The following is a 70,259-nucleotide window of genomic DNA, read 5'->3' on the forward strand; positions in this document are numbered from 1 at the left end:
CATGGTGCAGGGTGCGGGGGCAGGTAGGAGTCCTCGTGGGCTCGCCTGGTGCCCCCAGCACTGGGCACCGCCCCTGTTTCGTATTTGTGCCGGGCAGAGCTAGCCCGAGCCCCAGCCTACCTGCCTCACCCCTGCCAGTGTCCAAAGCTACACCTGGTCCCCACCACACCGCTCCTCTGCATCACCACTAAGCCGCCATGCCCATCCCTGCCCTGTCAGTCCCTGTGGGGACAGCGAGTCACACCGCTCCACACAAAAGGATCACAATTTTGGCAGGAAAAGAGATGTCAGCAGAGGGAACAGCCCCAAGCCCTGGGAAAGGGGTTCCTAGTAAAGATAATTAGCGCTGTGGCTGCCGGGGGTGGGGCGGCTCCCTGCCCAGTGCGCACCTCCCCTCTCCCCCACCCTGCGTCCCAGCCAGCCTTCCAGACCCATCGGTCAGGCTAAGCACGGGCGCACCCATCTCCCAGCTCTAAGGCAAGAGTCGCAGTGAATCTTTACGCTTCTTGATCTTTTGAGGATCATGGAGACTCCTGAGAATTTGACGAAAGCTGTGCTTCCTTGCTGGGGGCAGGAGGTAAACATGTATGTAGCTCATGGAAAATTTCGCATGCAGTTTCAATGAATCCCCAATGTCCTTTGATTTTGAGCCCCACCTGTAAGCCCTTTTAGGGGGTCAGTGAATTTCTCGTCAGTCAGTCATTCGTTCAACGGATGTCTACTAAGTGTCTGCCAATGAGAATATGAGCGGGCCCTTCTCAGGGAGACCAGCTGGGTGTTCTCGTCTACACCCCCACTGACGCAGCCTGCACCCACAACTGCCCACAGACAGGCACTGAAAGCCGAATGTCCCCCAGCATGGCAGTTTCAGTGCTGCACACACGTTTCAATCACCTGGACAGCTTTTTAAAATTCTCATGCCAAAGCCTCACCCCAGATCCATTCCCTCAGAACCTCTGGGGTGCGACCCAGGCACCCCAGCAACTCCAATGGGCAGCCAAGAGGGAACCTCTGTCTGAGAAAACCCTAAAGTGTGTTACAAGCTCCCTAGGTGGTTGGGACGCACAGCCCAGGGCGGCTCACTTATCCATCCATCCCGTGAAAGCCTTACGAGCACCTACTGTGTGTAAAGCCCTGAGCTTGGCACTGGGGGCAGAGCGGAGAATGAGAAGTCAGACTCTCTACCCTCACAGAGTTGGCATTCTAGCAGAGGGCGCCGGCAATAGGAAACCAATCCATAAAAATCACTGTAATCAATGCCAAAAGACGGGTAAATGAGCGAGTGAAGTAAAGAATAATACAGGGACCTTCTAGGGGAGACCAGGGAAGGCTCTGTGAGGACTCGAGCTGACGCCTGAAGCCAAGGTCCTGAGGGGAGAGCAGTCCATGTGGTGGGAATAGCCGTGCAAGGGCCCTGTGGCAGGGAAGAACTCAGAATAAGAAAGCGGCCAGCAGGACTGGGCATCAAGTTGAGGAGAACGTAGGGTGTGATGTGGGCCCAGGCAGGGCCATGGAGGTTCGGCAGGGGATTTAGGTTAAACTCCTGACTGTCACATTCTCCGCAGTCCTTACAGCTGCCCGGGCAAGGAGCAGGAGGCTCAGAAGTGAAGTGACATTAAAGAAACGCAGCGCTGAGGGCTCAGCTGGGATGGCAGCTCAGGTCCCCTGATGGGGCCCAGCAGAGGCCACAGGCCCCTTTTCTGCCCAACTCCAGGCCCAGCCACTGGTGTGACTGGTGAAGGACAGCACTGTTCAGTCACCCACCCTGGCCAGCCGCCTCACAAGCCCCATCACCACGGGAACCAGGCCGGCCAATCAGAGCGCTCTGTTTTGAAAGGGGGCCTTATGAATTGAGCCTCGTGTCCCCAGACAAACACAGCCAACATCCAGAAGCCTCCCAGAGCCCTCTCCTTCTGGATAATCCAGTTCAGTTGCACCCCACTGTCCTCCAGGGTAGAGAAGGGGACTCTTCTGCCCGGAATACTCAGGGCCAAGATGCAAGCCTACAGTCACCGGGCTTAGAGCCCCAGTCACTCGTGGGGCCAGGACATGACGCACAAGCACCTCAGGAGCGCCTGACAGTCGCCAGCAGTCACCTGGGAAATGCCCGGAGCAGTGAGAGCGACGTGAGGAGCATGAGACACTCCTGCCTGGAGAAGGGCAGTGACATCAGCCAGCTGAGCAGCGGATACGAAGGGGATGAGGAGAACAGCGAGCTCAGCCTGGCGGGCAGCGTTCAAATCGTGAGGTGGAACAGAAGACTCAGCACCCAGGCCAGCGGCACCCACCCTCCCAGCCAGGCTGACAGCACCCAGCAGACTGGAGGGGAAAAGCAACACCAACCTGCCCGGCGGCAGCACCAGCGGCAGCACTGGCAGCAGCAGGGCCAGCAGCCTGAGCAGCCTCCAGTTCCTCAGCCCGGGCAGCAGCTTTCTCACCTACCAGGTGAGCAGCGGGCTGCTCAGTTCCCTGGGCAGCCTTCCCTCCAGCCAGGCCAGCAGCTGCCAGAGCATCAGGGTGGACAGCAAGATGGCAAGCGGGCCGCAGAGCCACACCAGTCTTCAGGAGGGCAAGGCTGGGGACAACGTGACAGCCAGTGACCAGGTCACCAAGGAGGAGCAGCCGGCCTAGAGCACGTGTCTTCACGAGAAGGTCCTGGAAAAACGCACACATGAAGATCCAGCAAACCCAGAGTCGTTTTGGAAAAACAAGCAGGAAAGGTCTTTTAAAAGCACACACTGACTGTGTCAAAACCATCCATGAAAACAGCTCCATTTGTAGCAACAACCAGCGGCAGGAGTGTCGACGGGAGCTGGAACTCTTGATGACGCGCGTCACCTGCCATGAGGATTAGCAATGGCTGAGACCGTCGATGGTGAACCCTGGGTGGGAAGAACCGCTGTGTCAAGGTCACCAGTGCTGGGTTCACCTGTGTCAAAACCACCAGTGGCCATAACATCAGCCCTGTGCGCACACCACTGACGGGCCATCCCCATCAGGACCCATCAGGCACAAAGCCATCTGTACTGGAACCACCGTGATGGCATCACCTGGGGCAGAACTCATCCGTCGGGACCAGGTTATCAGTGACGAGTGCCAAGTCTGTTAAGAGCCATCTGAAGTTCGAATTCTCCATGATTTCACCACCCCAAGTGATGAACCCCATCTGCAACCAACACCAGCCATGATGAGTGAGAAGAAACCACCACCACCCACTGGGACCGTGCGTGACAGGAGGAGCCGCGTGCCAGGGGCAGGTCCTGGCCCTGCCCTGTCACACACACTGCCCACAGGAGCGGCAGCCTCTAGAGGACACGCACGACGACTGTGCCAAGCGGTCCCCGTCCCTGGGGAGCTCGGCCACAGCTGCTTTACACTGTCCGTGTGAGCACTGTCCAGGCCCTCTTCAGGTCTCTGCGGATCTCAGAGGCAGAAAGACAAGAAGCACGCCCGCCAGGAATCATCCTTCATGGGGACAGTGGGGACAGTGCGTTCTATGGCAGGACAACGCTATGACAAATGCTTAATGGTGACAGAGACCAAGCCAGCCGAGAACGGCTCTGATGGGAGACTGGTGAGCCATCTACTGAGTGCACCCTGGATGTGCGGGGCATGGCAGCCGGGCCTGCTCCTTCTCAGGACAGCAAAGCCCTGCTCTGGGCGGACCACCCAGACGGGGGGTGTCCACGGCAGACAGAGGCCAGGATAGTCACAAAGACATCCACCGGGCACCAGAAGGCAAGCGGAGGGGGCACAGAAAACAATAAAGGTGTCTGGAGAGGCCACACGTGTGTGAGTCTGTGTGCATGGCCCGATCCAGGTTACGATGACGGGGGCCAGAAAGGTGGTGACGACCCATGGATGGAGTAGGGCTTCGTGACCAACTCTGTTGCTGCTAGGCTGATGGTCTGGGGTAAAATCCTTAAACTTCCCAAGCCTGAGTGTTCTCATCTGGAAAATGGGAACAATAACCCGTCTCACACACAGATAGGATGGTTGTGCCGAGTATAAAAAGTGCAGACTGGGTCCCAGGGAGCAGTGGGCACGAAATGTTTGCTTCCTTCCTTTCCTCACTCTTCTGTAAAATGGGCACTGTGGTTTCTGCCCTGCACCGCACCCACGACGAGTGACCGTCCAGTGGGATGACAGCTCACAGCCCGGCAGGGCACTCAGCCCTGGAAATGAGTAGCAGGCGACACGAGAGGGGCCCCAGGAGGACAGACGCGGGCCCACAGACTCAGAAGCAAATGGAGCCTCACTCAGAAGGGCCATGACGGGGACATGGGGACTGAGGGGTGGAGTATGGCTGCTGAGGGGTGATCACAGCAAGGGTGTGGCTAGAAGCGGGCTGCTCCATGTGACAGCGGTGGGCTGTGGGAAGTCTGACTGCGGGAGGACTGCATTTCCTTTTCCACTTGCTTTAGCCATGACGTCACTTCTGAGTGGGCAACTTGGGGTGTCCAGGTGGTAGGGGCTCTGTCCACCAGGGTCCCTGAGTGAGGAGGAGCCTGGGAGGGAGGACGAAGCCTTTGTGGTTACCAGCCAGGGAGCGGACCCATGAGGGGTGCTCATTGCTGCAGCACCACCCGGCCCGCCCTGACTGGTCCGGTCAGAGGGGGTGACAGCAGGGCCTGGGTTTAACAGACCTGCCTAACCCTCTCCTTTGCCCTCCGCCAAGTCTGGCCCCACAGACAGAGCTGCTGCCTAAGCCAGAGCCACACCCAGGGCCCTCCCCACACCATGAGGCAGACAGAGCAGAAGAGACACCAGCTGTCTGCATCTTCCTTGCAGCAATTTCACTTGATTTCCCTGCAGGGGGCCTGGGGAGCTGCTCTCTCTTTGTTACACCCTGAGGATCCCTCAGGCCCCTGTGGAGCCAGCGTTTATCCTGAACACTAGCAGCTCCTCTGAGCAGCCCTGAACCAGGAGCTGTAGGAAAGACTATCCTGGGGCACAGAAGTGGCGTTGGAGAAGGGAGCCCCAGGATGCTAGCCAGCTCCCCCACACCCGTGGGCTCCGCGGGGGGGGAAATACCCCTAAGGCAGTGAACGGAGGTCGCGAAACCTGCCTCCCAGGATCCACAGGGAACTTATTTCAGCAAATCTAAGATCCCATTGATTGTAGGGCACATCTTGATGTGCCACAAAGAAAGAAAAAACACTGCCAGTTAAACCAAGACATGGTGCTTTATTACCACTTAGAAGTGTTATTTTATATGTATTGAAAGGGCTCTCTAGACTTATTAAAACAGGTTTTTATGATTTATCACTACCATGCATATATAAAATGGAAAACATCAGGGAAATAAATTGGTCAAGTTGTCCTAAAACACCATTCAGGATTTGACTCCTGTGAGTCTCCTCACAACTCAGTCATTGATGTTTGTGCTTTTCACACAACATCATATCCTGAGACATCGAGTGTAGGTGATGCACCATTTCTTAAAACAATGTCCCACCATCGTCCCTGAGATTTCATTTCAAGTAGACACACACTGTTCGGGTTTTGATGCTGGCACTTTTTAAAAAATCTTGCCAAAAGGTTTCAGACAATGACAACTGTGTCACTGCCATCCTTCACTACAAGGATTGTGAAAGGCCACTGGCTGTAAGACAAAACCTGATTTCAGAACCGTTAAGAGTGTGTGTGGGGGAGGCGGGAGGGGACGGGGGAATGTGCAAGTGTGAATGAGGAACGGGAACTCACTTCCCAGTTCTGGGTCTAATGCAACAGGTCAGAGTCTCTGGTCAGAAAGGGGTGGCTCCCATCTCAGCCACCCACCTCCTGGCTGCATGGCTGGGAGCTGCTGTGGTAACAAAATATCCCCAAATCACAGTGCTTACCCACTATAAGTGTTTGTCTCCGTGCAAATCTACTCAAGGCCAGGCAACACGGCAGGCCACTGTCCTCCCCATGCTAACTGCTCAGCACGTGGCTCCACCACTGGGCAGACCCACTGGGTGCCTGGGGGGGATGAGGAAGCGAAGGTACAGAAGGGCTGTCCCTGCTTCTACCGGAAATGACACACAGCACTGCCAGCCACATTTCATCGCCCAGAACGGGTCACACAGCCTTGGGCACTCAGGAAGGAGAACAGCCCAGAATATCTGTGCTAATAGTATGGTCATGGGCGAGCATAGTGATGTCAGGCCACTTGCTAAAACTCCCTGAACCCTCCTTCCTTGTCAACAGGAGGGCTGTGACGGTGCCCGTTTCTTTGGACGGGACACACTGCACTGTGCGTGGCACGTGATGACATTCAGTGAGTCCTTGGCTGTGATGGAGCATGACCCCGTATGCCGAGGAGGGCATCCTTCATACCTGGAAACTACTATCCGTAGCTCCACTTCAAGGAAACAGAGAGGATGGGGGAGAGAGGGGCGGTGAGCTGCTGCCCTGGAAAGCTCTGGTTCTGGGGTCCCGGGGCAGCCAGAGCGGAGAGCCGCAAGGCGGGTCTCAGGCCGCGTCTTGGTCCCCTGCATCCCGGAGCCGCGCGGGGGGGCTCGCCCTCCCGCCTCGGCCCCCACGTTGTCTGCAACCGAGGCCGAGAGGCGGCCACGCATCCGCAGGCCCTTGCTGCCCCCTCGTGGCGGCGCGCGGCTCTGAGCCGTGCCTGCAGGACCAGGCGCGCCCCCGTGCGTTCCCTAGCAACCGGCCCCGCCCCGAACCCCGCCCCCGCGCGTTCCCTAGCAACCGACGACCCCCACAGCGTGGCCCTGGCTCCCGCCACAGTGTACAGGATGCAAACTTCAGAATCTCCTGGGCGGGCATCGCTGTAGGAAAGAGAGAAGCGTCTCCCACCGCTTTTTCCTGAAAAGGTTTTCACTTCCCTCCTCCGTGAAAAAGGATTACGCGGTGGGGTGGGATAAAGAAACCGTGTCTGCCGCAGGCAACAAGCCAGGAGAGGATTTTCCCTGTAAGAGTCGCGACCGGAGCACGGAGGGAAACTCGTTGCTGCAGCCCAGCGGCCACTGCCAGAACCTGGTGAGCCCGGGAAGGAAGCTGCCTGCAGAGGCGCAGGAGGAAGCATGCCCAGGCGGCCGCTGAGGGGTCAAGAGTCTCTTGAACCGGCATGGCTGGTGCTGACCGGGAGCTACCTCTGCGCCACGCTCTTTCCAACGTGGGCTCATTTTATCCCAGGAAGCCATGATGTTGGTGACACTCATTCCCACTTCACAGGTAGGAAACAGGCCCGTTAGCGTAAAGGGCACCGCCAATCCGACAAGAGTGGATGCGATGGCCGTTCCCACCCTGCAAATAAAGACACCGAGGCCTCCAGAGGCTTATTCAAGGCCACCTGTCTGCATTCTGCTACCCAGACCCTGCACCCCCTGCCCTAACCTGAAAGTCTCCCTTGAGCTCCAGGAGCTGACCTCAAACAGCCACCAGAGCTGGTTGGGGAGTGTTGGAGCCAGCCTCCAACGTGGCCCGAGGCTGCAGTCCCTGCCAGCGACCCTGTGACACAGGCTGTGTGCAAGGCCCTGGGGTCACCGAGGCTCAGGGGCTGAGCCCACACTGTCCCTCCCCACCTGTCTCCTACCTCCTTCCTCCCACGTTGGAGGCACAGCACTGATACGTGGGCTTCACTTCACCATCAACTCACGAGTGCCTATGAATGCCAAACACTGTACTGTGCAGTGAGGGGACAGGAAGGGGACATGGTATTTAGTGATGAAGACACAGCAAAACAAGTCAGCCTACGAATGCACAAGACACTTTTTGACACTAGTAAATGCTAAGAAATAAATTGAAACAAGGTCATGCAGTAAAAGAATGGGGTGGGTTGTGTTACCATCGCTTTTACATTGAGCCTCCTTAGGGTGGCACCTATTGCATTCCTGATGTGTGTGCCCACGTCTGCACCCGTCTCCCCCGCCAGATGTGACGGCTTGAGGCAGAGCTTGTCCTCCCATCCCCGGGCCCCACCCCTGGAAACAAGCAGCATCTCAGGAAGGTAGCAGAGCTGACCTGGCACTTGCTGAGTAAGGGAGCCCAGAGATCATTCTGGAGTCGCCACAAGGTGTTTGAACTTGACACTCGTTTTGGGAAGGGAGACTGGGTGACGGTCAAAGAGCTCTGAGCCAAGCTTTGCTCTGCGTGGTCCTCTGTCTGCCTCACCTTCATCAATCCTGCAACAGCCTTTCAGAGACACTAGTACGCACACATTTTACAGATGTGGGATCGAGGCCACACCTCTAATGAAGGAGAGTCAAGAAATGATTGAAGATGGGGCTGGTGTCATCCAAACCCCCTTTCTCTTTGGAGCAGTGATGGTGGGAAAGGGGATGAGTCCAGAGGGCAGGTTCCACATGGACATAGCTGTCAGCTTTCCGAGCTTCAAGTGAACCTGAGATTGAGTCGAAGTGAACCCAAGCTCATGCTCTCCTCCATCCTCCCTGTTTCCAGCTACTGTCATCACCCCCCCCACCCAGAACAACTAGAAGAGCCCCCGACTGCCCCCACACCCTACCCATTCTCCAGGCAGCAGTAGAGAGGCCAACTAACTCCAGGTCAGATCACTCCCCTGCTTAGACGCTCTGGTCCAGGAATGAAGAAAAAGTACACACTGCTGCCACCGCCCCCACAGCTATGTGGTACTGCGTCCCTTCTCCAGGTCCCTCTCCGTCCTTCCCCCCTTCCCCACCCTGCTTAGGGCCCCCGAGGCTGACCTGAGGGACATCAGCCGTTGCCCTCGGCTTCTGGGAGGTCCTCCCTGTTGGAGGTATGAGCAGCAAGTTGGAAGTAGGAGGAGAGGGGTGCGGGTATTACTCGCCAGCTCCCCTCTGCTTGGCCATGGTGGCTGTGTCCCCTCTGAGGAAGCCGCTGGGGGTTTCCTACAACCTCCCTCTGCTGGTGTCCCCCCACTGCTTCTCCTTGGCCCCATCAGGACTGGGGGTGGCAACAAGGGCCCCACTGCTGCTGTCACTCGTTATTAGTGTCCCTCAAGGCCACCCACAGCTTCACAAACGGTCTTTTCATTAAACGTTCTTCAGTCACCCCCGAGTGCAACGTCTGTTTCCTGCCTGGACAAGAAACAGATACTAATTCCTTTGTGAGCCGACCCCTGCCAGGTCTCCACCCTCTTCTCACTCATCACTACACCCTAGCCAAAGCCTGGCTCCTCTCTGTCCCTCCAGCACACCAAGCTTGTGGCCTCCTCGGTGCCACTGCATTGCTGGTCCACCCAGCCTGGGACACTGGTCTCAGCCGGATGTCACTCTCCAGGGAGGCTTTCCCCGGTCGGGCCAGAGGTGGGAGTGCTGTTCAATTAACACAATATAGACAGAGTTGCCCAGTGACCAGAGGGACCACTCTGAGAGGAAGCGAGCTTCCTGCCCCTGGAGATATGCAAGCAGGTACTGTCAGAGATGTGGAGAGGTGACTCCTACCTGGGGAGATGGCCTGACTACAACGATGCAGAGGCCTCCTTGAAGCTCCATAGACTCTGACTCTATAAGCAAATCCCAGAGTGATGGTGAGTAATCAGAGTCTAGACGTTAGCGGAACGCATGGGGAAGAGAAGAAGAGGAACGGGAGAGAGGGAGGAAGAAAAGAGGAAGGAAAAAACAAGGGCCCCGACTGGGAAGGAGACGTCATTCTTGAGGCCCGTGTTGACAGAGTTCTCCGAAGACAGTCTCCCCGGGTGTGGAAACGGCCACCCTGTGCTGCAGGACACATGCACCCCGAGACCCCGTGGCCTGTACACAAGTTTCCTTCTCACTCAGCAAAGGCTACACGTCCTGTGGCTGTGGCATCTGGAGCACGTGGCCTCCGGGCAAAAGGGAGACGGAGGATGTACCCCAGCACTTACCTGCCACAGCCCAGAAGTGACACACGACATTTCCACTCCCAGGCCATTGGGCAGAACCAGTCACATGATCCCAACCATTGGCAAAAGACCACTGGGAATATGGAGACGTCGCTGGATCCTGGCTTTCTCTACCACAGACATAGACACATACGGAACACAAGCTCATTCTAGATGCCACACAAGAAAATTTGGATGTAAATGGAGACCATTACACTAACTCACATAATGCAAAAATAGTTTCCGGCTCAATTATCCCAAAAGCCTCGTTTGTCATTATGAGAAAGTCTCAGTTTGGTGATAATCTGTTTTTAAGACCTGTCTGCCACTGCTAATCACCTGTATCAATAAATAAAGGGCCAGTCTCAGATTCAGAGGATGTAAGAGAAAAACCGGTATCTTACTAAGCCTCCAAAAGTGTGTGTTCCCGTGACATTCGTTCTCATGATATCATACATCTGGCAAATGATACCAATTTTCTGTTTAGGACGGCAAAGTAAACTTTCTTTTTTCATCAATGTATTTTTTAATTGAGTCTATTTAGAGGAGAATATTAATTCTGTTCCAAGTCAAACTGTGCAGCACATATATTAATATTTATTTTAGAAGAGGTAATACATATTTCAAAACTCCAAAAGTGTTAAGAGTCTCGATAGTGAACACTCTCCCTCCTCAACTCTATTCCCAGACACACAGTTCCCCTTCCTGGACACAATCAGTGTCAATTGTTTTTATTAGGACTTTTGCTCTTACAAACAACACTGAGATGAAAAATGCTATGCATGCTCCATTCACCACGCATATGGGACCTAACGGATACATCCCTAAAAATGAAAACTGGGGCTCCAGGTGTGTGCACTTCTCATTGTTCTGGGCCCGTGTGGTGCACGGCTGCGTGTTAGTGGGACAGGTTTTCAGCAAAGCTCCAACTCAGGGCAATTTGGACCATACCCAATTTCATTATTTACTCAGCAAACATTTATAAGAACCTACTCTGAGCTAGGCCCCGTGCTGAGAACTGGGGATAGAAAGATGAATTTGGGCTGGCCCGGTGGCTCAGGCAGTTGAAGCGCAGTACTCCTAATGCCGAAGTTGTCGGTTCGATTCACACATAGGCCAGTGAGCTGCGCCCTCTACAGCTAAGATTGTGAACAACAGCTCTCCCTGGAGCTGGGAGGCCGTGAGCAGCCAGAGCTCGGAGTGAGCTGCCGTGGGCTGCTGTGTGCTGCCACCAGCTACCGTGTGCTGCCATGAGCAGCCGGCGGCCAGCGTGAGTGGCCGGCAGCCAGTGTGAGCGGCCGGCCAGCAGCTGCCATGAGCTGCTGTGAGCGGCTGACTGATGACTGGCAACCGACTGCCTCAGCCTGGGGGAGCCAAGGCTCATGATACCAGCATGGGCCAGGGAGCTCTGTCCTACACAACTAGACTGAGAAACAACGGCTTGAACCTGAGTGGGGTGGGTGGCGGAAGTAAGGGGGAAAAAAAAAGCCCCATCTGTCTCACACCTCACTGTCCTTGGAGAGACCTAATCTTGTTCTCCCTCCTCCTTGGGCACTCAACTCCAGATGTATTATTCACGGTGAACTCATCTGTCTCAAACACAGATGTAAGATGTAATTCCACAAGAATTCAATGTAATTTAAAGCTATTTTCCAATATGTAATTTGCCTTTTATTTATTTAGGGCAATATTTCAGTGGAAGCCTCCCAACCAAAGTGCCAGGGTTTGTTTACAGTGCCAAATGCAGACATCATGGAAAGCCACACACCCCAGACACAGAGGTTACCAATTAAAACCGTAATTACAACACTGAGCACAGCCTTAAAAAAACCTGAAACTGCAGTTGACAAGATGGATAGCAAAAACACAGATTGGGAGCAAGACTGATTTCCTCAGAATGTATGATAAGTGACGTATTCCACGCCTGTGTGATAAGTGACATTTCATGCCTGTGTGGTAAGTGACATATCCTTGACATTTTGCAATATTTGAAGTCTGCCTGGTACGGTGCCCTGGCTGCATCAGACACAGCCATGAGCTTTGGGGTGGCTCTGGCTGAAAGGAGGGAGGAGTAAGTTGCTAATTAAGAGTTCATCTATCTGCCCGTTCGCCATCTTTTTGTTTAACGTCTTTCTCTAGTGAGAACCTTCTTACACTGGTTCGCAGGGGATGAATTAGGATATGACATAATGACCAGAGGCAAAATTCCACCCAACTGAAACCAACTCAACTAGAACTGGCTCATGCAAGACTATCAGTAGGGTTAGCTTCAGGCACAGTTAAATCCAGGTGCCCAAAGTCTTCAAGAAACTGTCCATAGCCTTCTCGTGGCTCTGCTCCCTACAGATTTCATTCTAAGTCTGGCTTCCTCTAACTGGTAGCTGAACAGAATCCCAACTGACATCCTACCAGCTTAGCATTCCCAATAGGAAGGAAGTACTTCTCTTCCCATAGTTCTAGGAAAAATCTCAGGTCAGGCTTTTATTGGACCTATTGGGTCATGTACTGAACCTTGAACCGATCACTGTAGCCAAAGAGTTTCAGTCCTCTGGCCATGCCTGCCTGGGTCAAATTCCCAACTGATAGCTTGCTGTGCCAAATAAAGAGTCTCAGAGAGAAAAGGTGGAATAATTGAGTCTCCACGCCACCCAAATAAAAGGCAATTGAACTAAAAAAGTCCAGTGCTAAAACAGCAATTATATTTTAGTAAGTGGCAGATTTGTTTCAGCAAAACAACATCACCTATCTTATTAAGTACGTAACATTAATTTCAATTTTATCTCTTTTATTTGTACTTAGCTTCTAATTTGTTTTAGTCATATGGTTGTTTGTGAACTTCTTTTGTCATTGATTCTAAAACATAATTTTTGTCATATATTGACTCTGAAATTGGAATGCATCTTAAAATCGATAGACTCTTACAATTACAATTAACAGTTTTTCCCTTTTCCTGCTACATAAAATAATAATGCATCTTACAACTGGTGGCGTTTTAGATTCAATGAAAAACAGCATATGCAGAATGAGTTGATACCTAGTTTTATTTGTAAGTAACGTTAAAATAAAAAATGTTTCAGTTAATGTGTGGTCCACAGAATGTTTTCCATAAAAACAGTTTATATAGTTGGAGTATCACTGATGACAATGAGAAAGTCTTAATCAGAGAAGTCAGGCTCCCATATCAGAAAGATACTCTAAAACTACCTTGGACATAAACAGACCAGTTTTGCAGTAGACCTTTTGAGAAATTATGAGGACCTAAACTGAAGAAATAGAAGATGAAGACATAAGAGGTATGTAGGTGGCAGAATCGACAGGATTTAGAGATTGATTAGATGTGTAAGGGTGAGGATGTTTGCAGAGAGAAAAAGGGAGGAGGGTCCAAAGATGGGAGAGAGTAGACATCCACACGGTACAGAAAGGTAATGATGGTTGAGATGGTTGTGGTTGTGGCAATAATGGTGGTGGCAGAGTGACAGCGCTGATGATGGGTGGTGGTGTGATAATGGTGATGACAGAGGCTGTGGTGATACAACTGGGTTTAAGTAGTGGTGATGGTGGTTGGTGGCACTGATGGTGGTGATGGTGGTGGTGGTGGTGGGGTGATGGTGGGAATGGTGAGGTGGTGATAATACCGGTGTAAGTGGTGATAATGGTAATGATGGTAGGGGTGGTGGGTGTGATATTGACGGTAATGGTTCAAGCAGAAGACTATAACCATATTACAAGGAGGAGAGCACTAGAAGTAAAAGTGGCCTCATTGAGCATTTGCCCCTCCAGCTGCTCCAACTTGACACCAAGCACCTACTGGGGAAGTTCCTACCTTCTCCAGGCCTCATACAAGAAATGAAAATCACACCTCTCTCCTTCTATCATGACTATAGTTACCACTCTTTCTCTAATTACTCAATGAGAAACAAATTATAAGTAAACACTAGAACCAACGATTCCCCCCACAGTAGGGAAGATCCATTATTTACCCATGAAAATATTTCAAGGGTTATTAGCATGTAAACTGTGATTAATTAAATTCACAAAAATTGTTTCTGATGTATGCAAATTAGTGTATTCCTGCTGGGTGAGGCTGAGGCTTCACTCTCTCTGGTTGCTGGAGAAGGCAATTGTGGGAAAAGTTACTTGTCTCTTACTCCAGAAACTGTAAAAAATGAAATTCCATCTGAAATGCAGTTTGGCCCTGAACCCTTCTAGACTCATCCTTCTAAGTCAAGTCTACACAATTAAGGAAATAAATTTGGATGCTGGCTTTTCATATTTGGGAATTTATTCACACCCATGACCCCTGAGGGGCCTAAAGTCATGGAGCTTGAAGGAACTAGAAGGGATTAAACCAGCTTTTAGTCCAGTCTTACCCGACTCTAAGAAAATGCCAACACTACCTTAAAGTTGTATGTACTCCTTTCCTGGGCTTCCTGTATGCCATTCTAAACTCTTACAGGGTTTTCATAAGGTCCCCACGACCCTGGATGGCACACCCAAAAGAAGCTGGCCAAGAATTTTTTTTTTTTTTTTAAAGATTTTATTGGGGAAGGGAAACAGGACTTTATTGGGGAACAGTGTGTACTTCCAGGCCTGTTTTCCAAATCAAGTTGTTGTCCTTTCTGTCTTAGTTATGTCGGGCGCAACTCAGCTCCAGGTCCAGTTGCCGTTGCTAGTTGCAGGGGGCACAGCCCACCATCCCTTGGGGAGTCAAACCGGCAACCTTGTGGTTGAGAGGATGCACTCCAACCAACTGAGCCATCCGGGAGGCAGCTCAGCTCAAGGTGCCGTGTTCAATCTTAGTTGCAGGGGGCGGAGCCCACCATCCCTTTGCGGGACTTGAGGAATTGAACTGGCAACCTTGTGGTTGAGAGCCTACTGGCCCATGTGGGAATCGAACCGGCAGCCTTCGGAGTTAGGAGCATGGAGCTCTAACCGCCTGAGCCACCGGGCCGGCCTCTGGCCAAGAATTTTTGACCAGAAGAAAAAGGTAAAGAAGATGTAGGAGGTAGAATGAGTAGCGTTGTATTGTCCTCCAGGATCTAAAGGGTTTGTCCACTGTCTCTGTCTTTTAAGCCTCCAGAGACCCACCTGTCCAGGCATTTGGTCCCACAATGTGCCCATGAGGGTTTCAATCATCCAAGAACACACTCAGGTCCCCTGGGACTTCCCTACTGCAGACAGACCTCAGCAAAGACCATTCTCCTTACAACCTCTCCATTAGTCCAGTCTTCGTCTCTCCGGACCCCAGCAGTGCCCACCTAAGCACAGACACCTGCCTCTGATGGATTGTCTGGAGAAGGACTGTATGTGCCTAGAAGGAAATCCCAGCCAGGCCTGCACCAGAGACACGCCTTCTCCTACTAGGACCCACCCATATCCAGACATAACTAATGCCTACAGCATGTCAGACGCTCTGTTGTACATGTTCACAGACAATCTTGTAAGTGACAGCATTACTCAGGCTTCCCAAAGAGGAAAGGAGTCAGCCATGCCTTGAGGAAAGTAACTGTACCAAGTGCATTTGACAAGACTGGCAAACACCCCAACACCGGCCACAGCACCCCACCTTGTGGACAGCTGACATAACAAGACAGGCCAGGCCCATTCGTCCTCAGAATGCTTCCTTAGGTTATCCCTTAGGAAGCCTTTGCCTGGTGTCCTGGGACCTGATTGCTAATGTCAGCACCTTTGCACCATTTCTCCCAGAGGCCCCTGAGACTGTGAGTTACACACCCTGGAGGTTCTCAGCTGCAGACCAGGAGGGGGACACAGAAAGACTGATACCCAAAATCGGGACCATGGAGTCAGGGAGAGCAAGAGCCCAGAAAGGGGTCACAGAAACAGAACTGTCCCTAAGACTAGGGAATTCAAGCAATGCCAACTCCGCTCCCGCCCCAGCAGGCCTTAAGATCAGGGCGCCCAAATACCAGGAACCTCCAGATACCAAGGAACCCACCAAGGACGGTGCCCAGGTGGCTGCAGGGTCTGTGAGGGTGAATTTTGACACCTTAAGAGTACAGTGGACCAATGGAAACCACGGGGAGGCCTAATAGTGAACAGAATTGGAAAAAGCAAGGCAGGATAACAGCAGAGCTCTCAAATCTCCTTTGTGTCTAAACCACTCCCAAAGCCCCTCCACGCCTGACCCTTCCGTGAGCCTGAGTAGTCCCAGATTTACGTCACCAGGCTCCTTCTGGTGTCTGTCTCTGAAAAGATCTGACCTCTGTCTCTGAAAGATCTGACCTCTGCTTTTCCCCCATGTTATTCCTGCCCGTAGGGTTTTGGAGACCCCTTCTGGGGACCCAGCCACATTATCTCATTAAAGAACTTTTAGGTAACCTGGGACCTTCACAAACTCAACACTGACATCCCACTTGACTGGGTTGGTGTCATGGATAATGGGGGAGATTGCAAAACCTGGTGGGGCATTCAAATCACCTGCAGATATTTTTTTCTACTATTAACAAAAAAGGTAGACGGAAGAGATACATACGGTAATAAGTTGAAGGGGTTATCAGAGGAGGTGTAGTCAACAGGTAATTATTCCACCTTACGCAGTCACCCTCATTTCCAGTCTCCAGCACTGACCACTGTAACAATTTTAGGAATGGTCCTTTGGAGAGTCTTGTACGTACAAGCAGACATGGAGACAGACAGACCATAAAGACTTTCACCTTCTTGCTTTTTTCACCAATATTTATTGGAGAATATGCCATAACATTACGTGTAAGTCCGTCTTATAGTTTCAAACAGCTATGGATAACCCTAACTTATTTAATGAGTCTCCTTCTGACGGCCCGTAATAAGTTATTAAATGCATCACGTCGAATCCTCACAACTGCCTCATGTGACACACGTGTTTTTCCTATTGAACAACTCAATGCAATTCTGGGGCCAAGTCCTTAAACCAGTGAAAACGATTCGAATAAGAGTCCTCAACCCTGGCTGCACCGTGGAATTCCCCAGGAGCCAGGCTGCCCCTCTGAGGTTCTGGTCAGGGTGGCGCACTCTTTCCCCCACCTCTGGCCTCAGCTGCCAGTGCCCGGTGCCCACGTGAGGCCCAGCCAGGTTTTGTGGTCATCAGTCCATCCATTTTCACACTGTATTAAAGTTGCTATTCCTTCCTGCCGCCAGAGCCTCCAGGCTATTTCTCAGGCCATTAACCTTTACGGCCCTCCTCCGCCACCGTTTCTCTAGGTGGCATTTCTGCTTCCTCAGAGTGTAGCAACTGCAGCAGCAGTAACTGGGCAGTTAACGCTCCAGGCCCCTGAAGGTTCAGTCCCCTAGACTGGGGTTTGGGGCCAGACACAAATGCAGAGAAAGACAGAGCGGAGAGAGAGCTGTGCCCGCAACCCTAACTACACAAAGACAACTTGTATGGATTTGCTCAACAGTATTTGCAACCAGATAAGTAAATAAATAAGCCACATAGGAAGACACTCCTCTCAGAAAAAACGAGTTATTATCGAATGCCTCCGGGATGCCAAAGGTAACATAGGCATCACCTCTAGTTCTCTCTGAAACGTACGAGGAGGTATCCTTGTGAAAGACTCCAGCCCAGAGGGTTACGTGCTTTTGCCCAGGTGTACCAGCGGGCAAAGGGGAGGAGATGCTGTGCTGAAACACAGCCCCGAAAAGCCCAGGAACCGTAAAACAACAGAGGGCAGGAGAACCGCTCTTGCTCAAGCTACATGTCCATCGAGGGTTGGCCATGACTCTGCTCCACGTCACCATCTTTCACAGACACTGTACATGGACACAAGTGTCCTGTATGAAGTGCAAGACGGCGGAAGCGAAGGCCGACGGGGACCTCGCCCCTCCGGGAGCCAAGGCAAACACACACCCATGCCGTGGGGCGCAATTACTCCCCGGACACCCCCGCGCCTGAACCACCTGCTCGACCACAAACAGGAGACGGAGACGGACCCGAAAGGTTGGGGCGCTGCCTGAACTGCCAGGCGGAGGGGCCGGGGACACCACTGCCGTGCGCTCCTTGTCAGGAGGGCGCCAGGGGCTCTACCGGGCTCCGGCCTACCTGCTGGACGGTGCCACGCGGTCACAGCTCTGTCGCCTGGAGCCTTCAGCTTCCGAACAGAGGGAACAGGGACCACAGGGCGTCACCACACGCAACCGGCCTTCCTGTCAGGATCTGCTCCAGGGCTGACACTGTGCCAGAAGGCACCGGAAGTGCCTGTCAGCACCCAGGCGGAAGTGCCTGTCAGCACCTGGCGGAAGTGCCTGCCCCTCACCCAGACCCCAAACGTGCTTGTCGCCTTCCATCCCCCATAAGTGCCTACTGGTCACCCAGACACTGTTTCCAGACACTGCTTTTAGGCACCCACTCACCAGAAATGCCTAGGTCACGTAGCCCAAGAAGTTCCCACTCATCACCCAGGCACCGGAAGTGCCTGCCCTCAAACAGCTCCAGAAGTGCCGGCTCCTCACTTTTGCAGACCAGAAGGAAGAGGCAGGCCATAGTTAAAGTGATGAAAGAAAGGACCCTACAAAATGGAATAATTTGCCCAGAAAGGTGGTCATTCAGAATTGAAGGAGAGAGAAATAGGTTCGGGATAAGCAAAGACTAAAGAACTTCAAAACCATTAAACCAGAGTTACAGGAAATGTTAAAGTGTCTTCCTTAAGCAGAAAAGGAAACGCCATAACCATAAAAAAACATAAGGGAAATCCTCACAGGTGAAGCCAGATGTTCAATATAGCAAGTCGGACATTAAAAAACTAGGTCGGTTGGGGTCCGGCACTCTGGGTCCAGTGGCCGGCCCAGTGGCTCAGGCAATTGGAGCACATGCTCCTAATGCAGAGCCACCGGTTCGATTCCCACATGTGCCAGTGAGCTGCGCCCTTTACAGTGAAGATTGTGAACAACGGCTCTCCCTGGAGCTGGGGTGCCGTGAGCAGCCGGAGGTTGGCATGAGCTGCCGTGTGCTGCCGTGGGCTGCCGTGTGCATCCATGGGTGGCCGGTGGCCAGCGTGAGTGGCCAGCAGCTGGCGAGAGCTGCCGTGAGCTGCTGTGAGTGGCCGAGCGACTGCCTCAGCCGGTGGGGAGCGCAAGGCTCATAATACCAGCATGGGCCAGGGAGCTGTGCCCTACACAACTAGACTGAGAAACAATGGCTTGAACTGGAGGGGGTGTGGGGGAGGGGCGAGGCAGAAGAAAGTGGGGGAACCAAAAACTAGGAAGGTTTAAAGAAAAAGTATTAAACTAAACCAAAACTGCAATAAGTAGTTAGGAGATGCAGAACAAAAGATCTAAGGTAAGACATCAAAACAAAGCATGGTGGGGGGCGGGAGGTGCCAAATGTAGTCCTTATAGAATATATTCCAATTTACACATCTATCAGCATAAAGTACACTGCTAGAGATGAAGAACAATATATGTAAACCTCAAGGTAACCACAAACCAAAAACCTACCAACATTATACAACGAGCAAAGAGAAAGGAACCCAAATAAAACACTAAAGAACAGCAGCAAATCCACAAGGGAAGAGATCAAAAGGAAAGAAGAGAGGACAATCATAAAAACAACCTAACAGCCCTAACAAAATAGCAATGAGTACATACTTGTCAATAATTACTTTAAATGTAAATAGATTAAATCTGCCAATAAAAGACATGGGTGGCTGAATGGATTAAAAAATGTGACCCATCTATATGCTGCCTACAAAAGGCTTCAGATAGAAAGACACACACAGACTGAAAGTGAAAGAACAGAAGAAGAAACTTCATGAAAATAGAAAAAGAAAGCTAGGTAGCAATAATCATGTCAAACAAAATAGACTTTAAAACAAAATGTGAAAAGATACAAAGAAGGAAATCACATAATTTTAAGGGGTCAATCCAAGAAGAGGGTATAAGTCATAAATATCTACACACCCCACATAGAAGAACCTAAGTATATAAAGCAATTATTAATGGACATGAGAGAAATCCACACAATATAATAACAGTAGATCTTAAGATCCCACTTACATTAATGGATAGATAATCCAGACAGAAAATTAATAAGGAAATAATGACCTTAAATGTCACATAAGACGAGATCGACTTAGTGGACATTTCTATAACATTTCATCCAAAAACTGCAGAATAGGCCGGCCCAGTGGCTCAGGCAGTTAGAGCTCCATGCTCCTAACTCCGAAGGCTGCCGGTTCGATTCCCACATGGGCCAGTGGGCTCTCAACCACAAGGTTGCTGGTTCAGCTCCTCCAGTCCTGCAGGGGATGGTGGGCAGCGCCCCCTGCAACTAAGATTGAACACGGCACCTTGAGCTGAGCTTCCTCCCGGATGGCTCAGTTGGTTGGAGCGCGTCTCTTCACCCACAAGGTTTGCCGGTTCGATCTCTGGTCAGGGGGGGAGGGGGGGGCCCGTTTCTGGGGATGGTGGGCCGTGGCTCAGCGCCCCCTGCAACTAGAAAACGGCAACTGGACCTGGAGCTGAGCTGCACCCTCCACAACTAAGACTCAAAGGACAACAACTTGAAGCTGAACGGCACCCTCCACAACTAAGATTGAAAGGACAACAATTTGACTGGGAAAAAAGTCCTGGAAGTACACACTGTTCCCCAATAAAGTCCTGTTCCCCTTCCCCAATAAAATCTTTAAAATAAAACAAAACAAAACAAAAACTGCAGAATACACATATTTTTCAAGTGCACATGAGAACTAAACTTCACTTCTTAATGGGAGCAGTGCATTGCAAAGAGACCTGCATACAGGATAGGGAATTTATGCCCATTTTATTGCAATCTACCAGTGATTTAGTAAATGAATAGATGCATGAATAGAAAGGTAGAAAGGGACTGGCAAAAAGGTTATGTCCATGTGGAACCCCTGAACACTGTCTGACCTCAGAACCTGTCATATTCCTCTGTCCACGACAGGGAGCAGAGGCAAAAGAAGCTGTCAGATGAGATTTGGTGACTGGGAGGGACACAGCAGGAGCAGGAACTGAGCAGGCAAACTCTCCTCCCCATGGCCCAGGGCCCCAGCCGGTCCTGGGTGAGAGATGCTTGTGTGCTCCCCCTACTTCCTCCTCCCCCAAATCTGCATGCCTGCCTCTTACCCAAGCCACCCCTCTGCCCACCTGAGCATTCTCCCAGACCCATTGTATTGTGCCCCTTGTAAGAACACACAGCACCAGGGAGTAAAATTGCTGTAGCCATTACATTAAGTTTTTAAATGCTCCCTTCAAATTGAACAATGTTTTTTCAAAGTCAACAGCTGGTTCACAGCTTGAATGCAACCGTTAGGATAAATTAAATAAAAAGGGTAATAAAATCACAGTCTAAATTTAATTTCCAAAGAGTGCACAGGCTCCAAAAGACATCATTTTAAAAAAGCCTTTAAAATACAGCCCGAAAAGCAGTTCATCCATCCCGATTATGTCAGCTAATGGGCACACTGCAGCAATTAACACACAACTGCCTTGGTGTGGACAAAGCCCCAAGCTCACTCCCAGGGCTCCACAGGACAGCCCGCAGTGTCCCCATGGGAAGAGGTTATCAGACGGGACTTCTACATGCAGATGTCCCCATGAGCAGGTTCAGAAAAAGGTCCTTGTCCCCTGAAGCAAAATAATGATGAAGATGTTGTCTGAGGCAGGCCTCATCCCAACACATCTCCCTGTTACCTTAGCTACCTGAACTACCTGGCAAGACGGCTGGAGCTTTTTTGCACTTGCTTGTATGCAGGTTGCAAAATTCAGCCACTGAAACCATTTGCCTCTGAAAGGTAGCAGGATATACCACTCAAAAACATACCACTTTGGCATAAGGGTTATATGTGAGCTAAAGGCAGTTGAGGAAAAAACAGGTAGAAGAAGAGCTCTCTGCCCTCACCCTATTTACTTAAAAGCAGGACAAAAATTTGTGAATGCGTCTCCCCTCCCCTCTACCGGAAGGACAGAAGTTGATCACTGAAGACAACTATAGCAGCTTAGCAGCAAGTAGATGGCTCCAGAGGTACCTACGTAACAACCTCGCTAACTAGCCCTTATTTCCCATAAGCTTCCCCCGAGTTCCCTTCCCACAACTTGCTGTCCTAGAAACTCAGTCCTTTTCCTTTGTCATGTCACTTCTCCAGCAATATACTGTTCTTTTGTGAAGCTGCCATATGAGCCAAAGCTCTAATCATCCCTTTCGGTTACTGAGCACGGGGTACTCCCGCTTGTATGCTCAAAGCACATGTTAATAAACTTCCATTTCTCTCATTAATCTGGCTTTTGTCCATCTAATTCATAGGGCCCCAGCCAATGCATCTAAGGTGGGACACCTCAAAGGCAAATAACCTTGGAAACCCACCTGAAAAGACCCGCCCAGCACTTCCCTCAGGATCCAGTCCTACATGTCACACTTTGGAGTCAGCCTGGGCTTGAACCCCACCTCTGCCACCTACACAGTGAGCAGCTCCTTTGTCATCGCCTCATTTTCCTCCTCTGTAAAATGGGGGTGCATTTTCTTTCATACAGTCGATAGATGTTTACTGAGCATCTACTCTGTCCCAGGTCCCCTGGAGACAGCAGTGAGCCACGCCAACCTAAAGGAGCACGTGTCCTAGTGGGCGAGAAAGACGTTGATCCCAATCAGGAAGCACCCTGTACAGAATGGAAGATGATTCAATTTGTGGGAAAATGAAGTAGTTGAAGGAGGAGGAGGGGTTGGAATTTTAAATACAGTGTTTGGAGAAGGTCCCACTAGGAAGGGGCAACTGGAGTAGAGGCCTGAGGAGGGCAGGGAGCCAGCCACATGGATATGGGGCGAACAGCACCCAGGCGAAGGGAATGGAAATGCAAAGGCCACGAGGCAGGAGGGTGCCGGGAGCAGTGAGCAGGGACAGCGGTGGAGATGAAGTCAGAGAGCTGACGGGATAAATCAGTCCCATTCGAAGAGTTAATTCACCCATGGGCTGCTGTGTGGATGACGTGGGATGAAGGAGCAGTGCCTGATACACGGGAAGCTCCCGATACTGCAGAGAGGTGGACCCTGCGTGCCGCGCAGACGCGGACACACTGTCGAGGGGAACCTGGGCCTGGCTCTGCTTTCTCCCCTGCGTGAGGACGCCGGTTCAACAGTGTCACAGTGTGCAGGAGTGAAGTGCCCTTTAATGTAGTGCCCAGGTGGCCAGAGGCATTTCTTCCCAGACATCAGTCCAGCATGGTAAGTCTGTGTCACTGCAAGAATGTTGCTGTGCTGCCGCTCTCAGCTCTTGGAGGACGGTAGCTGCATGGACGGGCACAGAAAGTGGCCCCCATGGAGGGAACCAAGGCAGAGCATGACAAATGGACGGTGCTCCTGCTCTGGGGAGCTGCCAGTGTGGCCCCAGCTAAAGAAAGCGGTCACTTTGGGTAGGGTGTGTGCGTGCACACGAACGCAGTCTCTTCCCTCCAAATCTGTAGCCCACCTGCAATGCAGCAACGCCTTAGTTTTTTGCCTTGTTACCACCCAGCCTGGACACCCTTTCCGTTCACTCCCCAGGTCGGCCCCAGGAGGCTCTCAATGCTCCCCTTTCCTCTCGCTCCTCAGGTCTCGGTCTCGGTCTCTCTCTCTCTCACTCTCTCGCTCTCTCTCTCTCTCTCTCTCTCTCTCTCGGTCCTGGAAGAAGACACACCAATGTAAATCAATATATCCATCTAAAGGGAGTGAGAGCATACAATGCACAAGAAAGGGATTGGTGCTTTTTTTCATACATTCCTTTTATATAATTTTATTTTTTAGTTATGTAAATACAATATAGCATCTATTCAAAAAATTAAGACAGAGAGTATATCAAAACTGCAAGCAAGCAACTCTGACATCCTTACTGGGGCCACAGGTTATGAACTACTCTGTAACTCCTGAGGTGTGAGATATGTCTCATTTCTGTATATTTCTAAATCAAGTCACACCCACATCAGTTAATACAGATAATAGGATCAATACTATTCAATTTCGTGAGTCTTTTCTGTGGCTCTTACAAGCATCCCAGGGTTCGTTCCAAAATAATTTGAAAACACTCAGTCCTCAGTTAGCGTCTCACCATCCTCAGTTACTGCCTGTGGCTCGGGAGCACAGGGACCAGGACGGGACTCTTGCTTACCGACAGATTGAAATCCCAGCTCTGCCTCCCAGTGGCTGTGTGACCTCGGGCAAGCGGCAAACCTCTGTGCCTCAGTGTCCTCATCTGTAAATGGGAGTAATAACAAGACCTATGACTTAGGAGATCAATACAGCGAGGCCCCTGCCTGGCACTAGTGACTGATGATAAATGTCTGCAACTGTCATCCCCACCGTGGTGCACGACACCCTGGGGGATGGCTGACAGATGCCCCTCAAGGGACCTCTCCACTGAAGCAGGCCTGTTTCGGGTGCCATAGACAATATTCCTAAAGCGGCAACACTGAGTCCTCGTGGAGCCATTGTCTCCTAGGACCTGCCACCTTGGAGTGTCCTATGCGAGGGGCCTCACCCATATCATCACCACCTTTAGAACCTCAACGTGTCCTGACCCAGTCCTGGAGGCTGGAATCCCCCTGCCCCTGCATGCCCCAGCCCCTGCCCCGCTGCCTCCCCATGAGCTAGCCAAACTCCCTTCCAGGAAACCTCAAACATCCCACATTCTCACACCTACCTCAGACTGTCCTGCGTACCTGCTAACATGAAAAGCCCCGGGACCCTCAGAACTGGCAGGACCCAGGAATCTGCATTTGAGCCAGTACTGTTTCTGCAGCAAGGTCCTTGGGAAACGACGGAAAGCTGTGAGCAAAAAGGAAACCATACCCCAGTTAACTCCCCAACAACTCACAGGGCTGCCCAAAGATACCTTCAAATCAGCTCTGATTTTGTTGAAGTCGGTCCTTTGTTTGCATGACTGTAAATCACATGACTATGTCCCACCTGACCTCTGATTCAGCCCCCCAAGTTTGGGGGGCCAGCAGCAAGACATGAACCTTTTAATCTTCAGGAGATGTTGTCTAGACCCTGAACTGGTGGGTCACATTTTATGCATATTTGCATTATGTGACTTGGCAATCTGATGCTTTAAAAGTTAAAAGCATCACTAAACACTGGAGTAAACTCAGGTTAGAAATAACGCAGACCTCGCTTGCTTTCTGCCCTCTGGGAAAATGGTTCTTGAACTCACAGATGCAGGGACCAAGCCCTCCGGAAATCTGATAAAAGATGATCTGCTGGAGGGCAGAGGTGTGGTGGGGCACCTCTCTCTTCACCCTTTCCTGTCCCCCCAGACCCCATTTCTCCCACAGGGACCTAGGGCCTGGGTGCTGCCTGGGCATTCATTCAGCTTTTTAGCTAAGAGTTCCTGAATCAGTGACTCTCCACCAGATACAAACCTGTTGAGCACCTATTGAGCGCCACAGTGCAAGGTGAGCACGTGGTCCATGTGGGGTTTACACTCCAGCCGGACCTCCCAACAGCCTGAGAAACCATCATTATTACTAGTCCTGTTGCAAGATGAGGAAGCTGAGGCTCCTTCTGAGGTCACACAATTTGTGCAGAAGTCACCCTGGAAGGCAGGTGGTCCAAAACAACCGGTCCACCACCTGCGGGTTGAGAAGGACGGTGTTTGGAACCGCAGGTCCTGGCCAGGTACCATGTCATGTCAACTACAGTCTGCTGGGGTGTCACTGACCGGATCACAGTGTGGTGCGGGGGGGGGGGGGGGCGCTGTGTCTCATGACCGCCCTCTCTGAAGGATGTTGGGCAGCTGTTTGGAGAGAGCACCCTGTTACCTCCTCCCCTCCCCAAAATATGTACAGAGTAGAGTTCTAGTATCAGGAGGCCACCCGGAGCGTCTGCCATGGAGAGGGAGCTGGAGGTACGTCTGGAAGACACGGCTGGAAAGGGCATGAGTAGGGGCTGGGGGCCGCTGCCAAGAGGAGACAGCCACTCCCTGTTCCCAGCAGGTGGGACACCAGACAGGGGACAGGGGCCCTCCCCACATGAGCATGTTTCCAGCTCCGTGAATGGAGCATCTTACTTACTCCTGAGGGCGTGGAGCTTTGTCCCTCACAATGTCTAGACTGCATAACGACATTCACGCTGGTGCTATAAAACGACACAAAGACTTCCTTCTTCTCACTTGGAATTCTGCTTGTTCTTTAGAGCCCAGTGCGCACCTGCAGATACGGAACCGGGCAGGCTGCACGAGCATCCAAGTCTGCGGGGCGCGGCCTCCCCACTCCCTCCATGTGGGACCCCTGCTCTCCAGGCCCACTTGCCTGATGAGCAGTAGTGACTCAGACACCTGCTCTTCCAACAACTTTTGGCCTCAAGAGTCCTATTTTTCCATTAACGGTGGTACTCACATGTGTCAAACAGATCTGAGCCCACAGGGAGTAACTGCTACCCGGCTGGGAACCAGTGCCCCAACCTCCAGATATCACTGCTGTGCTCTGTGGTCGGGAGGGAGAAGCACTGGAGGAGAAAGATGTTTTAAACTCACTTCAGCTTCATGTCAGCACCCCTTGGGCCCAGTGTGGTCATCTCTAGCCCTGGAATGAGAAAGGCCCCCTGGGGCAGGGCCACCAAAAAGATCTCAGTGGCCTCTGACTTGATCCATAGAAATATTCTCTTTGAGAACTGCCAGAGGGAGGAGACCCAGCCAGCCTGCTGGTACCATTAACTGCACCCCCTGGACCAGCAACGGGACCGGGCTTGAGCAGCTGATCCTCCTGGGCCACTCGGATGTATTTCTCACAAGCACTGAAGCTGGGAACAAGGGACATGGGGTCTACTTCTTTGAGAGCTGGAACTCGTAACCACAGCCCCACATGGACAGACAGTCTACGAAACCACATCTGTGCCCATGGCCAGAGGGGAACAGGCAAGAGGTAGAAAGAAAAGGCGGGTGATGCCTTTTCACTTCCCAGCCCCAGGCCTTCCCTGTCCTTGATGTCCATCATCCATCAATCATCCGTGCTGGTCAGAGTTCCTGGTTGTCTACAGCACGTGGCACGAAGCCATTTATCAGGTGACATTCAACAAGTCTCCTTGTATTAGACCCAGAGTCAAGCTTGGAGGCTCCAAAGCCAGGCACAGTCCCTAAATTACGCTACATGAATGTCACAGAGAAGACCGTGCTGTGCCACGCTTGCCACCAGTCTGGGCCCGTGGTGCTCCTGCCAGGACCTTCCTCCCACTGTTCTGAGACCAGAATCAGTATCCTTGGTTTCAAGCGGGGTGGGGGGAGGGATGGACCCCATCTTGGGGAGGCGGGGCTACTGGGGTAGACAGCTTTCCAAAGGTGTCCAAAAGAAAGCACAGAGTATGGCAAGTGTCCACTGCGTCACTATGGTAAGACCCCTCTCTTTACTCCCAGTGGCAGCTGTGCAAGGTCTTACGAATTAAGTCTCAGCGTGCTGGCCCCTCTGAGTGCTGGAGCTGCTGGGCAAGCCTGGCTTCTTACCAGGTTTGGAACACGGCAGGACAAACCAAATGCTCCGGCTGCAGAATCCAAGGAGGCAATCTGCTCAGGCTCTGGAGGTGCGGACCACCACCAGAAAGCTAGGCCCCCTGAAGCCGGGAGCGCTGGTGTCCCCTTGCCTCTCCCTAGTCCAGGCCCTGCTTCCCTGCTGCTCTGCAGACGTTTCTCAGCCTTCATCTCTCAGCAAACACAGGTGAATGACCAATCCCCACCCATGCTCCTGGCACATTTCCACACATCTGAATCCACTTAGAGTTCCCTGGGACCTTGGCTTGGTTGACCAATTAATTATTAATGACAACAGGAAACACTACACACTGACCTAGTGCCAAGCACTTCGGTATTTAACCAGCACCACAGCTCTATGAGGTCGTCACTATGATTATCCCCATTTTGCAACTTCTGAGGCACAGAAAGGTTAAGGGACTTGCCCAAGGTCACACAGTGAGTAGCAGAAACAGGATTTGGACCAAAACGTCTGCACTGCCTCTCTCAACCTCCTTCAAGGAAAGCAGCTGCCTGGCTATGACAGCCACAGGAACAGTAGAAATGACAAATTTAAAATATGCAATCTCTTAAATATTGGCATCTAATGTTTAACAAAAAAAATGCATAGGCCAAACCAAGCATAGCAGTTGGCAGAATTCAGCCCAAGGGTGGCTAGTTGGGGGTCTCTGACCTTACGGGCAGCCTCTTCTGTGGGGCTCAGCTGCCCCCCAGCCCCCGAGAGATGCAGGGAAACAGAGCATGGGGCCCAAGCTCAGGACCCACGCACTCCCTCCCCTCCCAGCCCAGCTAAGAAAAGTCTCTCTGCAATCTGGGGAAGGGTCTCACTCTTCCCTCTTGCTGCTCCAACATTTTGTGGGCCTCAAATGCCCTGTAGTCTCTAAGTTTTCCTAAGACTGAAGTGAATCCTTTCCTTCCCTTCTGCTATATCCCTCTGCTGTGGCCCCAGCTGCCTGCTGTGATGAGAGGGAAGAGGGGGAACTGGAAGGAGCAGGAGCAACAAAAAAGGTAAAACGAGACAGTCACGCACTGCCTAATGACAGGGAATCTGGGAAACACTTTGTCAGGTGACTTCGTGGTTGAGACCATCCAGCAGTGCACTCACTGCAAGCTTACTGCACACCTGGGTTAAAGGTAAGCCATCGTCCTATACCCAGGCCATTCATGACCGAAGCGTCAGGATCGGTGCATGGCCGTGTATCAATATGACGCTGCTGTGTACACAAAAGCAGATGTGGGGGACTGAACTGAGCAGACTGAGGTCACTGTGACCCACCTGGGATCAGGGGATGGAGTGGGTTAATCGCTGAGACAGGGTGGTCAGGGAAGGCCTCTCCGAGGAGGTGACATCTGAGCTGAAACCAGAAGGATGAAGGCGCCATCTGGGAACCAAGCAGAGAGAGAAGGCATTCCAGGAAGAGGGAACAGCAAGGGCCACAGCTGTGAGGGATGTTCAGAGGAAACAAAGCTGGTGTGGCCGGTGTGGCCCAGCGCAGTGGGGGAGGGCAGATGAGCCGCGCGGGACCACGTGGCCACCAAAGCAGTGTGGAGGTTGGTTTAAGGCCCTTGTGGACGGTGACCAGCATAATGGAATGATCTGATTGACAGTTTTGTGAGCTCATTCTGGCTGCTAGGTGGAGGACAGACTATAGGGGGTGCAAGAGTCGCCTCCAGGAAGGTGTAGGAACGGTTGGGGTTGCCTGCGGTGTCCGGATGGGAGGTGATGGAGGCTCAGAGCAGCTACGGACGGAGGAACTTGAGCCTGGGGCTTGATGAAGGCATATTTGAGGTGCTGCTGGGCAAGGAAATAAAAGAAGAAATCTGCAGGACGCCGTGTTTTGCCTTGAGCATTAAGTGTCAACTTGGGTCATTCTGTCATCTATTGAACACATGCCGTGTCCCAGGCAATGGGCTAGGCCCCAGGGAGCTGCAGAGATCAGGAATACAGGGTCCCTGTCCCCAGAGAACCAACCTACATGTCCTGGGCTTTCTGTGAAACACCCCTGAAGTTGCAGAGGGAGGGTAAAAAAGGGAAATGGGTTCCCAAAATGAAACTTTCTTTCATTGAGTCAGCAAATATTTACTGAGCACCTACTATGTGCCGGGCACAATTCAGCACTGACCAAGTCGGCATAGAACAGGTCCCTGCCATCATGAAGCTTCCAAGGAGCAGACAGAAAATGACCATTTTCCAAATGTGTGTTGTGTTAGAAAGGTTGAGCGCTGGGGAGACATGAAAGAGAGGAGGAGAGGCCTGCTCAAGTTGCAGTGCTAAACTGGCGGGTTCTGGGAAGCGACACGAGCTCAGGTCTGCGAGGTGACAGTGAGCCTGCAAGGAGCGGATGGGAGCAGAGCCCAGGCAGGCAGGCTGGAGCTCAGAACGTCCCAGGGGAACAGCCCGCACGGGCAGACCCTGTGATGCAGGCAGAAAGCAGGAGAGGACGTGAGGACAGAGGAGAAGGGTCCACGTCACCAGCCGGCGCCTGTACACCATGGTTAGGGTTTTGCGTTGCACCCTGACTGAAATGGGGACTCATCAGAGGGTCCAACCCATGGAGGTCCACTCCCATCAGCTACCCCACGGCCCTCCCCCACACATCCATCAGCCCCCTTGAGTCCGGGAAGGGCCAAGCACAGCCACCCACTGTCACAGCACTGCCGGCTCACGCAGCTCAGCTGCCTCTCTGGAGCTGGCCAAGTACGTCACGTACAAGCTGCCCAACCCCAGGATTGTGTATTGGGGGCAACTGCTCCGTTTTCATTGCTTCTGGTCAGGGCTTTGCGACTCCTTCACAGATCAAATCACTGCCCCACCCCCACCCCCCCAACCCTGTCCCCGATAATTCAAACAGCTGGTTCCCATTCACCAATCCCCCGCTCGAACTGTCAAGGGAAGAATTACAAATAAATGTATACAAGCAAACAGATGCTGTCATTTAGAAAAATCAATCCATCTAGCAAAAATGCCGCACTTAGGACTGAAGTGGCATACTGTGGAGCATGTGTCCTGGTGACATTTTTAATGAAACCAGAAAAACAATGGTGGAGCTCGCTAATAAATTCCAAAGGAGAAAATGGCCCAAGATGGAGAGGGGCGGGTTATGGGCCCACTCTGAGGCTCCATCACTCTTCTGACGTGCTTCTCTCCTTTCGGCCTCTTCAACCTTTTATGACACCAAGTCTAAGTCATCCGTTATTATTCTTTAAGTGTCAGAAGCAGCAGGCGTGTGGTTGAGTGTGGTTTCTAGGAACCACAATGCAAGCTGAGGTGTCTTCTTTGCTGTCCTAGGCGCATAGCTACGCCATCTCCCCACGTCCCCTATGCCCACTGGAACCAGAAGAGAAGTGACCATGCCGGGCCAGTCCCATACAAATCTCCCACATGAGATCTGCCATCATCCTTCCCACCCAGGGGCCAAAGGAAGAGGACTTGAGGCCCCTGCAGAGTGTGTGCCCCTGAACGACCACGTGGACCACAGCTTCCTCAGCAAACACACTGGGACGTGATGAAGGTGAAATACACTTCCTGTCTGGCCAAATTTGGGGGCATTGAGTTACTGTATGGACCCTAGCCTAACATACAACTCCCAAATTCATTCATTCATTGAGCACATAATAAAAATAATACCTTGCTATCTCCTTGGGACATCACAACAATCTGGTGTAATGAATGGCATGAGCCCCTTTTTCAAATGGAGAAACTGAGGTGCAGAAAGATTAAGTAACCTGATAAAGAGACACAAGTGATAACAATACCAGCTATCATTTATTGAACACTTACTATGGGTCAAACACTGGGCGAAATACCTCATACACAGTATCTTCTTTACTCATAAAAATTCTCATGGCTGTTGTTATTTCTATTTTACAGATGACAAAAGCGAGGCTTACACAGATTAATCAACTCGCTCAAGAGAGGGAGAGAGGGAAAAAGGAAGGAATAAATGAAAGCAGTAGGATTCAAACTTAAAAGCTAATGCCGCCCGTGCTTGCAATCCCAAAAAAGTCTCTAAAAATAAGCTAATCACACTGCATCTTAAAATCCCAGTTTACCTCATACCAGGCCAGCCCTAGAAAACTAGAGAGCTGCACACACTTCCCCAAAAAGATTAAAATCATTGCAATGAAGTTAAACAGACGGCAACCCAAATCTGCACTTACTACATCTAAATGGAAGAGACAAAGTCAAGTCCATGAAAACTTTAGCAGTTTCCAACAAGCAAGTCACTGTGCCGAGACCCAGTCACTCATTCATGGGCACACGCCAGCTCTGGGCGCTGTGGAAAACAACACCCTATCCTTTCTGTCCTGGCTTCCGTGTTGGGTGGCCATTCACTGCGAGTCACAAATCTTTGCTTCTGTTTTCAAGGAGAGCCCATGAACAGAAAAGCCAGAAAGCCACTTGTCACCCTTGATTCGTGTCTGGGGAACACTACAGGCAAAGGCAAGCCATTCGGCTCTAAAATCAAGTAGAAAACTCAGGTCTTTCCATGTAATCTGAGTAATCAGCTTTAATGAAGATATTTTGGTGACTGTTGTTTAAGCAATGGAGCATACAGGGAAAAAATGGGAATTAACAGAGATTTATGTTCCGGCCAATTCCAACACAGGCCAGAGTCCCCATGCAGAGAACAAAATGAGGACAAAGTGGCAGTAATTTCCCCAAATGTTAGTCACTTGAGTTCCTGCTCTGATGATCTTCACTGTGTCTGAGCATGACCTAGCAAATTATTCACCTACTTTCCCTTGAACCAACTCACTTTTTAGGGGTAAATTTTGCACCAATATGTAAACGAAAATCCAGTATCACTGGCTCTACTTAAAAAGTGTGTTAGTCAGGAAAGATCAGGCAATGCAGTAGTAACAATAGGTTTAACACAACAAATGCTGCCTGTAAAATGTGGGCTGGCTGGCACAGGGCCTGCTTCCCGCAGTCACTTGGCCCTGTGTAACAGCAAGGGGAGTGGAAATGTGGGGGCACACGTGCACTCCCATAAACAGTGGATGTAACTGCCCAAGTGAGAAAACAACAGTGAGATGATATGATTAAATTCGACCCACAGGCAGTGCGGTAAGAAAGCTCTGAGCCATAATATTAAACAAGAAATTAGAAAGTGTTATACAGTGGTAAAGACATCTGTGCACCAAGCTGAGACTGTCTCCTGGACTCCTACAAAAAGACTAGGTGAGAATTCGGAAGGCAATGATTGTTACAATGTGACTCAACGTTACTGATGTTTGTCCCTGAATCAACTGAAATCAGCGTCAAGAAAAACGAAACTGGACATCATAAAAATGGCGGCATGAGGGGAGCCTCTTGAAATCTCCCCTAGAATGTACAACAAATTGAACAACTATAACTCCACAAAGGACTCCCTGCACAGCAGACAGGCAAGACTAAAAGGCACACTACTGAATTCACCTAAAAGAGTAAACAGAGCTGCTGAAACACACAGGCTCTGAATCTGGTGCAGGAAGAGCTCTGGAACTTCAGAAGTTCCCCACATCCTCCCACGGAGATGGCACCCTATGACCCAGGCGAACTGTTCACAGAGGAGAAGCCCGCCTTCCAGGGAATCCCCCCATTATGTGAGAAGCCTGAATAGTGCAGAGAAAACAGTGTGAGAGAATAAAAGGCTGCAGTCGGAGAGAAAATAAAGCATTCTACCAACACCTGCTGGAAAACAAAAGAAAGACCTCTTCCTAACAACCTGTTGTAGAACCCACTCCTATAGATGCCTAGGAAGAGACATAATAAATCATTAATTGCCATGAATAACCAAGGTAACAAGACAGGTCAGAAAGAAAATAAAAAGTTTCCAGAAAATGAACTTAAAGACATGGAAATGTGTGACTTTAATGAGAGAATTCAAGATTGCAGTTCTTAAAAAACTCAACGAGATAGAAGAAAACACCGACAGGCAGTTTAATGAACTCAGAAACATAATCAAAGAACAAAATGAACATTTTACCAAAGAGATTGAAATTTTAAAAAGGACCAAATAGAATCTCTGGAGATGAGAACTCAATAAAAGAAATGAAGAATGAAATAGCCAGCTTAGGTAGTAGAGTTGACCAGATGGAGGAAAGAATCAGTGACATCAAAGATAGAAACCTGGAAATGACATGGATGGAAGAAGAAAGGACTTGAGACTTAAAAGAAATGAAAGAACTCTACAAGAACTTTCGGACTCCATCAGAAAGAGCAATGTAAGAATAATGGGCATACCAGAAGGAGAAGAAAGAGAGAAGGGAACAGAGAGTATATCGAAATAGTCAACGAGAACTTCCCAAACTTGTGGAAGGAACTGGATCCTCGAATCCAAGAAGAAAATAGAACACCTAATTACCTCAACCGCAGCAGGCCTTCTCAAGGCACATTGTATTGAAGCTGTCAAAAATCAATGGCAAAGAAAGAATCTTCAAGGCAGCCAGGGAAAAGAAGATGGTAACCTACAACATTAGAATATCACCAGAGTTTTCAGCAGAAACTCTACAAGCCAGGAGGGGTGGAACCAAATATTCAAACCACTGAAAGAGAAATTATGAGACAATAATAATATATCCAGCAAAGATATCCTTTAGATAAACTTTAATTGAAAGAAAGAAAAACCAAACTATGGAGATTCTCGGACAGGGAGGAAGAACGTTTAAGTGACACAGGACCTTGGTACACAACAGTGTCACTCACGTGACAATGATGCTGTTGCTATTTAGCAAAGATGATGACATCAATATATCCCATCTCATAAGCTCCCACGATGTGACAGTGACAGACTTCCACCATGAGGTACAGGAGCTGTGTTCTCTCACCTCGATTCCGAGTGGGTCTGAGATTGCAGAGGAAGTAAACCCCATGACTTCCAAGATACACGCCAGTTGTCAGGAGCACACCTGGTGCCTAGGTCTTGGTCTCTAACACTGTCCTCCGGTAAAAGAGACCAGGGCTCCTTGGAGAAATGGCTGATTCCAGACTGGGGTAACACACACACACACGATGGGGGAAAGAAAAGGACACGGACCCAACCTGAAGGAGCTCCCACAGCTGGAACAATTCAAGCAAACAAAATATGTAACATACCACTGGATTATTAACCCAAAGTATAAAATAACCATGAATAAACACTGATATAAATCAATGATTGCATAAATAAACAAACAAACAAACAGGGGAGAATAGGCAAATGTCTCATGTGGAACTCCAAGTAATTCTGTGACTGTCCTGCCCTGAGGGAGGGAGCATAACTCCCCACTCAAGGGTCAACTGTGCGTGGTTAGTGAGTTCCTTCCAGAAAACACAGCATGAAAAAAAGGGGAGAGATGTTACACTGGGGAACACTACCAAACTGCCATGTGATCAACATTAACAGCAACAGGGAGCAGTCTCACCGGTGGACTGTACCCTTTGTACGATCTGATGAGGACGCATCGGCTCGAGGTCTAACCCCACAAACCCACAAGACCAGCCTAATGTAGAAAACATCAGCAAATTCCCCACCGAGGGGCATTGTACAAAATGCCTCACTCACAGTGCTCACAACTGTCAGGGTCATCGATAACCAGGGAAGTGTGAGAAACTGTCACAGCCAAGGGGCTCTAAGGACACATGATGACTACATGACGTCCGGGATGGAATTCTAGGGCAGAAAAATAACATTAGGTAAAAACTAAGGAAATCTGAATAAAGCATGGGCTTGAGTTATAAAAATCTATTTTTTTAATTTTGAGAAATGTACCACATTAAGATGATGGGGAAAACTGAGTGTGGGGTGCACTGGAACCCCATACTGTGTTGACAAATTTTCTATATATCTACAACTATTCTAAAATTAAGGTTTTTTAAAGCAAAACCTACAATTTTTTTCATGGGTTCAAAAATATGTTAACTGTAGTAAGTTATCTAATCAAACAGAATTCCTGAAGTATAATGAAGTCACATAAAAATAAAGTCACAAATTCGTTTTTAAATTGTTCTTTACATTTAGCTTTAGAGCTCATATATACTCACAAGATTCATGAACCTGAAAAGGAGTTGGTGGAAGATATTAGAAAATAAGTTTATGAATGACACTAAATTTAAGAACATTGGGCTGCTGTGCTTAACTTGATTCTCTCTATACTTTCTGTTTTTGTTTCTACAAAACAGGAATTAAAAAAAACTTTTTCTCTACTTACTTTAAATGGGATGATTAACAAGTTGAGATTGGTCAAAATTGTTTTTCATGTATTTTTAATTGTAAAAATTATTTTCGGCATCACATACTAGAGAAAGAGATCCTGTTATTACATCTGGCTTTCTTAAATTTTATAAAAATCTCCTCGTACCATATAATAAGACTTATAATGGTGATCAGCCTCAATTTCTTTCTGGATGTAGAAGTGGAATAATAACACATGAGAAATGTAATACTGTTGTAATGATGTTTAGAAACACGTTGAAAGTGAGGTGGGTGCATGGTGATGCCACAACTTCAGCACTCATAGGGGTCTGCCAGCTTAATGGCCAATTCGAAGCCTCATGGTGAAACACTGTGGTTCTTTTCTTTTACCAAAAATATTGTCATCTGCGCTCAAAATTGATCTCAACAAGCCAGTTTTGAAAATGCAAACAAGCTGGCAAAAGAGGTTTGTCTCTGCCTGGCTGGCAGCACCGATACTCACCGCGAAAGGCCGGAAGCTGCTCCAGATCATTGTGGAAGAGAATCAAGACAGGGGTCCTGCCGGGCTCCCAGAGGCCAAATACCACCGCAGTGCAGTCTCTGCCCATGCACTACGAAATAAAAACCAAAACTGTAGTTAGCATGAGCATGAGACTTTCACGTGAAAGGATGACTGCAAGGGAGATGGGGGTACTGCAATAGAGAGAATGCTGTGACCTAAGGTCTGCAAGCATCTTAGGGGCAAGGCAACAACATCGTTTTCTTTTAGAGCAAGAGCAACACAAGGCTGGAAAGAACTGGGAAGTAGAATGACAGGGTGGCGCACAAGACAGCAATGAGTGTGTGACACTGAGGCCAGCCCGTTCTCAGGAGGGGCTGTCTGCCGGCTCAGGCTGTGGGGGCATGGAGGACGCAGAGCATCTAAGCAAAGTTTGGTTAACAAGCATTTTGCTCTGATTGCTTAGTGGGGACAAGCAGTTCCTCTAATCATCAATCAGGCAAAGAATGGGAAGAATCTGTGACTGGCCTTTTCATTGGGAAAGAAGGGGGCGTCCATGACGTATTTAAGTCGCACAAGGGAAGGGTGATTCTCTGCAGTGAGCTGTTTCCTGGGACACAAAAGGGGGAGGAGAATTCCTTTATCCTCCACTCTTTTCCAGGAAAACAGGGCTCAGGTAAAATTCACCAACATCACCACTCAACTGGGGGATGATAATTATGGTACCAGTTATCTACGCTTTTAATATTGTAAAGTGCGTTGAACGTGCCGGATGTGTAGTAAATGCTCAATGAATACTTGTTGACCTTACTAACCTGTGAAATCCTTGAGGGCAGGGTTGAGTTTTTCGCGTTTTCTTTGGTGCTAGGAGCGAGAATCCAGCCCTCTGCTGAGTTGTCCTCAAGCAAGCCTGGGACTCAGGGTCTGTGATACGACACAAGAATCTCCACCTCACAGGGTTGTTGAGAGAATCGAACACTGAGGACTCCACGGGGCCCACAGAGTTCCAGTGACAAACTTTCTTCTTGGCCTAACGCTAGCCAGGCTCTCCTGTTTAGGTGGTTTCCGCAAGAACCCTGCGGGGTCAGTTTATCAAAAGCCCCACCCGCGGTGTCTGAGGCCCGTCTGCCTTCAGCAGAGTCCCCGTAACTCCTGCTGTTTCCTCTGAACACTTTCCGTCCGCGGACTCAGGCCCGCTCCTACGCGACAAACCTCGCCTGGGCCCCACCTGTGCCCGTCACCCCCACTGCACTAGATGCCTGAATAGTCGGCCTCGCCGTCTTTCCCGACTGTCATGAATAATTTTTTCTTTACCGTCTGTAACTCCCGGTGCAAGCGTCTGCCTGCTCCGGGAAGCAGAGAGCAGCGGTGCTCGGACCGAAGGAGCGACTCGTCCCCAGCCCCGTGCGACTCGACGCGGCGCAAACGCGAGGGAGGTTAGTCTGAGCAAGTCGAGCGCGCGGACTTCTCTCACGTCTTGGACGCCGAGGGGAGGACAGCGCGGGCATCGCTATAAGACGCGAGGCAGGAAAAGACAGCGTCCCGCGGCGCCGCGAAGAGCTCAAACAGCGAAGACGGACGGCACAGGGCCGGCGCACGCGCTCTGAGAACGCCGGTTGGCCCCTCCCAACTTCGGGCGCGGCGGCGGCAGGAGGAAGGCCTTACGCACGCGTAGTGCTTTTGTGCCAGCGCGTCGTCTGGCGCATGCGTGCGGCCAAGGCTGTCGTGCGCCTGCGCAGTGGCTGGACGTCGCGTTAATTGCAACTCGAGCGTTCCTGCGCGGCCGTTTTGTTTCTCCCGGCAGGTGGCTGCTGGCTGTCAATCCCGGGACAGTCGGCCTCCGTCATCAGCCTGGATTTAGGCCGACGGCGACGCTTCAGCCATCGGATTCCCAATGTGGGCCGCCGGCAAGGAAGCCCCCAGGGAGGCGCCGGGGAGGGAAGGGGTGTGAGGCCTCGGGGTGGAGCGCGGGTGTGGGCAAGGGCCGCCCGGAGGGAGCCGGTGGGGCCGCGCTTTGGCCGCCGACGGACAGGACTTGCACACTCGGCGGGAGCTCACTCCGACCGGCGGCTCGCGGTGTGCTCCTCCGGATGCAGCACAGGTAGGTCGGCGTGCTCAGGGGTCACCGCCACGCTCAAGGCCGGGAGGGCAGCCGGGTGTTGAGGCCGCCGCGACAGGTGCCCTGTGCCGGTGAGTTCAGCTCTCCGGACGGTTTTTGCAGAGCTCTCATCTCCGCGGTTTCTGTGAGGCAGTGTCAGAATTGAACAGCTTGTGAAACTACCTGGGCAGCCTCTCCCACAAAGCCGGCAGAGGCGACCTGTCCTGGAAGGCGGCTCTTGACCGGCGGCTCCAAGAATGGCCGTTGCAGCCCAGCCTGGGGCTCCGCGGAGCTCTCGGGCTGTTTGAGACGGCCCAACGGTCTCCCTCGGAGGAAGCCGTTTGCCCAAACCAATGTAAACACCGCTCTGGAGGGTGCTTTAGATCTTTAAAGAGAATGTGAGAGAATTGTGGGATGACTGCTGGCTTCCCAGGCGGCGTTATCTGACACCCAGAGGGAACCCACTTGGGCTGTTCACTAACAGCTAACCCCAGGCCGCCTCACAGGTGCGCTCCGCCTGCAGGGTGAGTTTATGAAGTCAGGACCTGAGTCCATCGGGGCTGTATGTACAGCCCAGACCTGGCCCCTTTGTGTCTAAAGTGACCAGTAAAAAGGCTTTGATGAAGTTCACAGTAGGCTGCTTTTAAAGCCAAAACAGAAGGCACTGAGAGGGTAGCTCATACTACCTTTGTCTGACCCCCTTTGCAAGACTGTCCAACAAACAGACTTTCGTGAGAAGTCAAGACACAAGCCCCTGAGAAAAGCTGTTTTATGCAGCTGGTACCAGGCTGTCCCCTGAAAGCTATCACATGGCACCATGAAAGGTCCTTTTACACCAGGACACAAGACCACAGGGCTGTCTGTATACCTGACATCGCCACCCTCACCGCCTTTTAAAAAAGCCTTCTGTGACCAATAACAGGCCTTTTAAGGACAATACCTGTCGAGCTCTAGGAGACTGACTTTAAAGTGAGAATCTAAGGCCACTCAGACTTTTTTATGTCCTGTAATTAGGTGGACCATAGGTCTCGATTTGCCTGTACTAACCTGTTTGACTTGTCCAGTCATTAAATACTATATAGAATCATAATTGAGCAGAAGAACTTATTTTATATTAATACTTCTGCTTAAGGACTGGCCTGCCATCCACATATAATGCCCAGGTTAGTGCCACCAATGGCATCAAGTATGATGGCTTCCCTTCTGAATAGTTTTTATGTATCTCTAGGTTTCTTCCTGAGAAGTTAAGCTATCATGACTTCAATAACCTTAGTTAAGTGCCTGCTGTGAACGACACTGCTTGTAACAGGCTCTTGGGAAATGGAGAGAAATGAGACATGTTCTTGCCCTGGTATTTGAGAGACCGACATGTAAGCCCATATTTGTGGTAGGCTCCACATAGGGGATCATGAAGGTGGGCCCTAAAGGTTGGATAGGAGTTTGCCAGAGAGGAGGGATGTGGGAGGCATTCCAGACAAGGAGCACACGTTCCTCTCTGAACAAATACTTGTCACACTGCACCTGGTATCGTGCCAGACCCTGAAGGTACAGAGGTGACCCCAGACAGATGGGGGCCCTGCCCTTACAGAGTTTATGCCTAGCAGAGAAGACCTCTGTTGAAGAACCATCATAGATGAGGAGTGTATTACAAGGGACAAGTACAGGAAGCTGTGGGAACCTACAGGGGACCAAGTGTATGTGTAGTCTCCATCTCCGTCTCTCTCTGTCTCTCTGTCTCTGTCTCTGTCTCTGTCTCTGTCTCTCTCTCTATATATACACTTTTTAAAAAAAAATAAAATGTCACAGGTTGACATTTTTGCCGCTGGATGGCATCATAGATCTAGCTTTCCCCCGTTTTATTTTATAAAAATACACAGCTGTGTGCTTTCAGGTGCACATCATACTGTTTTGCTGTAACTTTTTATTTCCTCTTCCACCAGCACCCATCAGACTGAGCTGGCAGGAACAGTCCCTGTCCGGGACGCCCTGAGGGCACTCCTGCCCCGCACTAAAGAAGAAATGCAGCTGGACCTCAGTGAGAGAATGGACAGGAGTGTAGTGACACTGCTGAAGCAAGCCACCGACCTCTTCTATGGGGGCAGGGTGAGCGAGTGTCTGGAGGCAAGCGAGGCCATCTGTGACTACTCCTGGGAGAAGCTCAACACCGGGGCCTGGCAGGATGTGGACAAAGAGTGGCGTCGGGTGTACGCCTTTGGCTGCCTTCTGAAAGTCCTGTGTCTGTGTGAGGCTCCTGGGGATGCTGCCACTGTGCCCGCAGCCCTGAAAGTCTGTGACATGGGCCTGCTGATGGGGGCGGCCATCCTTGAGGACATCCTCATTAAAGTTGCTGCCATCCTACAGAAGCACCTCTCTGGAAAAAGGCCCAGCCCAGCCCCAGCCCAGGAGCAGCACAGCATAAAGGTGGGTTGTCAGTGGCCATACCTGACACCACCCCACAGCCCTGTCTTCCTAGAGGTGACCAGTGAGTTCTCCCTTGGGTGAAGCCTCAGAATGCTGACCTGTCTGGCTAAAAACAGCATCTTCTCTTGGTATGGAAATAGAGTAGTTCCATCAGTTTTTATCCGCATTTTTTCTTCCAGTTTCTGCAGCAGCAGCAGCAGCACCCTTCAGGAGAGAGGGTGGAAGCTTTGTGGCTCGAGAGAAACAGCCCAAGGGGAGTGTATGGGTGATTGCTGCAGCCAGCTAGCCCATCTCATGCAGTTTTCCTTGGCCAGCTGGTCAGTCCTCCCTTTCGATCCCTGCACGCATCCCTCCTGGTATTTAAGTACATGTGCCAAAGGACAGTACCCTAACACACTGAGCATGGCTCACTGAGAAGGCGCAAGTCCACGGCTAACACACAGGCCTCACGATAGCTCACATTTGTTCATGAGAAGGAAATAGGTCTATCAAGTGTGGGGAAATGCATGACATACTCTCTAATGTAAAAAAATGCAAGAAGAGTGAGGCAACCATTCTTGGCTATGAAATTATCTATCGACTTTTTATATAATGCCTTGGAGCTAAGGACACGGATTGACCTTCCAGACGGCAGGGCAAACGTCGATCAAAGGACGGATGCCTGTGCCCTTCCGCAGGCTATGCTTTCCTGAGGGCACATGGATGTGGCTTCAGGCCCAGGGTGCGGACCGTGGCGTGGCTGGTGTTGGGCAGTGCAGGTAGCTGAAGAGCTAAGACCTCAGGCTCTGGAGCCAGGACGCTGGGTTCAAGTTCCCATGGTGCCACCACTGCCTGTGAGCCCCTCTGTGCCCCCCCGTTCCCCTACCTGCAGGAGGGTGTTTGCTCAGCAGCTTGATTGATCACCAGCAGGGGCCCAGGTGTGCCAGGCGCAGAGGTGACAGTGCAGGAGGGCCCAGACCCTGTCACCCTGAAACTTCCAGTCTAGTGAGGCTGCAAAAATATGTATTCTCGGGTGGTAGGAACGATGGGGGAGGCAGCTTCACGTAGGGTAGTCTCTGATGAGGGGCTGTGACAGAAGGGAACAAGCAGGTACGCCGCCAGGTGCACTGCCTGTAACTGCTGCAGCTGCCAACACTGAGAACCAGTTTGGGACCCAGCAGTGGGGGCCGCGGGAGCTGACCCGTGCCAGTCGGTCATACTGGGTACTTTCCCTGTGAGCTCTGATCTCCCAGTAGTTCGACAGAAGGGAAACAAGCCCAGAAACAGCAGTTTGTGCAGGTCCCTCAGCTGGGAGTTGGTTGAGTGCAGCAGGCAACTGCTTGACATAAGTTGTTGGATGGAAGAGGCGTAGTTGGCAACTCTTTGTCACTGTCACTACCCGTGGGTCAGGGATGTGTCTGGAAAGGTGTGAAAGGAACACATGGTCATGACAAAAAATGTTCTTCTGTTAGATGGTGGGGTTTGAGAGAGGGTTTTCTTCTCTTGCAGAATTTCTATGCAGCAGCATATTGTTTTGTAATTTAAGAAATATGATAAGTGAAGTGGTCAAAGAAAAAGCATCTTGCTGTCAGGAGAAGCAAGCAGTGGTAGTAGCTGCAGTAGTAACAACCGTGGTAACTAACTATCATGGAGTAACGACACCCCCGGCTCACCTAGCACTGACGCTAATGCCTTCAATTCTGTCTGCAGTGCTTGCCATCTTCTCATTTCTTTTTTTGAACAGAAAGCCAGGAAAGAACACGCTTCTGTTCCAGACATGAGGTCAGAAAGAGCGGTCCCCCGGCTTCACTGCCCATCCCTGCAGTATTTCAGGGAGCATCATTTGGTTCCAGAGAGGCCTGTGATCTTGGAAGGTGTGGCCAACCATTGGCCGTGCATGAAGAAGTGGAGGTGGGTGGCTGCTGAGGGCCACGAGGCTCACCTTCTCATCTTAGTGTCCCCAAAGGCTCCCTGCACCGCTTGTCCCATCATCCCCAAGTAAACACAGTGATATGTAAAAACATCACTGCCATCCCTGGGAGGGCTCTAGCAGTGGCCCAGTAGCATGTCTTGTGCAGCTTTGCTGGGTCTCCAGGAGTCTGTGGAGTCTCTTGTCCCCAAGGCTTACCAGTGGGACTAATAGACAGCCGACTTCCCCTCCGTGGGCGTCTGGGCCCTCGGGGTGCTCTGTCCTCAAATGGGGAGGTCAGGCTGGGCAGCTGGCGAGTGGCTGCAGTGCTATGGCTCTGCGGCGTCTAAGGATGGTGGCTGAGTCGGCCTGTCCTGTGGTGGTTTTGGGGAGTGGTGGTTCCCATTGACACTGACCACAAGAGCCGTCCTCCCAGCAAGTGTCCCAGCAGTGTGTGTCACTGCGTGCCAGGTGCCAAGACAGGCGCTGCCGTGTTTTGTCTTTATCCTTCTTGGTTCCCACGGGACACTTTGCAAATGGGAAACAAGGGCTCAGAGGGGTTCACTTGCCGAGGACCCACTGGTGAGTGCCAGGCCACCAGAGTCCAATCCCCAGGCACCTCACCATCACTCTACTGTCAGCCATTTACTGAGCTTAGTAACAGGCGCGCAAAGACACAATTGGATGGCTCTTGGCAAGCAGGAAGGAGAGCCACCAATGAGAACTGGCAGCTCTGTCACTGCTTGCGAAGTGCAGAGCACCTGGTGGGCAGGTGACCACCTAGTGATGAGTGGGGACCAGTGTGATGCACGTTGACCAGTAGTGAGCAGCAGTGGTGACAGTGACGACATGTGTTTTCTAACAGTGTGCAGTATATCCAGGAAATCGCTGGCTGCCGCACCGTCCCCGTGGAACTTGGCTCCAGGTACACAGATGAGGAGTGGTCCCAGAGACTGATGACAGTCAGTGAGTTCATCAGCAGGTACATCCTGGGTGAGGTACGTCCCTGCGTCCTATCTCCTAATACTCAAGGGCACAACACCTTCCGTTTGGGCTAAGAACCATGCGTTGTCGCACTGGAGGGTTTTGGAGAGGTCAGTCTTTCGGTCAGCAGGCTGGCCAGAGTGAGGAGGGCAGGCTGCTGGGCAGGCAGGTTAGACCCATTCCAAATACCTTTTTGTCGTGTATTTCCATGGTTTTGACTGGATTCTGAGATTGTGCACCCATCACCACTGTGTCATGCTGCACATTTTCATGACTCCAGAAGAAACTTCATACTAGTTACTAGCCACCCCCATTCCCCATGGCCGCCAGCCCCAGGCAACCACTGATCTGTTTCCTATCTGTGGTTGTGCCTGTCTGGACATGTCATATGAATGGAGTCACACACTGTGGCCTCCTGTGTCTGGCTTCTCACTGAGCGTCACGTGCTCAGGTCCATCCACGTGGTAGCGGGTGCCAGGACTCGGTCCTTTTACGGCTGAATGACACTGCCATGTGTGCACGGCACATTTTGCTTACCATGCAACAGTGGATGGCCACCTGAGGGTGTGCACTCCTGGCGACTGAGACCAGTGCTGCTGTAATTCTTGTACGAGATTCTGCGTAGACCCGTCCTTGTATGCTGGGTGTACACTCGTGGTGCAACTGTGAGTTGCATATCACTGCGCCCAGCCTTCTGCGGCCCCAGGCTGTTCCCACAGCACATGCAGCATTCTGTCACTTCAGAGACTCAGCATTCCGGGCAGGGGTGCTTCCTGTCCCAGCTGTGGGGGCAGAGGTTGCAGATTATCTTCCTGGACCATCCCTATTGGCTGGGAAGGAGGGGAGCCTGTGAGTGGGTGCACAGACCTGCGTCTGTGAGACTTCAGCACCAGGAAAGCTTTGCACGTCTTCCACACCCCCCACAGCCCACTCCCCAGGCAGCTGTAGGCGCAGGCATGGTACAGCTCTCATGGGACTGGTCATGCATCCAGGCTGGTGACCATGGGGGCTAATCACTTCTTCCACTGGCCTTTTCAGTATTGTAGCTGAACTCCTGAGGGACCGCCCAGAGTGCCCCCCTCCTCATCACCCTCCTCAATGTCCAGCCTCCTCCGTCGGTGCTCACAGACGTCTTTCCTGCTTCTCCTGCATTCCTCCCCTGCTCCCATCTGCTCAGTTCTGTCACCTGCAGGCTTGGACAAGGGGGCCGTGGTCTAGAGGCACACCATGATGCCATGTCCACCTCTGCTTGTCGGTGAATCTGCTGGCAAGCCCTATGCCAACTCCCTCTGCTGGGGAGAAGCCTAGTGCCCAGAGAGAGGCCTCAGCAAGGGCAGTTTGCATTCTGGGCAGAAGAGGCTTCAGATTCAGACAAAGAAGCACTGAGGCCACACTGGCCTTTGCTGGCTGTGTGTTCTGAGCTGCTTACTTAACCTCTTGGATCCTCAGAGCTCTGACTTTTGATAGGTTAGGGTTGGTTGGGGTTAGTCAGAGGTTACTAGCCCCGACGTCATAGAGCCCTTGCGAGAGTAAAACACACAAAGCTGTAAGCACCATGCGCTCAGCAGCACTCCTCAGTCACCATCACAGGTTGTGTCATCTGCACCAGGATGGCTGGGACGGCTGCGATCATGTCACATCCGGCCGTGCCCAGTGCTTAGCACAGGGTCGGGCATTTTTGTAAATTCTCAATAATATTTGTCAGAAAGAGAACGATGGAGGAGGGAGTGGAAAGAGAGTCTCGGGGAATCCTGCAGGAACCTTCCTTACGTCAACACTTTCAGCCTTGGAGCCCTTAGGCCAAAGCTGACTCCCCAGCGTCCCTCCACTGTACTCCACCTGAGCCTTACAGGAGGGGCTTGGGCAGGACCATGTGGAGGGTGTCATCAGCACTAACAGGCTTTCTGTTTCGCCACTTTTTTCTCCTGTGGATTAGCCGAAGGACATCGGGTACCTGGCGCAGCACCAGCTCTTTGACCAGGTAAGTCTGATACCATGCTCCTCTGTCTTCCACCCTCTTCCCTCCCCTCCCTCCCTCCTGGGCTCTGACCCCAAAGGGCAAGAAAGGCTGTAGCAGCCTCGTTCACCCACTGGCCTACTCTTTGAGGTGAGCAGGGAGGCGCCCTTAGCATTGCCAGTGGTCAGCTGGAGAGCAGGCGAGGCCACCAGATGGCTCAGTGGGTTGGAGCGTGTCCTCTCAACCACAAGGTTGCCAGTTCGACTCCCGCAAGGGATGGTGAGCTGCGCCCCCTGCAACTAACAATGGCAACTGGACCTGGAGCTGAGCTGCGCCCTCCACAACTAAGACTGAAAGGACAACAACTTGACTTGGAAAAGTCCCCTTAGGACACACTGTTCCCCAATAGTCCTGTTCCCCTTCCCCAATAAAATCTGTAGTAAAAAAAAAAAAATCCAGAACGGAAATACGTAACAAAATAAAAGAAGAAACAGAGGGTAACATAGGATACCACCACACACAAATAACAGACAACAACAAAAAGGCAAAGAAACAATGGAGACACAGTCTTACCAGAATACTAACGACAGAATGTTAGGAAATCCTCACATATCAATAATCACCCTAAATGTAAATGAACTGAACTCACCAATAAAAAGGCACAGAGTTATCAGATTGGATCAAAAAACTAAACCCAGCCATATGCTGCCTCCAAGAGACACATCTCAGCTACAAGGAGAAACATAGACTCAAAGTGAAAGGGTAGAAATTGACACTCCAAGCAAATGGTATCCAGAGAAAATCAGCTGTAGTGATACTGATATAAGATGAAACAGACTTCATGATAAAAAAGGTAACGAGACAAAGATGGACATTTCATAATGATAAAGGGGACTATACAACAAGAAGACATGATAGTCATCAATATTTATGCCCCCAGTCAGGGAGCACCGAAATATACCAAGCAACTGCTAACAGAACTAAAGGAAGAAATTACCCAAAACACAATTATAGTAGGGAACCTAAATACATCATTGACAGCTATGGATAGATCATCCAAACAGAAAATAAAGAAAGCAATAGGAGCCCTAAATGACACAGTAGATGAAATGGACATAATGGACATTTATAGAGCACTTCATCCTAAAACATCAGAGTATACATTCTTTTCTAGCGTACATGGAACATTCTCAAGGACAGACCATATACTGGTACACAAAATTAGCCTCAGCAAATTTAAGAAGATTGAAATCAAGCATATTCTCTGATCAGAAGGCTTTGAAATTCGGTATCAACTGCAAAAAGAAAACAGGAAAAACCACAAATACATGGAGATTAACAACATACTTTTAAAGAATGACCGAGTCAAAGAAGAAATACGAGAGATCAAAAGATACATAGAAACAAATGAGAATGAAAATATATCCTACCAAACTTTGGGGATACAACAAACGCTGTTTTAAGAGGGAAATTTATATCATTACAGACCTATCTCAAGAAACAAGAAAAATCCCAGATAAATAACCTCATGATACACCTTAAAGAACTAGAACAAGAAGAACAAATGAAACCCAAGGTCAGCAGAAGAAAGGAAATAATAAAAGTCAGCGCAGAACTAAAGAACAAAAAGACAATAGAAAAAATTAATGTGACAAAGAGCTGGTTCTTTGAAAAGATTAATAAAATTGACAAACCCTTGACTAGACTCACTAAGATAAAAAGAGAAAAGACACTAATAAAATCAGAAATGAAAGAGGGAAAGTTATCATTGATGCCACAGAAATAAAACGATCATCCAAGAATAGTATGAAGGACTACATGCCACCAAATCCAATAACCTAGAAGAAATGGACAAGTCCTTAGAAACTTACAGCCTTCTAGGCTGAATTACGAAGAACTGGAAAATCTAAATAGACCGATCACCAGTAAGGAAATTGAATCAGTCGTCTGAAACTTTCCCAAAAGCAGAAGTCCGGGACCAGATGGCTTCACTAGTGAATTCTGCCACACCTTCAAAGAGTATCTAATACCTGTCCTACTCAAAGTCTTCCAAAAAATTGAAGAATGGACAATACTCCCTAACTCATTTTATGAGGCCAACATTACCCTGATACCAAAACCTGGTAAGGATAACACACACAAAAAAAACTACAGACCAATCTCTGATGAATACAGATGCAAAACTACTAAACAAAATTCTAGCAAACTGAATGCAACAATGCATTAAAAGGATTAGTCATCATGACCAATTTGGGTTCATCCCAGGGGCACAAGGAAGGTTCAATATAAGCAAATCCATCAATGTGATACATCACATAAACAAAATAAAGGACAAAAGTCATAGGGGAGAGGAGACCTCTAGAAGCGGGTTAACGGGGTCTAACATATGGTGATGGAAATAGAACTGACTCTGGGTCGGTGAACACAGAATGTGAGATATAGATAATGTGTTACAGAATTGTACACCTGAAATCCATGTAACTTTACTAACAACTGTCACCCCAATGAATTTTTTAAAAAAACGGAAACAAAAAAAAAATGCGTGGGACATGGAAACCTGGAACTGAAATTACAGCTTTTCCTTGGTAATGTATTTTTACATTCCTGTGCCCCAGCACTTGGACAGTTATGCTGTCACACGAGAGGACCGCATGTATGTGGCCCTTCCGGTCAGACAGATGAATTCTGGGCTGCTGAGTCCCACAGGCCTGGCCTAACCTTCCACATCTGTTCTGACACCCACAGATCCCAGAGCTGAAGCAGGACATCAGCGTCCCCGACTACTGTTGCCTGGGTGACGGGGAGGACGAGGACATCACCATCAATGCCTGGTTTGGGCCCCCAGGCACCGTGTCCCCGCTTCACCAGGACCCGCAGCAGAACTTCCTAGTTCAGGTTGGAGTCACAGCAGAGCATGCCCCCTCCCCACTGGGCTGGGTGTCAGGACAGGATGCAGTGAGTGCCCACCTTCAGACCGGTCTCCCAGTGAGGCTGGCTCCTCAGCCACTGTGGGGCTGTCCTGGGACTCGGATGAAGGAGGGGCACCTTGTAAAGCCACCTGGCTTTGCCTAAGCAGAGGGTTTACAACTGAGAGCGAGCTTCCAGCCAAGCAGAGCAATCCAGAGGCAGATTGCCCAAGGGGACACCGGCTCCATCACCTGTCAGCTTTGTGAACCCAGGCAACCCATGTCCTTGCTTGTCACAGGGGCTGATGACAAACCACTTCTGAGGGTGGCTGCCACAGCCCAGTGCTTAATTGCTGTTGGCTACAGGAGCAAATTTATGGACATGTGATGTGTCTGGAATGAGAACGCACTGGAACCCCAAGTGCATGTGGTGGTGATAGGCCAATGGGGTGCAGCACACCGCATGTGGAACAGCACGCGGAGGGAGGGCAGTGGGTGATGAGGCCACCACCAGGCCACCGATCAGCCGACCAACCAATGGGGTCACTGTCTTCCCAGGTGATCGGGAGGAAGTACATCCGGCTGTACTCTCTGCGGGAGTCAGAGGCCTTATACCCTCACAGTACGCACCTTCTTCACAACACGAGCCAGGTGGGCAGGCAGGACCGGGGTGGCATCGCAACTTCTCTCCTACCCAACCCGGGTCCCTTTGGAGACCGGACAGGTGACCTCTGTGCCCTCTCCAGGTCGACGTGGAGAACCCCGACTTGGAGCGGTTCCCCAAGTTTGCTGAGGCCCCGTTCCTGTCCTGCGTGCTGTGTCCTGGAGAGGTCCTGTTCATCCCGGCGAAGTGCTGGCACTACGTACGCGCCCTGGACTTGAGCTTCTCGGTCAGCTTCTGGTGGTCATAGCCCTGGGCGTCCTGTGGCCTTCAGTGCTGGGGCATCTGTAGCAGCCTGGGCTGAGGTTGGCCCTGGGGTTGAGGCACGTGTTCCTCTGTCACCACAGAGGGTTCTAGAGCTTGGGCATTGCCACTATCTTAACCATTGTGATCGTCACATACTTCTTTGTCATAGTCACACTGCCATCTCTGGAGAGAGACGGTTTGGCCGTGGTCACGGGAGGGTCCCTATCGTCTCCTGGACAGCTGACCTCTGCTGCGCAGGTCTGTGGTCTGTGCGGAGGTGTCACCCGCCAGCACAGGACTGTGTGGATCTTCTGAGCTTGTTCCTAAAGCAAGAAAAGCACCGCAGCACCTAGAAGCCCCCTCGCGCCCCACAATCTCTAGCCCTCAGGAGTCACTGCTCTCTCAAGAGAGGCTCAGGCTTCAGGCTTCCCATAAGCGTGTTTCTTTTGACCACTAAGTCTCTCCCCAGACGGAAGATGGGCGTGTCCCAAAAGCTGGCACGTCAACTACCCCGGCCCTTCTGCTGGGACAGTCAGACCAGTGACATTTCTGCAGTGTTGTCTCAGTTGGACAACACTCATCACACCAGTGACCAGGAGGAAAAGCATAACCTGTTCCAAACCTATTGTAAAGGCGATTTTAAAGGCTAATAAACCTCAAGAAAGTGTTTACCGCTTCACTACACACTGTATTCTGGGAATGCTAATGACACTTCTGGTCACCGGGTGTGTGGGGGGCAGGGGTGTCCACACCAAGCAACTGTGTGAAACTAGCGGGGTGACCTATAATTTACCTCAATTTCAACACGACCTGGAGACAGTGTCAGTCCCACAGGACTGCTATGACAACAGGATGTCCCCAGGGAGCAGTCACCATTCTAGCGGCTGGTGGGAGCGTTGCGATGGTCACACAGAGGAGGTTCTGGAAGGATACACAGGACTGCCCAGGAGGCGGGGAGAGGGCCTGGAGGTAGAGGAGACAGCTCCGGGTGGAATGGGAGGTGGCACCAGATGAGAGCAGGCTGCCCAGCTCAGACTGGTTTAAGCAAAGAGCCAGGCAGACCCATGGGCTCCAGGCTTCCGTCCTGCTGGCGTGGCCATGGTTCCTTCTTTCCCCTCATGCAGCTTGGCCTTCTCGCCGGGGGAGGGTGGCCCAGCAGATCAGCTCTGTCCTCGATGTTCCCATCTGCAGTCCACTCCCACTGTGGCACCAGCATCCAGTATTCAGAGAGAGCCCCTGCCTTAGCTTCAGCCATGTGCCAACACCACGGGGACCGTCCCACTCCATTCCCCGGCAGCATCGAGATCCAGAGGCTGTCTGCTGCTAAGTGAAGACGGGGTGGGCATGGGCGGCCATGTCGCCACCAGGCAGAAGGTGCTGGAATCCTGGGAGAGACGACCCTGTCGGGTCCCAGCAGAGACACACACATGGATGCCTGCTGAAGCTGGTGGAACCACCAGGTCAAGCCTCTCCTGAAGGAGCCCCTCTGGCCAAGGCCTTCCTTGTTCCAGCCATTTGGGGTTGGCTTTCTGTCATGACTGATACTGGGGTGGAAAAGGGACAGGAAATTACAACGGGCAAGTGTGGTGACCTAGAAAGTGCAGGGAGACGGGGACTAGGAGCAGGGTGGAGTGCGGGGTGGTGGGGGCGGCGAGTGACTCGGGAGGGGCAGGCTGCCTGGAAGGGAGGGAGGCTGCAGCACTGACTAGTGGAGAAGAGACAGGCCCTGAGATGCACTGGGGGCTCGTCCTTGGCCTCATGAATCATGCACCCACCAGCAGTAGCCAGCAGGGCACACCGTGCTGACCAACATTGTGAGAAGGTCACTGATGGAAAAGCCTGGACATGTGGGCAGCTTGGAGCTGGTTCATGGGAAGCGGGGTAAGGGGTAAGGAGCTGGTGTGGGGGAGGGACCCAGCCCAGGGCAGCAGTGGTGGGGCTGAGGGCCATGTGACAGGTGTGATGAAGGTGGCCAGTCAGGAAGAGGTGTGTAGGCCAACTCCTGGCTGGGGCCCCTGATGGGCAGGGCTGCCCTTGACCAAGCAGGGACAGGAGGGCCCAGTAAGGAGAGCACAGCACCAGCCCATCTTGCCAGCTTCAACCCATTCAGGCCAGTTGCATCGTGGGCCAGAAAAGGGTTCAGTCTGTGGCGAGTTGGGGAGGTCAAGGCCAAGGCTTGCTCAAGTCAGCTCCGTCTGGCCACTGTTGGTGGGACAAGTGACCAAGGCTGGAGACTGAAGGCAAAGCCATGCCAATCAAGGACAGTGAGCCGCCCTGGCTGGGACTGGACAGATACAGGAGCTCTAGTACCTTCGCCTGCTAGGACCCAGCTCAACGGTTCCCTGTGACCAGTGTCCTCCAGGAAAGGGAAACATCCATGACATGAACCCCAACCAAATGAGCTCAGGACACAGACGCAGGACAGACGGCGCAGGACAGATGTCACAGGACAGACAAGTGCAAGACACGGACGGTGCAGGACAGATGGCGCAGGACAGATGGCGCAGGACAGATGGCGCAGGACAGACGGGCAAAGGACAGACAGCACAGGACACAGGCGTCGCAGGACAGATGGCATGGGGCACTGATGGCGCCAGACAGATGGTGCAGGACGGTGCAGGACAGATGGCGCAGGGCACAGACGGGGAGCTGCAGTGAGTCCTCAGTGAGTTTTATTTCGACCTGCTAGTAAGGAGGTGCTTCCTGAGACATGGACATGGACGCCTGTTTTCCTCACGGGCTGTGGCAGCGCCAGCTAGTGCTGCCTGGACCGCGAGGGCTTTTTGCTCGGCTTAGAGACGGCAGCCTCCCGGTGCTTCTCAGGGTCAAAGACTTCTGCACAAAGAAGAGGCCGGGGGCACTGAATGGCAGGGCTGGCTGCACTAACCACAGCTCGTGCCACAGCTGTATTCCAGTGCCAAGGACCCTGTTCTATATCCCTAACTCCTCACTGACCCCCATGCCCAGCCTGCAAGGAAAGGAGGGGCCAGACCGGAGAGAGCTGTGACAGGGCCTACGCAGCCCCAACAGTGGCCCGGGAGAAAGCCTGGTGGCCCCCACGTCCCACCCGGCACAGACGCCTTGAGCGCGTGGGGCTTGGGTACTGTGCTCAGTCCTGCCAGCTGGCTCCGCCCACAGTCCCGGAGCTCCGGTGAGGGCCTTGGGGACACCAACCTGGTATCTCGTGGGGCCAGTAGTCATTACAGTTGGGGCAGCGCGGCTCTGAATTGGACTGGAAGTACTTGGCCACACAAGGCAAATGCATCCGGATGCCACAGGTGTCACAGCTTTGACCCTGGAACAAGAAAGGCACTCAGCGCCGTCCAGAACCGGTCCAGCATGCGGTGTATGTTTGTCTTCCAGGACACAGATTAACAATGAAAATAACCCCAAGCCCTTAGTGCAGGTGTTATAAACAACTCTGACAAGTGAACGTGGGTGGAAGAAGCTCCAGACTCAAGGCCATAGTACAGCAGTGGCAACTGGCCGGCCCAGCAGAGTGGCAAGGCCAGCCCGAAACTCGGACAGGCGAGAGGTGGGCCACAACTTTCAGAATGCACCTGGGCAATGTGGTCCCAAAGCCTGAAAACCAGTGCAGTTTGTCCCAGGAACTCAGCCAAAGGATGGGTCACCAGGCACCAAGGCTGTAGGTACAGACCGGATGGAGAGCAGTCAGGGACAGACAGGTAAGCGTTACAGAGAAGGAAACTGAATGCCCCACAACGCCACAGTGGCCAGCACACAGCTGCCAAAGGAGCAGGGTCAGCCTGGAGAGAAATATCTTCTCTCCTGGGCCGAGGGCTGCAGCAGGGTGGTAAGGGGGGCGGGGGAGCTGCACTGGGGGGGTCCGGGGCTGCAGCAGGGACAACTCACATGTTACCTGGATGAGAATGCTGTGGCATATGTTGCAGACCTTCATGGCGTCAGGGTGCGTCTCCCGGATGTACTGCTCCATCTCCAGGATGGCCCGGCTGTGCAGGGTGAAGTCCCCCTCCTTCTGCAGGGACACAGTGGGAGCCACAAACTCAGGCCACTGTCACGCCAGACCCTTCCCTGCTCAGTCCCATCCCCTCTGCCATCCCACTGCCAAGGCCCAGAGAGGTGCAGTGGCCTGGCCGCCCCAGCCAGCTAGTGTGCATGTTGGCCCCTCAGAGAGCCTCCAGCAGGGGACTTGGGCAAAGACATGAAAGGAAATCGAGGTGCAGAGAGGATAGGACCCTGGACCCAAAGCTCAAGTCCAGCAGACCCCAGAGGCGCGTCATTTCCCCCATCACCCAGCTTCTCTGGGCAGCAAAGGCCTGGGGCACAGGACGAGCCCGCCGATAAAGGCGGGCACACACAATGCAACTGTTACGTGCTCCTGCCAGCGAGAGCTGCACACGTGTGGTGACTCGTGGCCCAGAGCAGGGTGCAGGGGTGTCCTAGTTCTTGCAGCTGAGGTAATGGGGGATTCAAAGTGTTTATGAAAATCTGTATTTCTTGTATCATTTTTTGGTAACTTTTAAATGAATTCTGACCCTCTGGAACGGCACCCACCTGCCCAGTGACACGTTCAGTGCTCACCGAGTGCCCACAGGTGCGACAAGTACACTGTGAGGCAGTGGTGGCCCGAGGACTGAGTGTGGTCAGTTCTGGCCTGAGCTGCCCAAGAACGTTCCCGTGTTGCCAAATCCACCCCAGGGAGGAAGAAGAGCTGTGACAAAGCGACGGGTGGGAGTTGCAGTCACTGACCTGGGGCCTGAACATGGCATGTCACTGGCTGGTGTTCCCAGACCGCGGAGCTGAGAACAGAGCTAAGGGCTCCCCACCATCCCAGGGCAGCTGGGAGGACCCAAGGCTGGGAAATGCACCAACGCGCCCAGAGAGCCTGGCTCTCACGGGGAGCTCCCGCCACCTGTGACCTCTCCACCATCTTCCTCCCATCAGGAAGTACCTCAGGAAGTGACCACTTCCAGTCCGACTGCCAGGGCCAGGCCATTGACTTAGAGATCGGTAACTCAGAGCACTGACTGTAACAAGCAGACGCACACTCTCCCCACAAAGGAAGTGAAGAGCGCGTCACCCACAAGCAGCAGCCTTGGGCCAGTCTGTGCCCCACGTGGGGAAGTCAAGGCCCGGCCTGATCAGTCCTGCAGACTCGGGGCTCTGGGGGCAGCACCGTTAAGTTGACAGGACTTGAGCCCAGAAACTGGGTGTCCTGTGGAATAGACCAGAACACCTGTCCTGCCCGTCAGTAGAAGCAGACGTGGGGTAACTAGAAGCTCGCGTCCTTTCACGACTACCTACACTCCTCCAAACGCTTGTCTGCACCCCATGGTGACAGGACTAACCATGACGATCAAGGCAGTTCCTTTGGAAGCCCAGGGCCAGGCACTTGACACACACCACTTGCCCACCTTTCACCCCGAGGTGGACACTGCTCCTTCCCTACGGTAGACCCCAGGTCACTGGACTGCTGCTGGGCCTGTGCTGCCCACTGCACTGCCTCACGGCCTGTGGATCGGGGTTCAGATCCAGGGCCCACAAACCCAGTGCAACCCTGGGCTCTGCCACGGGACACCCCATGTGACAACAGGAGGCTTCCTATCCTCCTCACAGGGTTACCGTGGATACCGAAAGGCTCAGTGGACATCAGCTGGCTATGACATGGCTTTGGAAACACTGTTGGTCTTTCTGAAAGTGAGCCGAGCTGGGGTGAGCATGAGACAAAGTACCTCAATCAGCCACTTGCTTTGGACAAACTTCTGCAGCACGTGCTCAGCTTCCTTCTTCCTCATCTTCTTGCCCTTCAGTTGGTCAACCAGGTTCAAAATATTTGTGGAAGAGGCAAAGCCAGTTTCCGAGTCAACGATCAGTTCCAACTGCGAGAAAGAGCATCATGTTCGTCTATTCTACTGGCAAACACACGCTTTAAGCATGCTGCCAATCCTGGCAGCGGGTGGGGGAGACACTTGTCACGCCACAGGCACGCTGTGCACTGCAGGACCCCTCAGGAAGACATGATCACGTGACAAAGGCCGTAACATGCTCAGTCCTGACTCAACAGCCACTCTTGTAACACCGTCCCCAGGAAGCCATAGAAAGCAATGACCCAGGACTGTCCTCAGCGGCTGAGGGTCGGAAGCACTGTCACCTGCCCAGTGTATCCCGGGCTGAGCAACAACATCCTAGCCAGGTGTCAGCCAGGTAGGCGAGGGCTGAGTCAATAGCTCCGAAGCAAGGGGGGCACAGTAAATGTGCTAATGGAGCAGTGGGCACCTGCTGAAGCCCAGCCTTGGATTCAAGAGCCTGGCTGGGGATGGGACACGGCCTCCCTTGCCAGCTCCCAGGTGATGCTCCTGCTGCCATCCCACCCCAAAGCGCACTGTGCATCCCCGGCAGCGAGGCTGCTTCCACGGCACCACACGCCCAAGAGACCCACTGCTCACGCAGTCAGGGTTCCAACCTGGCCCCGCCCGTTCCCCAGGCAGCCATGGCGCCCTCCCCACCGATCACAGGGCGACTATGCTTTCCAGGGGAGGCGGACGCTTGGCAACATCCCCTGCACAGGGCTTTCTCAGGCAGCAATGGTGACCCTGTAAGACTGCAGTTCCCATTTCTAAGGATGAAGACAACAGTCTCCCGTAGGAAGCTCACTGATGTGATTTCTGCACTTACAGCCTTTCGAAACAGGTCCAGTTCGTTCTCTGCAAAGTCTGAGGCCATTTTGGAAATGGGAGTCGTTGCGAGATTCACCTAAAAAACCAGTCAGCATGACGTTCAGGCTCGGCCTCCCCGTCAGTTACTTCACTTGTTGGCACCCCCCTCCCGCCCAATCTGTCCATCCCTGAGCACCTGTGTCAGGTCACTGTGGGTGGCGGGGGTGCATTTGTAACCAGTCTTACGTTACAGACTTAAATCTTTAGCTCATCAACACATCTAATTCTCAGAGATTTGAGAACCCCTAAAGTTGCACAATATTTTCCAAACTTAGATAAATCTGGGAAAACTGTGCATGCCGATGGAGCTTCAAGGACACAGAGCACTAGAAGGCAGGCAGGGAAGAAACCGGATTGATCGTTTCAGTCAGCATCTCTGTGGTGAGTTGACTCTGCAGCCCTTCTTCCCCAGAACAGAGTTTGGGAACCCTGGGCTGGAGCCTCTCGTTGTGGCCTGGCTGGTAGGAGTTGCTTTGATAGGCCTAAGGCAGCTCCCCAGCCAAGGATGGGGCTTGTCAGCTTCTCCCCTTCTGTGTACCCTCCCTCCCTACCTGGGAGGCCCCAAGTGCATCTCCACCCTTCTGCCCACACATTTTCTTTCCCCAGCTGTGTCTTGTTCCAAATGAAAAGCATTTCACCCCTTGGATCCTAATATTGCACATTTGCAGAGAACTGTCATCAAAACAAAGCCAAGTGCATGCTGCCAGGCCTGGGTGGGGGCTCCGTGGGGCGGTGCGGGCCAGAGTCCAGGCGCAGGTTCTGATCGCCTGACCCAGGAAGGGCAGAGGACAGCAGACTGCAGGGCAGGGGCGTGGGAGCGTGGGGCGTGGGCTGGGTCAGGTCCTGGGTGTCTGTCCCTGCTCTCAGAGCCCTCGTCCCAGCCCCCCGTTCCTCACAAATGCCACCAGACGGCTCTGTCTTGGACTTACTAGCGCGTAAATGGGTCTCCCGTCGTCTTCAGTAACTCCTTTCTTTATCTCAATGTACAAGGACTCCAAGACACTGTTAATGTTGCTGATGAAATCCTCCAGCTTCTCCACCGGAGCGCTGCCTGGAAATAAATGTGGGGGGGGGGGAAGCGGTTCGTCACACTCTGGCGCTGGTTTCTGTCCAGCAGCCTGAACACGGGACAGGAGAGCCTGTGATGGTGGAGGCCAACACCCCATGGCTTCTTTCTCCCTGGACTGCCCAGACATGAGGGTGCTGAGAGGCAGAAAGGCCCCAGGAGGTGACATCTGAGCCCGCCATGGTTTGCTGTCCCTGCTCGAGGCCCCGGCCTGCCCCCCCTCACAGACGCATCCGGGACCTGCAGGGAGCTCCTGCTGACGACCACCACGGCCCAGTCCCTCCCCCTCGTCCCAGCTCCCGCGCAAGCCTGTCTGTCCCTGCAGGTCCTCACACACAGGCAGGTGTGTCTTCTTTCCCTCTTCTCGTGATCCACACCAGATGCTCACTAGATACCCACAGGCCGGTGTCCTAGGCCCAGAGTGCAACACTGAGGACCAGCAGCCACGGGCACAGATGATAGGTCACACCGCGGCTGCATGCTTCTCACACAGCCCTGGGGCAGGATGCTCCTCCTGGAAGCATCGCACCAGCCACACAGCATGGCTGCAGCCACCCGCCCGCTCGCTGCCCCTGACAACAGGAGGCGCAGAGACTACAGGGGACGCCACCACCATCAGTCCATCAGAGCCAGGGGAGGGCCGCCCAAACCAGCACTGCTGGGGCTGAGACAAGTGGAAGGGGCTGGGGCGAGTGAGTGGACAGCCAATGAGCCTGGGAACAGGGCAGGGCGAGGAGGGCCCAAGAGGCTGTATTAGAAGGAGCAGCGGGCACAGGGCCCGGGGGCGGGAGAGTGTGTGAGCTCCCTCCTTTGGGCCGGGGGGAGCCTTTCAGAGTTGGTGGGAGAGGATCAGGGTCACCTTTTGTGTTGGTACCTTCGGTATTGTCATACTTTTTTATTTCAAAAGATCTGTGGCTTAGAAAACCACTCAAAGGAAAAAATAACAACCGAAAAACAGAAATATGATACCATTTATGTTAAAAATAATAAAACCAATGAAACGATAATGCAAGAAAGAGGCTTGGCAGGTAAGTCACCAAGCTGAAGACCACGGGGGTCACTCCAGGGCACCTGACCTGTGTGTATGTTCGACTTCTTACAGAGAAAGGTATTTCTGACTCCCTGAGTACATAAAGATTACTCAAGTTTCAATAGAAGATCATGCTGGCAAGGGTGAAAGGCACAGCCATGAGGAGACAGACAAGAATAGTGACAGTAGGACCATGAAATCGAGCCACAACTGCTGAAACACCATGATCCGAGGACTGAGACACCCCCATGTTCCCCACCTCCGCGTCTTTCTTTCCGAAATGCCTGCCTCCTTTTCACTCCTACCTCTGCCTACTAGTTACGGAATCCAGCTGAAATGGCACCTTTTCCATGAAAGATTCTGTGCTTTTCCCTGTCTTCCTCTTCCACACCACACAAACATCTCCTCGTGGCACATGGGCCTGGCCACCAGCCTGTGCCCTCGGCCTGCCGGAAACCTTTTCTGCCTGCGAAGCACCCAGTGCTGGGAGCCTTGGGTATTCCGAAAGCACTTCTCACTGACGAGTGACAGGGTTTCCTGTGGGCAGGAACCCCCGTCCACCCAATTTGACACAGTGGCAGCTCCCACCTCCCTCCGCAAGTGCCAATTCACATCTTCCACTGGAAAGGCCTCTCCTGGGTGTCATTCAGAAAAATGTGCTCTGGGGCACGGGAACAGCACTCTGGTACATGGCCCTTTACAGACGCTTTGTCCACGTGGAGACGACCTCATACCCCCACCCCACCATCTCTGGTTTGTTGTCCAGCCTCCTTTTTCAGGTACATGTTTTCACTGTACATGTTTCACTTAAAAAAAAAGTCCACTTCCTACTGCTGTCCTCACTGATTACAGAAAGCAGCCATCTGCTCAGTTGCTCACACTGTCTCCCACCACACAAGCTTCCGTCGGGGCCCAGGGCTCTCCTCACCACTGACCCTTTTTGTGCTTCTCATAGATGCCCTTGAGCCATCATATCTGTTTTAATCATTACCTGAGGATAAACCTCTCTTCTGTCCTGCAACACTCCCCCAGGGACTTAGCTTTGTGTGGCGGCAGAGGCAGCATATGCCATGGGCCAGCAGCAGGGCACGGGTCCAGCCCAGTCCTACCTGTCCCTTCTGTGGAACCCCACGAGACAACTGTAGTGCTCACCCCATTTTTTGCCTGTGGTATAAGAAGGACACTTGGTCTTTGTCTCTGGTTCCTGGCACAGAACTCTTAAAACCCTTCGAATTTCCTGAGTGATAAGGATGGTAGAAGTGTCTTTTGTTTTTCTGAGGCCACTCTTGATAGGTCCCTAAATAACTTTAGGATTGACTCTATCTCCAGCCCCTCTCCCCTCCCCCGAGTTGGGGGCTGGACGCCAGAAAGACCAAGCCTTGATTAGAAGCTTGGGACTTTCAGCCTCAACGCCCAACCAGGAGAAGGGAGAGGGGAGAGGAGCTAGAGTTAGTCACCAATGGACAATGATGTAATCCATCAAGCATATGTAATGAAGCCTCCAGAAAACCCTCTAAATGATGGGACTTAGAGAGCTTCTGGGAAGGTGAATACACCGAGGTGCTGGGAGGGTGTATCACCTGAGAAAGGGCACAGAAGCTCCACGCCTCCCCACCTCTGCCATCTGGCTGTTACTGAGCTGTCTCCTTTATAATGAGCCACAAATGTAAAGAGTGCTTTCCTGGGCTCTGTGAGCCATTCTAGCAAAGTCCTGAACCCAGGAGAAGATGGGAGGCCCAGGGCTTGTGACTGGTGTCTGACGCGGGGCTGAGCCCTTAACCAGTGAGCTGAGACGAACCCAGGTGGACAGTGTCAGAACTGAACTGTGTTACTGGACACCAGTCGGCGCCCAGACCTGGAGGGTGCTGTGAGGAAAGACAACATGTATTTGATGGTGATCACTGTCTTCATTGGTTCATCTAGTCTGTCCAGTTTTTAATTATTTCAGACAGGAAGGTAAATTGGTCCCTGCTACAATCTCGGTCACAAGTGGAAACCCCCAAATCCAAGTCTTCCAAAACCACCCTCTGGGCCTCCTGGGCCTCCTTCCCTCTGGTGCTTCCCCTGGAGTCATGTGATTCTGCATGACGCACGAGACCCAAGGAGAAGCAAGGCCTCAGCTGTGCCACCAGTCCCAGCACAGAGTGTGGCAAGCTGTGCCGCACGTGCATGTGCCCAGCCTGGCTCAGAACCTACAGGAGCTCAGGACACAGGCCCAGCGCCACGCAGAAGGGCCAGACGCGAGGTTTCACACCAGGACAGCAGAACAACGTCGGAATTCAGCAGCCAGGAGACTTGGGGGACTCATTTTCCCCTAGTGACGGTAAGAAGAGAACCCAAAGCAAAGCCCAGAACACAAAGTGCTTTGATAAACTGGACAAACCGCACGGGAAACTGTAATTAGAGTAACTTGCAGTTTGAAATACTCCTTTGTGTCATAATTCTTAGAAGCTAAATATGTTTTTAATTAGTAAAAGGGGCATCTCCTAGGCATTTCTTCAAACCAAAGTACAGTTCTCCCCAGATTACCCTAGCCAAAAACATACCGTGCTTGAATTGCAGAAATGATGTGCAGAAAATTGTGAGAGGAAAATCAATTCCTAGACACATTCTACACAATCTAACTGTGCTTTCCCACGTTAGATCGTAACAACTTTAAATGTCCAATGAAGGCAAAAGTACTTTCAACCTAGTGCTAAGGCATCATGTGGCTCTTTGCAGAGAGCGGTGAAGCATCCCTGGCAACATTAAAGCTCACACCCAGGACCTGCGCGACACACTACAAGGGAGGGAGAAGGAGTGAAAGGTTATTAGAAGAGTTATGGTCAGAAAGCCTATGTGGGCCCAGTACTGGAGAAGCCTGAGGGCTGGCTGAAAGTCCGTTGTGCTCTTCAGCACAAACCCCCTTCATCAGCAAGGACAGCTGTTAGACGCCCTAAGAATGCCGTGCTTGCTGCAAATCTTGTTTCCGTAAAGGATCACAACAGGATACAGATGAAGTATCCTTTGATTTCCAGTGACAAACCTGTGCCACTCCTCATCTCCCCAAAGACAAGCACCTTGTGAGTGTGTTGCACCTCCTTCCACTCTAGTGTAGAATTTTTACAGGCAGATATATTCACGAACAGACAAGTCTTAAATTTTACAAATCACATTACCATGGCTTCATACAACTATTAACTGATCAACTGTCTTTTTCACTCAACGAGACCTACCAATATTGATTTTACTAATCTATCACCACTGACCCTACTGCCTCTGCTGCTACCTCCAGCGGCGGGAACGGTAGGCTGCGCCAGGTCCTGTGTCCACACGCTTCACATGGATTATCTTATTCGCCATCCCGATCACCCACTGACACGACGCTCCCAACGCCCACAGCCCGCACAAGGCAGGTGCATCACCTCCTCCGGGTTTGGCAGAGGCCCCGGCTCTGCTCTGACATGACCGTCAGCCAAGTTGGCACCGACCCTGTGCTGGGTGTTCTGTGTGTACCATGTTCTTCGGCCTCTGAACCACCGTACGTGTCAGGACAATTGATTATTCTCAGTGTAGAAGTGAAAAACTCAGACCGGAGGCCTGCTGTGAACACGACTCTACAGCTTCAGAGGCCAAGTTCTCACCACTGCGGTGAGTGGAAGATTTACTTTAAAACAAAAAGTTGAAGGTGGGATGAGGAAGATGGGCTGGTGGGAGATGTGAGACGCCCATGCCCAGGCCAGTAGCTGGGCTGACTGGTTACATGGTATCCTACCCATGTCACGGGTTCCTGATCACAGTACCAGAGCGCCCGGGACCAGGAAAGCCATACTCACAGTCGTGGACCTTGTAGCAGTGCTTCTGCAAGCGCTTGACATCCCACTCCTCCAGCACCCCGTGAGTCATCAGCAGCTGGAGGAACCGCCTGTGGACGTCAGTCATGGAGCCCACACGCCTCGTACTGCCCTGCATGGTGGGGTCTAAACGAGAAGGAAACGAAATCTTCACCTCTGAGCACAGCCAAGCAGTGTTCTAGGTTTTGTGCAAATGTGCATGGACGAATATAAACTTGCTATGGTTTTTAAAATCCAGGTCATCATCCTGAGTAGTACAGAAACAAAAAGGACACAAGCCCGGGCTTCGGCCAGTGAGTCCTGGGCAGTGGTGAGAAGTGTGAGTTCTGGAGCGAGACAGACACCTGCGCTCACAGCATGCTGCTCCTCTTAGCTGTGAAATTGGGGAATTCCTCGTGCTTCAGTTTCTAAGCTGTAAATGCACAATAATGATAGAAACATCCTCCAAAAAATTACTACGAGGATAAAATGAGTTAATACTTGGAAAAGCCTGGCAATAGACTAAGCCCTACATAATCGTTAGCTATTTTTAGTGTTAGACGGTTCTGAGTGTGAAACTTGGCGCAGCCACTTTCCATATCTATGGCATTGGATAAATTTAGCTGAGGTCCCATTTTTGCACGGAAAAATCAGAGTAACATTCACTGCTTAGAGCTAGTAAATACTTGATAAATGTTAGTTTCCTTCTCTGCCAAATCACTATTGAAACAACTGTCGTGGTAGGACTGACTGCAGGGCATTTTTATATCTCTTGTTCTCTAGTAAAACACTACCATTCCACAAACTACAAAGATCAGAGCAGATAAAAACCCTACACGAGCCGCGATCAAAACTTCTGGTTCTGCCAGAGGTAGTGCGTGTGGGATGAGAACATGGGTTCAGAACTAGACAGCTGGCTTTGAGACCACCTCTTGCTAGACTTGCTTCATCTTAATCACCTAATCTGTGTATTAAAAATACAAATGCCTGCCCTCTTGCCTGGAGACTCTGATGGCAGAGGGGCCTGGAATTCTGAAGTTTTAACATTCACTTTAGGTGATGCCATCGTCCAACAAGACATCTGCTGTTACCCTAGGCAATATAGCACAGAAACACGGTTAGCTAACACGTGTAATTTTTCTAAGCCTCACTCTTTTCATCTGTAACATGGCGGTAATAATAACTATCTTTAAGGCATAAGATGAATTTTAAATGAAATATGACTACCAAAGGATTGCCAAGAACCTGGCACATAGGATACACAAAAGGCTAGTTACTGCTCTTTTCTCTCTCTCTCTCTCTCTCTCTCTCTCTCTCTCTCTCTCTCTTTCTTTCTGTAAGCCTGAAATAAACTGTATTTTAGTTACTGCTCTTTTCAACAGCAACAGCAACTGGACCTGCGAGATGGGAAGATGCACAAGTACAGCATGTGTGAAGTAACAAATTTGCACTTTTGTCCCTGGAACTTGGGACTCAGGCTGTCCCAATTAAGGGTCTTTAAGCAGATGACATAGCAAGGCTGTTAAGACCAGATAAAAACTTGTCAAATTGAATAATGAAAAAAATCTAGCTATATGATTATAAGAGCTGCTTCTAAAACATAACACCAAAAAAATCGAAAGGATAGGAAACTATGTACTCTTCGAACTAACCAAAAGAAAGCTGGTGTGGCTGTACTAATACGACACAAAATAGACTCCAAAGCAGAAAGCATTACTAGAGATAAAGACGGTCACCACAAAAATTAAAAAAAAGGTTCAATTTCCTACAATTTTAAATGTTTAGGTGCCTACAGTGTTTACCTGAAAATAAGACTTAACCGGAAAATAAGCCCTAGCATGATTTTTTAGGATGACATCCCCTGAATGTAAGCCCTAATATGTCTTTTGGAGCAAAAATTAATATAAGACCCGGTCTTATTTTTGGGGAAACAGAGTAATCACAGAGACTCAAAACAGTTCAGGCAAAAGTGATAACAACAACAAAGACAAACATACAAATCCATAATCAATACAAACCCAAATCCACAAACCCATAATTGATAAAATGAACTAAAACATCTGTGAGGTTACAAAAGCCTTGTACAACACAGCAAGTAGCTTAATGTGATGGACAGGCATAAACCACTGCACTGCTATGGATACTAAATCTTCAAGCACACCCAGTGCAATCACGCCAATTGCCACACAAACCAAGTCATTATCAAAATTTAAAGAGTTTCTCACATGGAGAACATGTTCTCTTGTCTCTGTCGACAAAGGCAACAAAGATGGAAACCATAAACAAAGATAACAAGAAAAACTCTGCTTAGAATTTAAGAAACACACTTCCAAATGGTCCGTTATCAAAGAATTATTAATGGAAATTAGAAAATAATTTGAACTGAAATAACAATATGTTATACATAAAAACTGGTGGGAGGCAATTAAAGCAATAGATGGAAATTAACAGCATTAGTGTTTATATTTTTTTAAAAAGAGGAGGTGTGAAAATTAATGAGTTAGGCATCCATCTAAAGAAGCTATAAAGAGCAAATTAAATCCAAAGAAAGTTAAAGTAAGTAAATAATGAAAAGCAGAAATTAATGAAATAAAAAATACATGTATACCTTAGGAAAGCAAAAAAACCAAAATTATTCTTTGAAAAAAACATAGTGAAAGTGACAAACCTCAGACAAGATTTTCCGAAAGAGAGAACTTACAACTAAACAATACTTGGGAATGCAAATGGGAAACTAATTGCATACACTAACATTTACAGAAAGATATTACAAGCAGCTTATAGCAATCAATGTGAGTCACCACATTAGCAGAATAAAGAAAAAAAGGAATATGATCATCTCACAGTTGATAAAATTCAACATTTATTAACAGTAAAAACTCTTGAACTAGAAACTTACTTCCTTTATCTACTAAATGGCATCTACAAAAACCTACAGCAAACGTAATATTTAAGGATGAAATGTTGAAAGCAATCACTTTAAAATCCAAATTAATCCAATACAACCAAATCAATGCAATTCCAGTCAAATTCCCAACAGGCTTCATGTGTATGTGTGTGAGCTGACAAGATGAGTCTAAATTTTACATGGAAAATGTAAAGGCAAAATGGCAAAGACATTTCTTGGAGAAGACAAAGGCAGGAGAAATTGTTTTTCCAGGAACCACAACTTATTTTAAAGATAGAGTAATGAGTAAAATGTGATAATGGCATAGAAATGGACAAATAAGACCAATGGGACAGAATACAGAACTCTGAAACAGAAACACATACATGTATGGATACTTGACGTGTTGAAGAGATAGAACTCCTAACGAAAGCAGACTTTTCAAAAAACTTGGCAGAACAACTGATTATCCATATGTGGGAGAAAAATAAAAAAAATAGACCCTTACCTCATGAAATTCTATTCTTAAGGAGTAAGGTCATAAGAAAGGAAAGGCTATGAAACTTTTGGACAACAACGTATGATAATAACTGTATGACTCAAAGACAGGGAAGAGTTTCTTAAAAAAAAATAAGAAAAGTACAAACCATAAAGGAATATACTGATATCTTCAACCTTGTTAAAATTAAAGACCGGAGTTCACCAAAACACCAGACAGTGGAAAATAGAAAGAGAAGACACGCTACAAACTGGAAGGTATCTGAAACACATTTAAGCCACAAAAGACTCACATTCAGAACATATATAAAGAGCTCCTACAAAAAGCAAAGGGAAGACAACTGTGAGAGAAATGAGCAACAGAAATTTGACAAAGAAAATGCACAACTAATAAAGATGTGAAAAGATGCTCAAACTACCTGTCAACAGGCAAATGAGTATTAAAACCACCGACTAATGTCTCCACTACCACCAGAGAGGCCAAAATCCTTAAAATGGCCGAGGCTGAGACTCACCCACTGCCCATAGAGTGTAAACCCTTATAAGCACTTCAGACAAGTTGATTTTACCTGCTCATCTGTATATCCTCCGAAATCCACTATCAGGTACATACCTTACAGAAACTTTCCCACATTGGCCCCAGGAAATATGCTTATAAAAGCACCATGTGGGAGCAAAAAAACTGGCAAAAAGTATAAGTGAAGACCAACTGAACGGCCTCCATAAAGTGTGTATAATCTGACCTTGGAATTCAAAGCACTGAAGATGAAGTAGAGCTACTCACAGCGACACAGATGCATCTAATGTATACATGGTGTTAAATGCAAAAATCGAGTCACACAAAATATGTTAGGATCCCATTTATATAAAACTCAAAACCTAGCAAACCATGCACTGCATTCATCAGAGATACATCAACAGTAAAAACAACAAAGAAAACAACAGAACGAAGAACACAATACTCAGCGCAGTGGTTCTCTTTGGTGAGGGAAGAAAGGATTCAACGGGGGCTGTGAGGACATGAAAATGTTCTAACATGGTGGGTGGATGTTTGTTTTATCTTCATTCTTCAAACTTACATTGTTATAGATATGTCACATATCTTAAAAAGGGAAGAAAATTATGTAAATATGTTAAGCCAAAATGTTACTAAAGAAGAACTAAGTAAAGAACGGTATACAATGCTGTACTTTGGGGAAAGGGGAGGGCAATGGGGGTGAAAGACAGGCTTGTTCTGTCCTAGGATTCAGTGTTCTCCCGGAAGAGGGACTGAGTGGGGAGGCTGACCACGGACACGCACTGCCCTCCCAATGGCCTTCAAACAGAAATGCTTGTGGAATAAGCAGATGTCAGTCATAACCATCCACGTGTGCCATGTGCTACAGCACAGTCTCCTTTACTCGTCACCAGAACCTTATGAGAAAGCCATTCCTTACTCCATTTTACACACGAGGAAGCCGGCTGAGGGCACAAGGGGACACACACAGTGATGGAGACAGAGGGTGACGACACAAAAGCGCAGTTCAGGATGTGTGGCACCCCCGCCAGCGAGAAATAGGAGTAAATAATAACATGAGGATCCCGGCTCCTAGTCTGCAATTGTCAAATCTAAAAAGGTCTGAACATCAAATCTTTTAAGTTTGAAAACTGGATCAGATCTAAGGTGGGGCTATCTATGGTCGTTCTTTATCCCTTTTAGTGTAAACCCGCGTGTCTTCAGCGGCGGTACTACGGTTGTGACTGACTACAAGACGCTGCCCCAGACGCCGCTGACGGTGGGGCCTAACCTGTGGAGAACGCAGGCTCCCCACCCTCCTCCGGAAACCCCGAAACGCGGGGTTCTGAACGCTGACAGCCGCGGGGCTTTAACGTCGGGGCTGTGGACTCGGACACAGCGAGACGCTCGGCGCACAGAACGCGGGCGCGGGGCGCGGCGCCAGTGGCTGACGAGCAGTCGGCGCGGGCCGGCTGCACGCACTCAGTTCAGACACATTTCGTACTTTTCTTCACCTAACATCATGCTAAGAACTATCTTCTCATCTAATATCACGGTTTAAAAGTGTCCCTGTGAGAGGGACGCGTTTCCGGTCTATTGGCCCTCGCGGCCCCCTCTGGGCCTCAGTTTCTCCAGCCGGAAACGAGAAGCCCCGGGGCCCCGGGCCCTCAGCGCCGCACTGGGCGCAATGCGCAGGCCGCCCCGGACCTCAGCCCCACCTTCCGGCCTCCCTCGCCGCTCCGGACGGCGTTCTCGAGTCGCCGTTACCCTCGGAGGCGCCCAGGAGCTGCTCACAGGGCCCGCGCCGTTGGCAAAAAGCGGACTCGGCTCCTCCCTCAGGGCGGAGCACGCGACGCTCCCATTGGTGGTCGTGCAGGTTCGTCCCGCCCGCTCGATGACGCACTTCCCGTTACCCCTCCCGCGCCGTTGCCGTGGTGCCGCAGGATCGATCTGTCAAGTCCAGTTTTAGGCGCTTCCCTGGCCTCTCTGGGGACTTTATGGAAAAGGAGGAGGAGGAGTGCAGCGTGCGCCACCCTCATGGCCGCGATTTCCCCACCTGTAGAACTGGCAGTGTGGCCTCGTGGTCAAGGATGGGGGGCTCTGTTGTCATATATCCTGACCAGAATCCTGGCCCTGCAACTTACCAGATGCCTCATCTTGGACAAATCACAGAGAGGCGCTGAGCCTCAGTTGCTCCTGTCAAACGGGGATAATAGTCCCCACGTAGCAGCAGCGTGCTTGTGAGGTTTACAGGACAACACGCATGAAGGGCTGATATTGAATGTTAGCGACTGTCCTGCTCTGGGAGTGTTGTGAGGAGTAAATGAAGTTATCGGTGGAAGTGGATGGGCACGTTACCATCGTTTGTATTCCAGTCCCTGGTCTGCCAACCAGGACCCAGTGCAGCAGGGAATAGGGGTGGCTAATTACAGAACAGCGGGGAGTGCAAGTATCTCTGTGACCACAGCCTCAACCCACCTCCACCCCACCCGCAGGCCAGTTAACTCTGTTGTGACCTCGGACAATTCAACCGCCCTGGACCTCAGTTTGATCATCGGCTGAGCAGGGAAAGCTTGGGCTCCAGAGCCCAAGCTGGATTTGAATCCAGGTTCTTACACTCAGAATCTTTGAGACCCAGGACAAAGTAGTCCCTCACAGTTCGTTCTTCTGTAAAGCAGGGATAATAATACCATTGTTTTGATGGGCTTGTTATGAAGATTAAATACATTAATACATGCAAACACTTAGAAGAGTGTCTGGCACATAGTAAGCCCTCAGTAAGTGTGAGCTTCCAGTATGAACAAAGTACTTTACAAATTGCCTTAGGGTCAGTCGAATAAGAGAAGAACAGCCCTAAGAAGGACTGGGCTGCCATGTTTTGTTTGCCCTGCACAGTTGTGTACACTTTTCAATTCATTATCAACATTTAAAGTTGAGGGATTTCACAGAAAACCCTGGGGTGTCTGTCCGCTCTTGTAAAATTGGGCAATGGGACAACAGGCCACACTTGTTCAGAGCTTGGTAGAAACTGTCCCTTTGTAATGCACCGTGTTTTCCTGGAGTATAGAGGGGGAAAAAAAACCCCGAGGACCATGAACACAAAATGCTGGGAACACTGGCATTTCAGGATGAAAGGGCCAAGGAGGAGGTAGAAAGAGAAGACAGGATTCAAGACTGTGGTGTCAGAGGCAAACAGGTAGAGAGTTTTGAGAAACAGGGTGTGGTCAGGTTTGCCAGTGCTCTGGAGAGGTCAAGAAAGATATGCCACTGATGAAGAATTTCATGGGCAGTAAGTAAGTGCTGGGAAGTCAGCCTGGAGGGGCGCAGCAGCCTGAGATCTCGGTGAAGTGGTAGTGTTGGACAGGAGCAAGTAGTGGGTAAGGACTGGAATTGGCAATGAGGGAGTGACCCATCACAGGGCGACTGTCCAACCTCAGCATGACCACCCTCAGAAGACTGCCCACTCTCCAGGTGGTTCTGTGAGATTCTATTAGGAAACTTGGATGTGCCACGAATTGGACTGTTTGCTACAAGACTGTAACACTTCAAATGTCCTTCTGAAAGTTGGCCCTAAAAGATACAAGAGCTACACGGACATAAATTTGTTGTACATATGGAGGTTGCCTAGGCCTTGGCTAGAGAGAAAGTGTGGGGCCAAATCACAGGCTAAGGGGCTGTCTTTTACCTGAGAACCACAGAAGCTCAGAGAGGAATTGAGGAGACCAAGTTTGCATTACAAAAAAAAATATTTGCATATCTGTTCTTTTCAAACATACTTGGAACATTTACAGAAATTGACTACCACAAAGGAAGCCTCATTGAAATCCAGATTCAATAGGTCACATTCACAACCCACAATAAAGGAAAATTAAAAATCAATAACAAAAAGAGAGCCAAAAAGAAACCCATACAATTCAATAGAGTATACCTTAAATTAGTAACAGTAGGAGGGGCCAAGAAGACAGGCTAGTTTGTCTTTTTATCATGTATATCTATGACTTATGAAAAATAAAATTAAAAATTATAAGCATACATTTGAATTTCATGTCTTCGGTTGGAAGTTCATTATATTTTTATACTTTTTGTATGTAGATAGCTTTTATGACACATTTTTAAAAGAAAAAAACGTGCATTTGTAAACTGAAAAATACATGTGGATTTAAAAAATGTATATGGAAATCACAAAATATTTAGAAATGAATGACAATAAGAGCCTTACATAATAAATTCTGTGTGCTCTAACTAAAACAGTAATTAGAAGGGGGATTATAGCCTCTGGTGTACTTATTACAAAACAAGAAAACAAAATTTGTGTTCCATTTAAGAGGTAGAAAAATAAATAAACCCAAAGAAAATGGAGGGAAAGAAATAATAATAAAGCAAAAGCAGAAATGAGTAACAAATGAGAAACAAGAGAAAATCAAGTTGATTATGGAAACCACATACTCACATAAATTTTGGATTTACTGCGTTTTAAGCTTGATCCAGTGGTGGCAATGGGTGTGGATTGGTGGAGCAGAGAGGGGAAGTGACCCTTCCACTCCGCCCTCAGCCTAGAGGGATGCTGACAGGCCCCAAAGGCCAAGATAAAAGCCATTCCTGTGTATAGTGCGGGCAGAGTCAGGCACTGGCATGAGAAGGATACACAGTGCTGGCAGCAGGGTCCACTGCTCAGTCTTCCTAACAGGCAGTGTGGCTGTGCTT

At 50.6% G+C, this 70,259-nt stretch overlaps 2 protein-coding genes and 1 long non-coding RNA gene across 14 annotated transcripts; 1 reads left to right on the forward strand and 2 right to left on the reverse strand.

The window, feature by feature from the left end:
* Positions 1-23,520: 23,520 nt before the first annotated feature.
* LOC117019807 (uncharacterized) lies at positions 23,521-36,014 on the reverse strand. Of its 6 annotated transcripts, XR_004422565.1 has the most exons (6): positions 35,911-36,014; positions 28,526-28,631; positions 26,126-26,234; positions 25,802-25,936; positions 24,449-25,360; positions 23,521-23,982 (listed from the first exon to the last, which is right to left on the reverse strand). It is a non-coding gene; the product is annotated as an uncharacterized LOC117019807 (long non-coding RNA). The 6 variants fall into 6 exon arrangements; XR_004422564.1 differs by having other exon boundaries at positions 25,802-26,234; XR_004422567.1 differs by lacking the exon at positions 28,526-28,631 and having other exon boundaries at positions 25,802-26,234; positions 35,911-36,008.
* A 1,628-nt stretch (positions 36,015-37,642) lies between these two features.
* On the forward strand, positions 37,643-49,735 carry KDM8 (lysine demethylase 8). 5 transcript variants are annotated; one of them, XM_033101583.1, is made up of 9 exons: positions 37,644-38,008; positions 38,129-38,529; positions 39,946-40,426; positions 42,150-42,316; positions 43,180-43,312; positions 45,235-45,279; positions 48,001-48,150; positions 48,720-48,812; positions 48,908-49,735. In XM_033101583.1, exons 3-9 carry the CDS (start codon positions 40,025-40,027, stop codon positions 49,070-49,072), a joined length of 1,155 nt encoding a protein of 384 aa, XP_032957474.1. In that variant the 5' UTR covers positions 37,644-38,008; positions 38,129-38,529; positions 39,946-40,024; the 3' UTR covers positions 49,073-49,735. The 5 variants fall into 5 exon arrangements, with proteins under 5 accessions (XP_032957473.1, XP_032957477.1, XP_032957474.1 ...); XM_033101584.1 differs by having other exon boundaries at positions 38,129-38,511; XM_033101582.1 differs by lacking the exon at positions 38,129-38,529 and having other exon boundaries at positions 37,643-38,008.
* On the reverse strand, positions 43,335-67,386 carry NSMCE1 (NSE1 homolog, SMC5-SMC6 complex component). Of its 3 annotated transcripts, none has more exons than XM_033101590.1 (8): positions 67,274-67,386; positions 61,678-61,821; positions 56,696-56,817; positions 55,726-55,803; positions 54,783-54,929; positions 52,949-53,065; positions 52,243-52,363; positions 43,335-44,080 (listed from the first exon to the last, which is right to left on the reverse strand). In XM_033101590.1, the coding sequence occupies exons 2-8, from the start codon at positions 61,811-61,813 to the stop codon at positions 44,034-44,036; spliced, it is 768 nt and encodes a 255-aa protein (XP_032957481.1). In that variant the 5' UTR covers positions 61,814-61,821; positions 67,274-67,386; the 3' UTR covers positions 43,335-44,033. The 3 variants fall into 3 exon arrangements, with proteins under 3 accessions (XP_032957481.1, XP_032957478.1, XP_032957480.1); XM_033101587.1 differs by lacking the exon at positions 43,335-44,080 and adding an exon at positions 49,888-50,612; XM_033101589.1 differs by lacking the exon at positions 43,335-44,080 and adding an exon at positions 51,724-51,903.
* Between the last annotated feature and the right edge of the window lie 2,873 nt (positions 67,387-70,259).

Source organism: Rhinolophus ferrumequinum (genome assembly GCF_004115265.2).
Source record: "Rhinolophus ferrumequinum isolate MPI-CBG mRhiFer1 chromosome 15 unlocalized genomic scaffold, mRhiFer1_v1.p scaffold_54_arrow_ctg1_1, whole genome shotgun sequence".
In the NCBI taxonomy this organism is placed as follows: Eukaryota; Metazoa; Chordata; class Mammalia; order Chiroptera; family Rhinolophidae; genus Rhinolophus; species Rhinolophus ferrumequinum.

What these genes read in the sequence shown, in the direction of transcription:
- KDM8 (XM_033101582.1), top strand. An exon ending in AGGAGCAGCACAGCATAAAG is followed by an intron (nt 40,427 to 42,149) that starts GTGGGTTGTCAG and finishes TTTTTTGAACAG; the next exon opens with AAAGCCAGGAAAGAACACGC. An exon ending in GCAGGTACATCCTGGGTGAG is followed by an intron (nt 43,313 to 45,234) that starts GTACGTCCCTGC and finishes CCTGTGGATTAG; the next exon opens with CCGAAGGACATCGGGTACCT.
- NSMCE1 (XM_033101587.1), bottom strand. Translation starts at nt 61,813, where the DNA reads ATGCAGGGCAGTACGAGGCGTGTGGGCTCCATGACTGACGTCCACAGG. An exon ending in CTGCTACAAGGTCCACGACT is followed by an intron (nt 56,818 to 61,677) that starts GTGAGTATGGCT and finishes ATTTATTTCCAG; the next exon opens with GCAGCGCTCCGGTGGAGAAG. An exon ending in CTGGCCCCACGAGATACCAG is followed by an intron (nt 50,613 to 52,242) that starts GTTGGTGTCCCC and finishes TTTCCACCCCAG; the next exon opens with TATCAGTCATGACAGAAAGC.